The sequence below is a fragment of the Ictidomys tridecemlineatus genome, chromosome 4 (genome assembly GCF_052094955.1).
Source record: "Ictidomys tridecemlineatus isolate mIctTri1 chromosome 4, mIctTri1.hap1, whole genome shotgun sequence".
In the NCBI taxonomy this organism is placed as follows: Eukaryota; Metazoa; Chordata; class Mammalia; order Rodentia; family Sciuridae; genus Ictidomys; species Ictidomys tridecemlineatus.
In genome coordinates this window covers 57,684,446-57,748,183 of record NC_135480.1, presented here as the reverse complement: position 1 = coordinate 57,748,183, position 63,738 = coordinate 57,684,446, and the positions used below count along the sequence as shown (strand labels likewise).

The 63,738-nt window shown below is 35.7% G+C and overlaps 3 protein-coding genes and 2 pseudogenes across 3 annotated transcripts; 3 read left to right on the top strand and 2 right to left on the bottom strand.

Moving 5' to 3' along the window:
• The first annotated feature begins 1,738 nt into the window (after positions 1 to 1,738).
• On the top strand, positions 1,739 to 2,710 carry Or52n1 (olfactory receptor family 52 subfamily N member 1). The gene has a single exon (XM_005342758.2). The coding sequence runs from the start codon at positions 1,739 to 1,741 to the stop codon at positions 2,708 to 2,710; it is 972 nt and encodes a 323-aa protein (XP_005342815.2).
• An 8,474-nt stretch (positions 2,711 to 11,184) lies between these two features.
• On the top strand, positions 11,185 to 12,153 carry LOC101955277 (olfactory receptor 52N5). The gene has a single exon (XM_005342340.2). The coding sequence runs from the start codon at positions 11,185 to 11,187 to the stop codon at positions 12,151 to 12,153; it is 969 nt and encodes a 322-aa protein (XP_005342397.1).
• An 11,747-nt stretch (positions 12,154 to 23,900) lies between these two features.
• LOC101976319 (olfactory receptor 52E8) lies at positions 23,901 to 24,842 on the bottom strand. Its single transcript, XM_005342334.2, has one exon. It carries the CDS (start codon positions 24,840 to 24,842, stop codon positions 23,901 to 23,903), a length of 942 nt encoding a protein of 313 aa, XP_005342391.1.
• A 17,639-nt stretch (positions 24,843 to 42,481) lies between these two features.
• LOC144376671 (olfactory receptor 52E8-like) lies at positions 42,482 to 43,385 on the bottom strand (annotated as a pseudogene).
• Positions 43,386 to 55,284: 11,899 nt separating this feature from the next.
• LOC101954713 (olfactory receptor 52E8-like) lies at positions 55,285 to 56,222 on the top strand (annotated as a pseudogene).
• The last annotated feature ends 7,516 nt before the right edge of the window (positions 56,223 to 63,738 follow it).

Below are 63,738 nucleotides of genomic sequence, written 5' to 3'. Positions count from 1 at the left end.
TGTATTCATGAAATTTCAATTATTTCTCAATTCAACAAATTTGAGTACCTCTCAAATTTGTGCACTTACTCCACATCATTTGTTTCCATATTTTCTTGGAGCCCTCTAGTTGTACATAATGGTGAAATTCATTGTTACATATTTGCACATGCACACAACATACTACTGTATTTAGGCCAACATAATTCCCCATATTTCTCCTCTCTTTTCCCTCTTCCTATCTCCTAACCCCTTTCCTCTACTCTACTGATCTGATTTCCATTTTCATGAGATCCACCCCACACCTTCCTTTTCCTTTTTCTCTCTGGCTTCCATATAGCAGAGAAAACACTGGACCCTTGACTTTCTCAGTTTGGCTTATTTAACTTAATAGAGGTCTCAAGTTCCATCCATTTTCCTGCAATTTATGTCAATTGCAGGAAATTCAGAAATATCAGGAATTGCAGGAATTTTAATTTCACACTTTTTAAAGTTCTCCTGGGGATGCCTATTGGAATACCAGGTGAATCTCCAAGATATCCAGGAGGTTTTATAAATTTCAACATTGAAATTAATCAATTAATCAAAAGGTCTATCTTTGCTTCCATAACCTCTTCTGTAGGAGTAGCCCTAGAACCACAATACTTGTTTATTTTGTTGTTATTATTGTTGTTTTTAATAGGCACACCTTGAGCAATATAGCCAACTACATAATTGTGCATCTTATGTGTTCCTCCTATGTTCACAACTTTGATCATGTTTACTCACAGCATACTATCAAATCAAATGTTCTCCCCTTAATACTCACTTTATGTAAACACTTATTCTCCTAAAGCCTCTTTTTCTGTGGAATTAAAAAAAATGTATTGAAAATCTACTTTACACCGGAAAAGCATTGCTATGGAGATTGCATAGCTTGAGAAATATTTGTTCTATGAGTCTTGGAAGATGTGATGTGGGTAGAAATTAAAGCACTGTATAATAAAGGAATATTGACTGATTTAGTTTAAGCTGAAGCATCTTTTTCTCATTGAACTAGATCTAGAGTCCAGAAGACTAGATGCTAATATTGGAAAAACATTGGCTGCTTTTTACTATTACAATGATTCTTCATTACCTATTTACTTTGTCACTAATCAAATAGGTCATGGAGTGATGATGTTAGGAAGGGCATTTGTTTCTATGTTTTATTTTCAAGATCAGTCCATCATTTTGATTAAAGGTAGATATTAGTAGATGGTAAAATATATATTTCTGTAGTGAAGTTTTTTGAAGACAGAGGAGAGGAATTTTGTAGTACAAGTAAATTGGAATCAACTTCAGCAAGTCTATTAGGTAAAACATTAACTTTGAAAGGTTAGCATGACAGAACAACCGATGACTATAAATATTTCAGGTTAGTACAGGCATCTCTGACTATGGTGAACACCTGGACCCCAGAAAATATGTAATCAATCCTTGACCATCCATTTGTTCAGTTAGTAGCCAAATTCAACCTGGAGAATGGACGACATGATAACAAAAGAAACTGCACAAGCCAGTTGATGTTGTCAACATCTAATGCTTAAGGCATGGACTCTAAGAGAGTATATACCACATGTAAAACCTATGAGAGCAATAAGGTCATCTATCCCCAAGAAAGATGAATTAGCCATTTTACGGGACAAAGCCCTGCTAGTCAGTGACATGCTGAAATTTTTTCTTCTGTTTACACAGGGAATTCTGTGAATGCTCTACTCTAAACTTCCCCAAAGTCATTATGTCACTCCTAAATGTCACCAGCTTGACTCCAGCTTCATTCATTTTAAATGGCATCCCTGGTCTGGAAGAGGTGCATTTGTGGATCTCCTTCCCCCTGTGTGCCATGTACAGCATTGCCCTTACAGGGAACTTTGGCCTTATGTACCTCATCTACTCTGAAGAGGCCTTGCACAGACCTATGTACATCTTCTTAGCCCTTCTTTCCTTCACAGATGTGCTCATGTGCACCAGCACCCTTCCCAACACTCTCTGCATACTGTGGTTCAACCTCAAGGAGATTGATTTTAAGGCCTGCCTGGCCCAGATGTTCTTTGTGCACACCTTCACAGGAATGGAGTCTGGGGTCCTCATGCTCATGGCACTGGACCGCTACGTGGCCATCTGCTATCCCCTGCGCTATGCTACCATCCTCACCAATGTGGTGATTGCTAAAGCTGGGCTGCTCACTTTTCTTAGGGGCGTGATGCTTGTTATTCCTTTCTCTTTCCTCACCAAGCGCCTGCCATACTGCAGGGGCAATATCATCCCCCATACCTACTGTGACCACATGTCTGTCGCAAAGATCTCCTGTGGGAATGTCCAGGTCAATGCCATCTATGGTTTGATGGTTGCCCTTCTGATTGGGGGCTTTGACATCTTGTGCATCACAGTCTCCTACACCATGATCCTTCGGGCGGTTGTGAGTCTGTCCTCAGCAGATGCTCGGCAGAAAGCCTTCAGCACCTGCACTGCCCACATCTGTGCCATCGTCATCACTTATGTCCCAGCCTTCTTCACCTTCTTCACACACCGCTTTGGGGGACACACCATTCCTCCCCACATACACATCATTATGGCTAATCTCTATCTACTCATGCCTCCCACCATGAACCCAATTGTGTATGGTGTGAAAACCAAGCAGATTCGAGACAGTGTCATTAGGTTCTGGTTTAAGCGAAAGGATACTTTGTCTCAGAACAACGTCAAATAGACACTTTTGAATGTAAGAGTTCCCTTACCCAGGTTGAGATCACCAACCCAACAGGAAACTCTCCAAAGGAAACCTAGTATGTGTCCACAGGGAACACCTATCTGCAACTCAAAGTCTTCTTCGTCTTTTGAATGGCTAAGTCTCTGTTCATGTAGGTAAAGTTCCTCTGTGTGAAATTCAAAGCCTCTTTAATGTAGAAGATTTCCATTTTCACAGCATTTAGTTTTACTAGACAGGAATCTCTCCCCTGAATGGCAATGTTCATACACTGAGACAGAGTGGTTGGATCACTAGGGGTGGATTTGAATGTCTTGAAGATTTTAAATCCCTCACAATAAACAACTTATGTTCATTAGTATCTGTATCTGATTTACCTTTCTCAGCATTTTCCTGCCCAAATCACTTGGAGTTAATTCTTATTTCCTGGGTCATTATTTTCTGATATCTTGTTCTGGATGGTAGGTACAGGGTTTATCAACTTGGTGGCATTTCATGAAACTGTTACCTACGATGTGTGCTCTTTTTTGCATGCATGCTATATTTCAGAAAAACATTTATTTGAAATAACATCTTTTGAGAATCATACTTGGACCCTATAAACTGTAAAATATTTTTTTCTTGTCTCCTGTGCTTCTGTATATGACTTAGAATGAATATACACTTTATTTATTCATGAATATGTTAAATTTGGTATGTTATGTGTGCATGTTTATACAAATTATGATCAAATAACATGGACAATACCATAGTAAAAAAAATGATCAAAACCTTCATTTATTTCTTTTATAGAAATAACCTTTTAAAACTGTTGTGGTATTCACATATATATTTTTGTTGTTCTTTCTGGTGATTATTTCTTTACTCTAAGTTATGTTTGAACTTTAATTATATTACAAACTATTCTGTCATACACAATGAGAATTCTTTTTTGTACCAGTGCTTGACACCAAGGGTGCTTAACCACTGAGCCACCTACCCAGCCCCCCCCCCTTTTTTTTAAATTTGAGACAGGGTCCCACCAAGTTGCTTAGGGCCTCAGTAAATTGCTGAGGCTAGTGTTGAACTTGTGATCCTCCAGCCTCAGCCTCCCAAGCCAGTAGAATTAAAAGTATGAACCACTATGCCCAGACACAATGAGAACTAACTCAATTACTATATCAGTCACTCTTTCTCTCAAAATATTATATATTTTATATAAATATACATATATATTGTATAATACCACACACATGAAAAATATGCATGGGTCCTGTCCTCCTTTTCCCACTAATTTAAACCTCTATGTGAATCAATTTTATCTTTAGTTTCTTCTTTAAATTATTACCATTTTATTCAATTCTGGATTTGTTTGTAATTTGATTGTAATGATTAAACTTAATAAATAGTATTTTGTGTACTATAGCTACATGCATATTAATATGAGTATTGAGTGTGAATGTTGATCACTTTGTAGCCAAATCAAGATTATAGTTCCTTCTCTTTTGTTCTAATAGCATCATCCTTATTACTCATGAAGAACCTGCATCTATAGTTTTCAGTAGTATCTGAAAATATATTACACAGATTTAACAAGGACAAGGTATATGGAAAAGAAACACTAGAAGGCAAATGTCTGACTTTTAGAACTGTAATTAAAATAGAAAGTTGTTAAATCAAAGGAACAAATTTATCCAAGCCACTCTAAATTACTTTTGTATTTTTAGTTGAAAAAAATTTATTTCTTTCCTTCAGTTATTTGGAAATATATGATACATTATGTTAACTATAGCCCCCACTCCTGTACAAAAGAAGATCAGGTATTATTCCTCCTACCTGTGACCTTGCATTCACTGACCTACCTCATCTCCTTCCCACAACCCAGTGTCTGGTAACCACTATTTTGTTCTCAACTTTGGTAAGATAATGTTCTGTATAAATCTACCTCATGTGGTACCTGCATAAATCTACCTCATGTGGTACCTGTGTCTCTCTGCCTGATTTATTTCACTTCACATAATATACTCCAGATTCATTCATATTGCCCAAAATGATAGGGTGCCTTCTCCTTTTTTGGCTAAATAGTATTGCATGTGTGTGTATATACTGTGTTTTCTTTATGCATTCATTTGTTGATGAACAATTAGGTTGATCCCACACCTTGGCTTTTGTGAAATGTAGTGTGCAGATGCTTCTTCAACAGGCAAATCTCATTTCATTTGAATATATACATGGTAATGGGATTGCTCAATCATATGACAAATCTGTTTTTAATTTTTTGAGAACTAATGCACTGTTTTTCATAATGACCATAACACACCATAAAGTATTTCCTATAACTGAATTCAGAATTGGTGGTTTAAGAAATACCAATAAATGATAAAATACCTAAAAAAGTGTTTATATAAGATAAACTTGGACACATCTTTGTGAGAATATATGATGTACTCTCAGCAAATTTCAACATAAAATGTATTATTGCTAAACACAGTCATTGTGCTATATATTAGTCTTCCTCAGCTTGTCCGATAGCTGCACACTTGCATTTGTGGACCAGCATCTCCCTATATTTCTCTTGTACACCTGACTGTTCTATTTTCTGTTTCTATAAGTTAAGTTTATTTCATATAGCACAATTTCTTCAAGGTCGCTCCATTTAGTCATAAATGTAAGGTTTCCTTATTTTTAACTTTTTAAAAGTTGGCACATAAAATTATACAGTTACAGGTTTATAGATAATGTTTCAATATACACATCATATAATGTTGGAATCATGGTGAACCCATCTCCACAAACATCATTTCTTTCTGGTGAAAACATTCAAAATTCTTTCTTCTAGTTTTTAAAGAAGTACAGACCCTGATTATCTATAACCATCCTATTGTGCATTTGAATACCAGAACTTACTCTACTAATGAGAACTCTAGCTTAGCACCTACCTCTCTTTTGTAAGTTTTGTTCTGTTTAGTTTTTTAAAAAGATCTAATGAACTCTCAATTCCAACTGTGGACACGAGGTTCCCACCTACATCAGTGGATCGCCTGCTCACCAGACTTCCCATTACCTAATATTTATGCTTAGAGAAAACCAGCTACTAGTGTAGAACCTCACAAAAGGAAGTGACAGAACAACTTGACATTGCTTCAAAGGGTACAGAGTTTGAGTGCAAATTTTCTAGAGGAAATTTGATATGTAAGTGATTTAAAAGTGTATATATTTGAATTAATACCTATTCATTTCCACAAATTTCTTAATAGCATCAACCATGATATGTGGATGATCACCATAAACATATTGAAAATGAATTCAACGTTTTTAATTAGAGAAATATTTAAAGGCAGATGGATAGCCATAAAATACACTATTGTGTTAACTTTGAGACACATTGTAAAGTTATTGATGAATGTTTATGATATATTTTTAAATGAGAAGCAAAGAGTGGTAAATAACCTGTGAATTATGATCATGATTTTCAGAAAAAAATAGTGCATTTGTGGATACAAATACCCAAAAATCTATGAGTAGGTATTTCTGAGAGAAATATGTTACTTTAAAATGTCTTCATTGTTACTATTTTCTTTTTTCTTAATTAATAAGCATTTACTATTTTGGAATTTTCAATAGCAAATAAAAATTCATGAAATCTCACATAAATGTCAATCTTTTAATTTATTTTTAATTGTGTTAGACAAGAATTTTCAACTTGTAGTCCTCATTGTGGGATACCTGTGTCAGGGAGTGACCTTCTGGGCTGTTTTCCTCTGGGGTCCACCTATGTCTAAGGAATTAGTCCCCCAGTAACATGTGAAACTTTGTTTCATGCTTTCCCTTAGGGACTCTGTGCTCTATGGGGCTCTTAAGCCTGTTTTACATTAAGTCTCAGGACTTCTGATGACAGAAGAGATTGTGTTGGTTTCCTGTGGGATCTCCACTGGCCTAAACACTTACGCTCCAGGGTATAAGATGAAGCCATATTGTGGACACCATGTACTATCCCTGACCTGAACACCTCTCATGCTTCTTATCTGCAGCCATATTGTGGGTAAGGGATGATTTCTGCCTTCCAGGAGTTCATAGGTTCATAATATAGCAAAGCCTAGCATTGTTTCATTCTGTCTGTGTCATCAGAGGCACAAAGCTACTGCTCTACAAAGGATGTTGTTGCTGATTTATTTTGCTGAAAAAAAGTTAAGATATGTTTATTCCACACTCAGAACAGTACTTGTATAGGATGTATGTTGTTGGTGGGCAAAGGTTCGGGTCAGATGCCCTTAAAATCTCCAATGGAGTTAGAGAACACTTCTACACACACACACACACACACACACACACACACACACACACACATATTAATATTAAGCAGACTTTTATTGTTTATACCAGCACAATCACAATAACTAAACTGGGGAACCAACCTAGGTGGCTTTCAATAGATGTATGTGAAAGATATTGGAGATATATATATATATATATACACACACACATACACAATGGAAGTTATTTATTTTTAAAAATATATGCTGTCATGTGAAGGATTAGAAACAATCCTAAGATCCTTGAAACCAGGAAAAGATAAATAGGTACAATTTTTTCCCCACTAAATCTGTAGCCCACTCTTCCCCACCTTTCCCTTTCCTGAATTCAGTCACAAAACTTGCACTCAGTCAATACAACCCCAATTTATTGAGAATTCTTTTTAATCCAGTACTGTCCTCATTCAAAGTAGGTAACAAATTTGGACAATACACTAAAACAACTTACAGGTCAACACAGGGAAAGGACAAAGCTAAATTGTTTCAGTATAGGTCTACAGGTTATCATCAAAATGAAAAAAAAAATGGAGAGAATGTAGGGGTGGCAAAGAAGAAGTAAGGGGAATTTCAAACAATAAACCTGTTTTGGTTTGGTTTGGAAGAGACTTGGAAGTTCTTGCTACACCACTATTCAGTATAGAGGCACAAAATTCTGAATCTCTAAGCAGGCTATTCAATATACTTCCTTTGTCAGATAAAGAGCATTAGCAATATTGAATTGATAGACTCATTATAAGAATGTAATTAAATTCACAGATTAACCTCAATAGTAATCACATAAATATGTTAAATATATAAATATAGATAATCAAATAGAACAGTTGCTGTTTTATCCATTGGCATAAGGATAATTATTTGAGTTGTAATGCAAATTTCGTATTTATGCATTCAGTGAACATAAAAACTCCTGAGTAGAGATGAAGAAAGTCCTCTGCCAAGTGCCCAAGTATATATTCCCTGCAACATACAATGGATGTTCAATGGATTTTTTAAAAAAATTAACAAGTAGAATTCATTGAATTTAATTTAGAGTTCATACACTACAGACATCCAGGTTCAGTGATATCACGTTGTGTCACTAAAAGCTTGGATTGGACATTTCAGTATAAATGTATCAGAACAATGACCTCAGTGAACAAAAAAGAGTATTGAAGAATCTAGAGATCTTTTTTTTCTGAATCCAGTTTATTTCTCACTTTCCTACCCAGGGGACTGGGGAAGTAAATTTTGAAATGCTGATAAGATTTCATTCTGTGTCCTAGTGACTACACCTCAGATACAGAACGCAGATCTGGACCATCACTAGAGAAACTAGCATGAAAGTGAAAAGGAGTTTTCTGGAAACTAGAATCAGGTGATAATCCAAAGGAGCCTGCTCTCTTTTTTAGCAGCCAGAGGAGACCATAGGTGCTATATCCATTTTCTGTCAAATGGCTGCTCAGTGCAAGATGTGAAAACAGCAGATGCAGCAGGATGGCATCCACTGCCTGCTTTCCACCTGGATGAGGTAATGGATCTTGCCTTCAAGAAAAGACTGATCATGCTAATTCTACAGCATTTAATCTCTATTCATTTTTGGTTGATCTTTTCCCTGTGGTGGGAGAAAATGGTCTAATTTCCTTCTGCATGTTGATATACAGTTTTTCCAACACTCTTTATTAAAAAGACATGTATTTCCCCACAATATGTTATTGGCCCCTTTTTACAAAGGTACCAATACTTTTCCAAATATTATTTAGCTTTAAATATGTAGATTTATTTCTGCCCTCTGTGGGCCTCCCACCATTCCATAGGTTTAGGTGTCTTTCTCTGTCGGTACCTGCTGTTTGTGTTGCTATATTTAGTATATTTAGAAGTCATGCAGTGTGATGCCTCAAGCTTTATTCCTTTTGCTCAGGATTTCTTTGGCTATTTAGAATCTTTTATGGTTTTCTATGATTTGGGGGACTCTTTTCTATTTCTATGAAGGATGCTATTCCTATTTTTGTAGGGATTGCGCTGAATTTGTAGACTGCTTAACAATATTAATTCTTTTAATACGCCAAAAAATTATGTTTTCATTAATTTGTAGACACAGACTCTCTGATTTCTTTTATCAACGTTTCATATTTTTTCTTGCACAGATCTTTCACCTCCTTGGTCAAGTTTATACACACACACACACACACAAACACACACACCCTGCTTGGTTGCTTGTAAATAAGATTATTTTCTACATTTCTTTTTCAGATAGTTCACTGCCCATATATACATATGCAAATATGCTGATGATTAATGTACGTTGGTTTTATGTTCTGCAACTTTACTGCATCCGTTGATTGTAGGTTTTGGTGGTGTGTTTAGTGTTTTCTAATATATAGAATTATGTCATCTCCAGACAGGACCGATTTCACTTCTCCTTTCCAATTTGATTCCTTTTACTTTTTCATTATGCCTATTTGCTCTGTCTATGACCTCCAGTACTATGTTAAGTAGAAGAGGGAATGTCAAATTTTATCAAATGCTTTTTCTACATCTATTGAAATTATTATAGAATTTCACCCTTAATTGTGTTAATATGATATATTGCATTTATTGACTAGCTTAAGACATTGAATATACCTTTTTATTCCTAGGATGAATACCACTTGATCATGGTGAGTGACCATTTTAATGTGCTGTTGAATATAATTTGCTAGTAATTCATAATATTTTCTTAAAATCCTTTGTATTTATGTAGTGCCAATCATAGTGTCCTATATGTTGAGGTAACCTGAATAGAGTACCAATTGGGACACTGGATTATAAGGAAATAACACTAAGATGAGGTTATGAATATCAGAGATCATAAAGTTTATAGAGTTCAGTTTTGATAATGTGGTGAATAATGACACAATTATCCAAAAAGCCTCAGGGATAAAGTCGGTTTTTGACATGGGTACATTTTGCATTGATGAGTTTAATTTTTGACATGGTAAATTTAACGTTTTCATGGAAATTTAAAGTGGTAATATCCAGCATGCAATCAGAAAGTCACAACAATTATGACTTGGCTTACTCATAAATTTAGATATTTGAAAATTATCTTCACCATAGGCAGAAAACAGGAAGAGTCCAGAGTATATGTTTCTTAAAAATTGCATTTAGAAAAGAGATTGAAAAGAAATAGATTATCTCATGGGGAGATCCCAAAGTATTTGACAAAAGGAGATTTCTTTTCTTTCTTTTTTTTTTTTTTGATACTGGGGTTTCAACTCAAGAGTGCTTAACCACTGAGCCACATACCCAGCCCTTTTTATTATTTACTTTGAAACAGAGTCCAACTGAGTTGCTTTGGGTCTTGCTAAGTTGCTGAGGTTTCTGCCTTGGACTCCAGGTTCTCTAGGATTACAGGCATATGCCACCACACCCAGCACAAAAAGATTTTTTATCTTTCCTTTTTTGGGAAAATAAATTAGATTGATATCCATAGCATTATCCTTGTACTTCATATTCATATAACAACTACAATTGCATTTCAAAGGATTCCTATGATCAATCCATGAGAATGCTAACCTGAGATAAACGAAACTTCTGCTTACTCTTCAGAACTCTCTAAGGTAAGCACCATTACTCTTAAATTATAGATGAACAACAGAAGTTGTAAGAATGAAGTAAATGTCATCAAGATACACCTGGGTTTAGAAAGAACTAAAATGCAAATAAAGTGTATTTGATTGAAATAACCATAATCTTTCCATGAAAATTTTCCACATAAAATTATTTTAATAAAAAATTTCACTATTATTCTTTACCTGTGTACCCTTGCTATCATAGGACACATGTTCTGTCAAGTGTTGGAATCACATATAAATACTATTTCTGCTCCTGAATCTAAATGTGTGACAGTCAACATTATCCTATATTTGTTACCCAGTTTCTACTTCTATTTTGTAAAAGCAATTGCAATTCTCTATGTATGGTTTGACATTACTATCAGACTGTTTATAAATCTTGTTGAATAATACCAGGATTTTAATACTATTCAATAAATTAAGTAATTTCAAAGTTATCATTATTCAAAATGTTTGGCAATATTTATTAATATAACTTTCTTACAGCTTTGAGTTTGCATTTTAAAAGATATAAATCAAATTTCTATTTCTTAATTCCTTTTCCTCAGGACAGAGACTTCTGCAAAAATCAAGTTCCTCTCCTGAATTAGTTATGTTCAATTCCAATAATTCATATGTGGCCCCTCAATCTTTTATTCTTAATGGTATTCCTGGTCTGGAAAGATTCCATGTATGGATCTCTCTTCCACTATTCACAATGTACATTATGTCCCTTGTGGGTAACCTTGGTCTTGTGTACCTCATTTATCATGAGGAGGCCTTACACCGCCCCATGTATTGCTTTCTGGCCATGCTTTCCCTCATTGACCTCCTCACCTGCACCACCACTGTACCCAATGCACTCTGCATCTTCTGGTTTGATCTCAAGAAAATTAACTTCAAAGCTTGCTTAGTCCAGATGTTCTTTGTCCACGGGTTCACAGGTGTGGAATCTGGAGTGCTCATGCTCATGGCTCTGGACCGCTATGTGGCCATTTGCTACCCATTGCGTTATGCCACCATACTCACTAACCCTATCATTGCAAAAGCTGGGCTTGCCACCTTCCTGAGAGGTATGCTGTTGATGATTCCATTTCCATTCTTGGTCAAGCGTTTGCCTTTCTGCCAGGACAATATCATTTCCCACACATACTGTGACCACATGTCTGTGGTAAAGCTATCCTGTGCCAGCATCAAGGTCAATGTCATCTATGGTCTGATGGTTGCACTTCTGATTGGAGTGTTTGACATTTGTTGCATATCTGTGTCTTACACTATGATCCTCCAGGCAGTGGTCAGCCTCTCATCATCGGATGCTCGGCAAAAAGCCTTCAGCACATGCACTGCACATATATCTGCCATCATCATCACCTATGTGCCAGCATTCTTCACGTTCTTTACCCACCGTTTTGGGGGCCACACCATTCCTCCTTCTCTCCATATCATTGTGGCTAATCTTTATCTCCTTCTTCCTCCGACACTGAACCCCATTGTTTATGGGGTAAAGACAAAACAGATCCGAGACAGTGTCATAAAGTTCTTCCAGGGACAAAAAAATTGCAAGTTGATTCAAGAAAACTGAAATTAAATAGAATAATAATGAATAAAAGTGTAACAAAGAGAAAACTCAGGTGTCTGTCTGACATTCTCCATTAATTCTCCAAGAATGGGTTTCTTGAAATTCTATTGAGGAAATTCATAGCTAATTCTGGATTCATTTCTCAATGTCTTTCCTGTCTTTACCTTTCATCAGCAGTTTTTTGGATTAATACATTTTTAATTGATTCAGTTGTGATATGTGTATATATATATACACATATCACAGAAATATAGTTTCTCTCACAGAAATTGATATATACACATATCACAGAAATATAGTTTCTCTCACAGAAATTGAGAGTAAAATGTTGGTTTCTATCACCAATGTTAATCAAGTCATTGGTATGAGATTGTAAAAACTTACCTCTAATTCATCCATTTAAGATATTAACCATTAGTAGTCCCTAAATATCTTATTTGTTTTGGCAACTCTTCCTAATAGATATGAAATAAGGATCTGAGGCTGTAGCTCAGTGGCAGAGCAATAGTTTAGCACATGTGAGGTGCTGGGTTCAATCAACACTACATAATAACACATACATAAAATATAGATATCTGTTCATATACAACTAAGAAAACTTTAAAAGGGAAATTAAATGGCTTTTCAGGAAATAGTTTAGCCAAAATTCAGTGTGTAAAATAATGTTAGCGAACATATTTTTCTCTGAGTATCCAATTCTAAAGATATCCAATATCACCACAGTCCATACAATGGACATGCAAGTCTTATTTACCTGAAAGCTTAGATACTCCAAGAGTCATAGTGGAGTAGCTATTTGGTATATGGTGTAGAATTTCCAATTGAATGTCATCTTATTGGTGAAATGATTGAAGGATTCATTTATTCATTCATGCTCCCTTTGTTCAACACTTTTTTTTTCATTTTCCATATGTGAATATTGTTATTAGCTCAAATAACACATCAAAAGGAACTCATCATTCCTCTTCCTGGTTGCAACATTATCATAAAACTCTTATAGTAAGTTTGCTTTCCATATTTGTTTACTGACTTCTAGAATATATTGTTTTAAAAGACAGTGAATATCTATATTAATATTATCATATTAATATATATATATTATTATATTAATAACATATTTGTATTTCAAGCTATATGAAATACGTATATACGTTGAAAATAATATAATATGAATAAAACAAATATTTATTAAATGGCCAAGTGAATGAGTCTACATTTCTTAGGCCCTGTGTTAGGTTCTAACAATTAGAATATTATAGATATTCCTCCTGTCAGATATAAGCTCACAGAATAGTTGAGAGTAAAATATCAATAAAAATCTGCTAAATTACCTGCTATGATAATAGTCTTTACAGGAGGAAGGAAAGAGACAAGTCCTCATTTCAAACAAGAAAGATAAGGGGTCAAAGGTGTTTACTGGAACATCTTAGCAGGAGATGAATCAAGAATGAATGAAAGTTTCTTCACTCTAGAGAAAGAGGACACATACAATTAGAATACATGTTAGAGAAGCAATACAACAGAGTTTTCCCCAAGTGTTAAAACATCACATAAAATTACCCTGTAATCCTAAGAGAATTAGAAAGTCACAAACAGACGGGATTTAATACAGGATGTAATTTATGATTAAACTCTATTTAAAGGGAAACAGAGTTTTGTTTCTTTATTCAGGCAAGGCTAGGTGGCCTAATCCCTATCTATGGGCAAGCTGTCTTTACAACTGGCATTTATAATATCTTTATAATTGAGGAATTTGTAGCTATTTTGTAAAGTTTTTATAACTCAGCATATAACTACAGGCATTATGAACAAATACACACTTACTGGTGATTAGAGAATATCCCTGATCATATACAAGTAAAAATAGCAGTTATATCAATTTAAAAGAATACCAATCAGTAAACATAATATTTTTAAAAAGTTTTACTGTCCAATTTACTCAGGAAATAAAGAATAAATTCTATATGTTTCCTTGAAAGATTGTGCAGAACTCAAAATGCTTATGCTGTTTCAATTTTTAAATTATTTTTCAACAGTTATTTGCTGATCTCAGAACTTTTTTCTATTGAGTAAAATAGCCACAACTCCCAGATATGCAAAAAAGCCTTTGATGTACAATTAAATATAATGTCCCAGTTAAATCATGTCTTTTCTAGCTTAATGATCATCAGTGAACTCCAGTTTCTTCCATTTGACTTCCACAGTAGCTAATGCAACATTGACTCAGCTGTAGCTAAGGCATCAACTCAAGAACAACATTCTAGGGTTGAGGGTATATCTCAGTGGTAGAGCACTTGCCTAGCATTCACAGGCCCTGGGTTCAAACACCAGCACAACAACAAAAACACAAAATGACATTGGGGAGTGTAGTTCAGTGGTAGAATGCATAGTCACCAGGCACAAGCCCTGGATTCTATTTCTAGCACCCATTTAACAAAATAGCATTCTATAAAATTTAGGAACTGCCCTAAACGATGAACTATAGTGGTCACTACAGTATGACATTCAGAAGACAAGGGGTAGAAATAGTAGCCTTTATTGTTATCATTCCTAGTGGCATGTGACTCTGTGTGTGTGTGTGTGTGTGTGTGTGTGTGTGTGTGTGCCCAAGCACACGTGTGTGTTTATGTTTCTTTTCTAAATTTAGGACTTTTTAGTAATAAGTCTTGATTTCAATGAGTAAGGGACACCCTTTAGGAGACATGTTACCTAAGATTATGGCTGCTTGGTCTTTTTTTCTTATCATGCTTAAACTCTGAAATAAAGGAGAGACTACTGGCAGAGATACTTGACCCACATAGTAGGGGGCATGATTGCTGGCAGGATAATGTCAGGAATCAATGAGCTTCAGTGAGAAAATTCTTGGTGCCCTCACGCCCGGTGATTAACAGTGGTTAATAAAAGAACATGAAGGCAGGTTCTTTATCCCCTCAGGGATAAAGGTGTGGGGTACTTCATTATGTAAGGAACCTAAACTAGAAGAAACCATGGGAGATAGAGAGAGGAGGCACGTTAAAATAATGGCTTCATATGAAATTATGGCAGTAGGTCTGTGTTTTGTTTCATTGATCCTCCTGTTGAAAGCAATTTTGTTTTGCTTTATTTTATTTTTAAGAAATTGTCATTGTCCATTAAATTTAAAATCCATGACTCCATGTATTTATGATATGTCAAAATATACTCTACGGTCATGTATATCAAAAAGAAAAAATAAAAAAAGAAATAAAAATAAAAGGCATGAAAGGCAAGGATTAATATAACACAAAACACAATTGATCTTATAAGTCATGAAATATACCACATGCTATTCATGCCAATCTCATATCCTCTCAGTGCTCACAGCTCTTACACAGTCTTATTGCTAGCCATGACTCTCTGCTTAGAGGCTGAAGAATAAAGATTTCAGTTTTATCACCTCATGGATGGGAGAATGCTGATACATATCTCATATCATTATACAAAAAAAAAATCAGCAGCCACTTGAGCTCATGCAGCCAGTAACCTATAGATGTACACAATGTATACTGACTTTCTTATTGGTCCCTGTCACACATTTCCTCCCCAACCAGTGTTTCCCAAGGTCATCTAATGCAGAAAATATTCAAGTAAAATTTTTATTCAATGTCTGCTTCTGGGAGAACCCGTTATTGAACAGGGTCTCTTCTGTGGTTCAAATTACAAATTGGAAATCAGTTAACGGAAGGGAGAAGTTCTTAATATTTATTTTATTCATTTGTAATGTGTACTAATTCTTACAGGTTAGTTAAAAGGGAATATTATTATCTCCATTTCAGTGTGAAGTTCAAAGATGTTGAATAATTGTTCTAAAGTTGTACTGCTAAAAAGAAGTCAGTTACTATTTGAAATCTCATCTGTCTGTTCTCTGAACCAAAGTTTTTATTCAGTGACATATATTTTTTATCTCAATAACATGCTAGATGCAAAAAACAGTGATATGAACAAATAGTCATGAGAAATACTATTTAATAACTAAATTTTATTTTCCCTTAAGCAGTATGTAGTGTTCTTTTTGATTGACTTTAGCTTGAAGTCTACTTTATTTGATATAAGGATGGAAATCTCTGCTAGCTTCTGCACTCCATGTGATTGGTATGATTTTTCCCAACCCTTCACTTTCAATATGTGGATGTCTCTTTCTATGAGATGAGTCTCCTGGAGACAACATATTGTTGATTTTTGTTTGTTCATTCCTTTGTTTTGTTGGTTTTATCTAATCTGCTAGTCTATGTCTTTTCATTGGTGAGTTTAGGCCATTAACATTCAGGATTATTATTGAAACATGACTTGTATTACCAGTCATTTTTGTTTATTTTTGGTATTTAATGTGACTCCATTCTCCTCTGATTAGATTTTCATTTAGTGTAATCCCTCCGTCTGCTGATTTTCATCATTGTTTTTTATTTCCTCTTCATGGAATATTTTGCTGAGTATGTTCTGTAGTACAACCTTTCTAGATATAAATTCTTTTTTTTTTTTTTTGTGGTGCTGGTGATTGAACCCAGGGCCTGTGCATGCAAGGCAAGCACTCTACCAACTGAGCTAAATCCCCAGCCCGATTTTTGGTTGGTGTTCATTTTCTTTCAGTGCTTGGTATATTTTGTTCTAGGATCTCCTGGCTTTGAGGATCTGGATTGAAAAATCTGCGGAGATACGAATTGGTCTCCCTCTATATGTGATATGATTCCTTTTTCTTGCAGCTTTTAAGAGTCTATCCTTATTATGTATACTAGGCATTTTCATTGTAATACACCTTGGTGTAGATCTGTTGTAATTTTGTACATTTGATGTCCTGTAGGCCTCCTGTATTTGGCTTTCCAACTCATTCTTCATGCTTGGGAAATTTTCTGATATTATCTCGCTGAAGAGATTGTGCATTCCTTTGGTTTGAAACTCTTGTCTTGCTCTATCCCGATAACTCTTATTATATTTGGTCTTTTGATGATGTCTCATAATTCTTGGATGTTCTGTTCATGGTTTCTTACTATCTTCACTGTATGATCAACTTTATTTTTCAGATTGTATACTTTGTTTTCATTATCTGACATTCATTATTCCAAGTGATCTAGTCTGTTGGTTATGCTTTCTATTGAGTTTTTTATTTGGTTTATTGTATCCTTCATTTCAAGGATTTCTGACTGTTAGTTTTTTTTGTTTTGTTTTGTTTTGGTTTGGTTTGGATTTTAGCTTTTCTCTCTCTCCCTCTCTCTCTCTCTCTTTCTTTCCCTCTCTCTCTAGTCTTTTGCTACCTGTATTTGCTCTCTTATCTCTTTGTTGGAGTGATCAATGTTTGCCTGTATTTGCTCATTTAGGTCATTCCTTAATTCATAGAACATTTTAATTATGAACCTTCTGAACTCCTTCTCTGACATTTCATCAACTTTACTGTCTGTGGGTTCTGTTATTATACTATTCTCATTTGTTTGGAGCAGGTTCCTCCCTTGTTTTTTAATGTTATCTATCTGTCTTTCTTTTTTGCAATGTGGATCTGAGCTATTAGTTTCTTCTCTATATTCTTGTAGTACCTGTGTAGATTGTCTGTACCTCAACTTGATATTGGGCTTCCAGACCCTGCTGGTGTCCCTCAATGTATGCTACTGCATTCTAAAGGTGGTAGCACCAATAACTGAGGTAACTCAAGATAATAGTTAAGGTGCCCCAAGATGAAAGCACTGTCTTCTAGAGATGAAGCAGAAAGGGTGTGCCTCAAACTCTCTTTAGGATGCCTGCTCTGAGATGCAGCTGCTTCTAGGCCTTGTCTACTGTCAAAAAGTTAGGGGTTACTGCCTGTGGAAGGCTCTGGTTATGACTGCATTGTCCCAAAATAAAAGTGGGTTAGGCTTAGGCTCTCAGGTGGGTGGGGCAAACTTGGACCTACCCTTTATCTGGGTCCTGTGAAAGTCAGTGTGAAGGGATCTGGGCCAGGCCTGGGCTCCGCAATATCCTTTGGTAGGAAGAGGTGGTCCTGTTTTGGAGGCTGGCCTCTGGCAGTTGTCTGCCCTGTGGGTGGAGGGGTGAACCTGGGCCTACTGTGATGCCTAGGTCCTGCATAGCCAATTTGGGTGGATATGGACTGCTGGGCTTGATCTCATGTGATAGTCTGCTGGTAGGAAGGGGCAGTCCTATGCCAAAGGTTAGGTTCTAGTGGGTATCTGCCCTATGGGTTGAGGTGTGAACCTGGGCCTACTGTGAGCCTGGGTCCCTGTGCAGGCTGGTATGGATGGTCTGGGCTGGGCCTCAGCTCCCACGGTAGAGTGCTGGTTGGAAGAGACAGTCCTGTGCCTTGTGTTCTTTCTTTTAGTTCATTTCTTGATTGACTTCAGGACATACATTTAGTATAATATATAAAGTTTTGTATATCAATTTTTCTATTATGTAATTGTGTTAAAAATTTACTATCTAGGATTTTCTCTAAAAGTGTATTTTTCTTTATAGTATTTTAATTTTTAAAATTTAAAAACAAATATTAATAGGTAACTTAGTATTGTGGGGTTTTTGTTATTGTTGTTGTTGTTTATTTTCTTTCTTTCTTTTTTTTTGCATGCTTGAGAAATGCAGAATATATGATAAGGAGCTGCAGTGAACAATCATGATCCCACATGTAATATAAAAGCCAAACATCACTGTTGTTTACACAAAGTTTATTGGGTCTTTGGAAGGTTTAATTTCTACTATTGTTTGTTGGTTGGTGTTCTCACATAAGCACTGAGCAACATCCCCAGTCTTTTTTATATTTTATTTAGAGACAGGGTTTTGCTAAATTGCTTAGGGCCTAAGTAGCTAAAGCTGACTTTGAACCCACCATCATACTGCCTCAACCTTCAGAGCCTTTGGGATTATAGGTGTGCACCACTACACCTGGTCCTGCTATTTTTGTTGATGCTGTTAATTTGAAAATACTTAAAAATGTTCTACTGATATTGAAACAGACAAACCCTAGATTATTCCTGATACTCCCTGTAAATCTAGTTCTTTTCCCTTGATTTGAAGTGAACCCAGTGATTTGCTTCTAACCAATAGAATATGGCAAAGGTAATAAGATGTTACTGCCATGTTCACTTACAAAAGTTTACTTAGATAGGAAGAAAAAAATTCAAGAGTTTTATTGTACAATATATTGGCTATAGTGGATAACAATCTATCAATTGTTAAAAGCATAGACTTTCAATGTTCTTACAAAAAATTTTAAGAGTAGAATATAGATATATTTTCAGTGAAAACAATCAGCCTTTGGTTCTTTGGGATTGGCTTATTTCACTTAGCATGATATTCTCCAACTCTATCGGTTTATCTTCAAATGCCATAATTTCCTTCTTTTTAAGGCTGAGTAATATTCCATTGTGGATGTATAACATATTTTTTCATTAATCGATTGAAGGACATTTAGTTTGGTTTACAGGTTACCTATTGTGACTTGAGCTGCTATAAACACTGATGTGGTTGCATCACTGTAGTATGTGGATTTTAAGTCCTACAGGTACAAACTGAGGAGTGCATAGCTAGGTCAAATGGTGGTTCCATTTCAAGTTTTCTAAGGAATCTCCATCTGTGTTCCATAATGGCTGCACCAATTTTCAGTTCCATCAGCAAATAATGAGTGTATCTTTTGGTCCACATCCTTACCAACATTTATTGTTGCTTATATTCTTGATAATTGACATTTAACTGGAGAGAGATGGAATCGGAGAGTAGCTTTGATTTGCATTTCTCAATTGCTAGAGATATTGGATTTTTTTTTCATATATTTGTTCATCAGTTGTATTTTTTTTCTGAAGTGAAGTGTCTGTTCAGTTCCTTAGCCCATTTGTTGATTTGATTATTTGGGTTTTTTCATGTGAGGGGGGCTAGGGAAGAATAGAGCTACTTTGAATTAGGCAGAGGGGAGTAAAGGGAGGGGAGAAGGCATGGGGGTAGGAAAGATAATAGAATGAATCAGACATTACTACCCTATGTGCATATATGACTACATGACCAGTGTGGTTCTATATCATATACAACCAAAAGAATGAGAAATCATAAGGTCCTTACTTAGCATCTGGATGGCCATCTTAAGTGACAGCTGCTATTTTAAGGAAAAAGTTTCGCTTTCACACCCAAAGGTGTTTCTGACAAAGGCTCACCACTCCCTCCTACCAACCCAATCCTTAACCACTGCATTAAGACCCACCTGGCTTTGATTCCTGAGCCTCCCCCACAAAAGTCCCAGAACTCAAGCCTGTTTTGCCTCTCTCTCCTATAGAGAGATGGCCTTTATCTGTCATCTCTGACATATAAACTCTCGTGTGTATCTCTGCCTGGTCTCTGTCTTTCATTTCTCACTTACCAGTATCTCATTCCTCGCTTTCCCTTCAATATTCCATTTATGTATGATGTGTCAAAGTGCATTCTACTCTCATGTGTAACTAATTAGAACAATTTTTTTTGAAAAGTAAAAAAAGAGAGGCTATTACAAAAATTTCACCTTAATTAAAACAAAAAAACAAAAGAATAAAAAATACTGCATGGTGACTGATATAGTGAGCTAGTCATAATCATTTTTTTAATTTTTAATTTTCACTCCAAGTTAATTACAGGTCACTGGTAATTTATATCAAAAAATATTTTTGTCCAAAAGCACAGCATTGCCACAGCAGTAAGAAATTAAATTTTTAAATAAAATATGTATATATTTTCATCTTACATATGATAAGATGAACTTGAAGAAAGTAAAAAAGAATGCCTTCTTGATAAAAGACTAAACAAATATCCATTGGAAAAATAGTAAGACTGCCTATCTCACTCCTTAAGTGAAATTAAACAAACATATGAATAAAAACGTAAAAATGTATTGACAAAAGTAAAAAAACTAAAGGCTCTAGAGGAAAGGATAAAGGTAAAAGAATATCTTCGTGCTATTGCTTTAGGCAAGGTTGTTAAAGAGTATTTAAAAATCTAATCCAGAAGGGAAAAGAAATGAATTAGATTTAATTAAAAGTAAGCTCTGTGTTTCAGAAGACAGCAAAAAGATTAGAAAAATACAAGCCAGAAAATAAGAGATCATATTTGCAAAACATATTTTAAAAGACTGATATCAAGATGTAAATAGGACTAACCAACTAAAATTAAAAAACTCAAGACTAACAATTTGAGTTTTACCCCCTGAAGTAGGTATTCCATGAAGGAAATAAACAGTGAGTAACATATGAAAAGTTATTGAACTTTACTGATCATTACAAAAATGTTCATTAAAAATTCTACATAGTTTATGTAGTCATTTACCAGGATGGCTAAAATGAAAGAGGCAGATGCACAGTGCTGAATATGTTGTGGACCAATGGACACTCTTATCCATTGCCATAGAAACATAATTTTATAACCAATTCTAAAGGTTATTTGGCTGTACCTTCGGAGGCTAAATTAATTCATATTTTACAGTCATCAATTCCATTTCTACCTATATTCTGAACAGAAATGCATCTAACCACTCATCAACAGACATAGGCTTGATCATCATGTTATCGCTATTCACTATAATCTCAAATTGGAAGCATAAATTAATTCATAGTTGAATGAATAGATAATTTCAAGCTTTCATAAATCGCAATGTCCAAATAGTGGTGAAGACAGGACTATGAAGATAATTGAAAGCATATGACTCTTAGAAATATAATGTTAAATAAAAGAAGTCTGACATAGTATACATACTGTTATCCTTCCATTTATTCAACTTAAAAAAGAAAAACAGGCAGAGTTAATCTATGATATTGAATCCAGATGGCAGAATACACATTGGTGAAGCAGTAACCAAAAGAGAGAAGACAAGCGATTGCTCTAGTACCTTTGATCTTCCTTATTCAGTTTTGGGGTGATAAATTACAACAACTTTGTTTACTTTATGTAGAAACTTAAACTGTATATATGGAATTTTTGAATATTTTATAGAAAAAAACTTTGATAAAATTTTTATAAAAATATACCCTTTGCCAAATCTTTATGATGACATCTCTGTCCTCATGCTATGCTTCTTCTTGGGCTGGTATTTTGTTTCAGGAAAGAATTATCTCCACTTTCAATGTCTTGTAGTAATAACAGTATGTGGATAAGGTTTCACTACACAATACTCATTTGGGCTCTGGTGGAATCCCTTTCAACAACCTCAGGTGGAAAACAGATAAATATCTCGCTTTCTGTCATACTTAGAATATCTAATCAGAGTGACTCCTTGGGTCAGTTATTAATGTCTTTAACTAAGAGGTTTTACTAGAACGTTAGTAATATGTATTTATAATACAATGAACTATAGATATTTAAATTGTAGAATTTGATGACAAGGTTTAGACATATGTATACACTCACAAGATCAGAAGCACAATCAATATAATGAATATTTGATCATTGACAAATTTCCTCAGTGATTCTTTGTAGTGCTCCCTCTTTGTACTTTGTCCATGGGCAACCCCTGACCTTTCTGACCTCAGAGGTTAGTTTGCCTTCTTTACAATTTTATGTAAAGGAAATACATTTATTCTGGCCTCTTTTATACATTATAATACTTATCAAATTTATTTTTGTTGTGTACATTAATAGTTTATTTTGTTTCTGAATACCATGTCATTGTGTGAATAGAACCCAATTTGATAAAGCATTCTCCTGTTAATAAGTCTTTCACCTGATAATAAATATTCAGTTTGGGCTATTACAAACGAAGCTTCTATTATATCCCCATATGAATCTTAGTACAAGCAAGTTTCTATTTTTTTATTACATATGTAAATACCAAGTTGAATAAAAAAATTTAACTGTCTTCCAAAGTTCTTCAATCATGCATTGCCCTTGACAGTTGCTCTGTATCTTTTCTAATATTTGGTAGAACTAATTTTTCAGTTTAGCCATTTTAATTCATGCATACTTATATCTCATTATGATTTCAATTTGCATTTTTGTAGTGAACAACTTTTCAGGGACTAATGGACAATTTGTATATATTTTTATTCAAATTTTTATTTTAGTCTTTCAAATTGGATTGTTAGTCTTTTATTATTGACTTGTAAAATTTCTTCGTATGAGAATGACACATATCCATTTTCTGATATGTGTTACAAGCGTATTCTTTCAGTTTGGGTCTTACATTTCTTGTGTTATTAATAGCATACTTTGAAACACAATATTTTTAAAATGTTTTTTTTAAAAAACCCATAGTCAGAATATGGGCTTATTGAAGGTCATGTGATCAGTAGAGTTCTAAGCCCTTTCACAATGTGTCTAGTGAATCTCAGAAACCAATCTGTGGTTATTCTGCCAGTTCCAAAATGTTTAGCTGGACTAGACATACTTGGAAACTGGCAGAATTCCTCTATTTGAGAGAGGACTCCAAGTTTTGTTCTGTTTAGTCATTCACCTGATTGAATGAGTCCCAGCATACATTTTAAGACTCCAGTAAACTTGTGTCTTGGTTTGGCTGACTTGAACCACAGTAAGATTTTATCCCTGAAACATAATTTTAATACTCATTATAGAAATAGATGATACTTACTTTTGTAATAATAAGATTTGCATTTATCTAGGAACAAATATTTACTAGGTAAATTTATTTCCAATTTGATACTGCACATAAGCAAGAAAACATTTTGTGTTTAGTGTCAAATTCTGTAAAACATTTACTCTATTGAAGCTTGATGACACATATATTTCCCCTCTCAGAAGAGTGTAAAGGGAGAAAATTTGAAGACTATCTCCAAATTAAGTATGAACAGTCAAACCTCCTTACAAAACAATATCATCATCACCCGATCTCGGATCTGCTTGGTTCTTATCCCATAAATAAGGGGGTTTAGAGCAGGGGGGATAATCACATATAAGTTAGCAAGGAGGATGTGGATATAACGTGGAATATTGTGGCCAAATCGATGAGTCAGAAAGGAGAAAAAGGCTGGGGTGAAGAATGCTAAGATGACACACACGTGAGAACCGCAGGTATTGAGAGCTTTACGTCTGGCCTCCCAGGATGGGAGTTTAAAGACAGCATGGAGAATCTTCACATAGGAGACAGCAATCAAAATAACATCCAAAAGGATCATAGAGATAAGAATTAATCCAAATAATATGTTGACCTTTATGCTGACACAGGCCAGACGGGCAATGCCCATGTGCTCACAGTAGGTATGGGGTATGACATGGTGTCCACAGAATGACAACCTTAGAAGGAGAAATATAAGTGGAAAAACCAAAACAAAATTTTTCAACATTCCTATCCCAACAATAAAGCAAATTGTTCTGTTGGTGAGAATTGTGTTGTATCGGAGAGGGTGGCAAATAGCAACATAGCGATCAAAGGCCATGGATACAAGCATGAACGTTTCTATGCCTGTGAACAGGTGTATGAAGAACATTTGAGCTAAGCAGTCCCTGAAAGCAATTTCACTGAAACCAAACCAGAATATGCCCAGCACTTTGGGGATAGTTGCAGTGGACAGGCCCAAATCAGTCAGAGCCAAAATGGCCAATAAATAGAACATGGGCTGATGAAGGCTGTGCTCAATCTGGATCACCAAAAGAATGGTGGCATTCCCCAGGAGGGCAATCAGATACACTGTGCTGAATGGGAAGCCAAGCCACAGCTGCATATTTTCCAGTCCTGGGATTCCCAACAACAGAAAAGAGGAGGGGTGAATACATGAGCTATTTGCTGGTGACATGCTGGCAAGGGCCTCTGATGGGCTCACTCATTTGAAGGGTGCTCTGCAGGTCTTCTCAATGCTTCACTGATATTGCTAATTCTGAATAAGAAAAAAAATATGTAGTTAATTCATTTTATCTTGGAATGCAAGAAAGATTCATCACTATATATGGCAAAAGAAGGAAAATGTTCCTTAATAAATCACTTATTATTTAAACATTCATTAGATACTCTGAGTTTAGTTAGATAATAAACCAAGCCTGGTGATAATATGAAACCAAATAGCTGGTAGATGTTTCTATATTGAACTCCATTTTTTAAAAAAATATTTACTTATAAATTGAGAGAAGATTTACACTTTGCTATCTGACTGATAAATGATTACAACCTAGAAACATATGTAACAGTATAGGTTTTCAAAGCATCCAAAACCATTTACTTAACTAGAAATATGAGACTGATATACACCTCTGTGCATTTCCACATATACTCAATCACCTTCATTTCTGATCCTTAACATAGCCTCTCTCTCTCTCTGACTCAATCAGCTTATATAGAACTTTCATCAAAATCTAACTTTTTTGCTACTTTTTCATTTGTGCTGCTATTTTATGTTTTCATCAATTGATGAAGACATTGTCTTCATTCTTTGAAATAAGAACCTTGCCTTATGAGGCTATCAATTTCAGAAAACCAATATGACAATTAACCTTAGATATGAAGCCAACAATTGTTAGACAGATTCAGGCATAAAGCATTAACACTTCAGGCTCCCTGTTTATTTCCTATATTCCTTACAGCAACATCTGAGCTCATTCCATTTCTAACTACTCTCTGTCATAGCAAGATTTATTCCTAAATGAGAATCATGGCCATTATCATTCTTGTTATCAGTATCATTGTTATTAGAAGAAAGAGAAGAATTATTAAACTATGATGCTATATAAACAATTGTTATTTACTTTACAAGAAAGCTTTAGACATATTTAATCACTTATTAGTCACATCAGCCACAGGAGGAAAACAGGGAAGATTTTAATTCTGTATCAATGTATTTTTTTAATGTCTGGATCACAGAAGTATACTTCAATCCTTAAAATGAAAATGCTTTGTCACAGTCACCCAGCTTTCTGACCTCTTTAGCATTTCCAGGGCTCTTCTCAACTGCATTTATTCCTTGGATTTTGTTTAGGCTCAAGCATTTAGTCCTTTATTCAATTTTTTGCACTATATTTATCACCATGATCAGCACCCTAGGGTCTTTTTCCAGTGTACTCTTTCTTCCTTATTGCTTATTTTACTTATGCAATTGGTCCAAATTCATATTTCTAAAAAAGAAGGAGATAAGAATGAGTGGGTTCTTCATAATATCCATAAGAAATAGGCCTTTGAAGGATCTGAAATACTGTTAATGATGGGAAACATGACATTTTCCTGGGTAACAAGTCAGAATGTTACAGGAAACATGTGAGCTTGAGATTTTAGGAAACTGAATAGATGACTTTAAGAATAAGAGAGACAAGGGCTTGTGAGAGAAAAGAGGGGGATAGAACTCTAACTATGGAACTGTGCCTGTGGGAGGGAGGCCAAGACATGTGTGAGGAACAGACAAAGGGAGTCAGCATCCTGCCCCTGTCAGTCCTCCAGCTGTACCTTAGCTACTCATTCCCAGAAAAGCCTTCACCAAACTCAGTGCATTGGCTTGTAATGTTCTCTCTCCACCACCTTATTCTAGTATGTAGCTCTTCACATGACTACCTGTTGAAGGTTTCAGTTCCCTTCTAATTGTAAACTTCATGTAAAATCGAGAGGGAGAGGAAGGAGTGATTTTGTTCACCATTATTTCTCTCATCACTGCATCTAGAATACAGTTGTTCCTCCCCCCCAAAAAAGAGTTGTTAGTGAATATGAAATATGCAGATAATTATTAATTTTAGCACTTGATCAAGTCCTCATATAAGATGGACAGAATCACACACAAAAAAAATATCTGGCAGCTAAGGATGGAGAAAGGAGAAGGAACACTGTAATCCATCCTCATACGTGGGTCTCTATGGGTATATGAGGTAAGTGAATCTAGCCGAGGCTTTTATGACAATAGGGCCATTAGTAGAGGGAGACTACCAGGCAGATATTCTAGGAAGATGTTAATGATCTTGAAACAGGTGATCATGACAATCAATCACAGAGGGAATGTAAAATATGATGGATGGACTCATTCATGCACACTGATTATCTTTATGTAAATTCTTGTGTGCTGTACTCTATGGCATCGAGGAAATGTCAATTTTAAAAGTTTACAAGCAGTGCCTTTTTGAAAATCTGAGATATTCACCTTTTACAATGTCAACTTGTTTTCAGCATGTATCATTATCTCTCCACATTAAAGTGTTAAAGCAAATGTTTGTACAAGGGACAAAAGGATAAACCAGGGACTTTTGAAATCTATAATCAGAGAATTAGACTTGGGGGGGGGAATTCAGGAGACTTTTCCACAGCACAGAAATAAACTGGGAGAGGAAGGAGGAAGGAAATGCTGTAAAGCAGCCTCATCTATTGAGAACTTCACTTTAGGTGGCAGATCCTTATCCCTACACAAAATGAACAACAAAAGCTCAGGAGCTGTGTTAAAGCCAGAAGCATGTTACATCAAGTATCCTGCAGTGTACCATTTTTTCATCAAATACTGTGCAGAATGTTACAGGCTTTCCTCTCTCTGAGACTAGACAGTTTTGAGTGCCTGTTCTATTTTGAAGCAACTGTTTACTTCTCAAGAATCTACTGTGTTTGGGGAAAATTTAGAGACAACATCCAAGGTATACACTGCTCAAAAATGCTTTTGTTGTAAGAACTACATGCCAAATCTAAATCAATACAGATAAGAGCCCCTCCTCCAACCCAGATTAAATAGATAGGAGGATAGCTAAATAAATACAGTTGAAAGGGTTGGGAATTTAGAGTGAAACACTTACCTACCATGTGCAAAGCTTTGAATTTGATCCCCAGAACTATAATAACAACAACAACAACCGCACATTTTAATGATCTGGGACAGAGAAAGAGGATCCCAGATCAGGAGTAAGTGAATAAGTTTTGCCAGTTACCATCTTTATGGAAAAAGAAAGTTGAAGTTATAAACACTCTTTCCCCCCTACAGGTTATATATTTAATGTTAAAATGGCTTCATCATATGGGAGACAAAGAAGAAAGTTTGAATATTCATGTAAACAGGAAGCCATATACACACAGAGCAGAATGGAAGAAATTCAGCATATGCTTTGCAGATACTAAAACAACTCTTTGGAATTTGAAGGTGTTAAGTTATTGCTTTTCTTTGCCATAGTGACAATGAATTAAAGATAGAAAATGTATTTATTTGGGAAATTTTTGAGAGCATCAATTTTTGGATATGAAACAAATAAATTCTGAAATTACCAGTACCATGATAAAGTTCAAAAAAATTAGGCTAAAAGGAAGCACTAGCAAAAAAGGAGGGGGGGGCAATAAAAGGAAAGGGAAAGAGAGAGAGAGAAAAAGAACAAAACACAGAAGAGAGAAGATAGAAAATTATAGGCTCTAAGCCTCCTCAGTCTATGTGATCAAACATGAATGGCAGTCAAGCCTGTACCAACTCACCAACCTCAGATACAGGCAAGAAAAAGCCTCCAGCCAACTTAATAACTGCTCCAATGTGCTTCAGCTCCAAACTTAGGTTCAAGGAGAAAAATTCATAATGGGATTGAAAATCCTTTCCCTGACCAGGAATAGATGCTCCTTTGGGGTTCCGTGGGACTACAGCAGGAATAGATGCTCCTCTGGGGTTCCATGGGACAGCAACATGAAAGACAAATAATTCATAAATTCTCACCACCGGTTTCTTGAGCATGAAAGGCACATGTGTATAGGAATCCCTTGAGACTTTCATGTTTTTCTTCTTAGGTCCCCAACTTGTAAAAATTTCTTCTTTTCTAACTTCTGTTTTCTAATTATTCCATACCATTAGTCCCACATAGAGAATATACACTGTGTCTAACCCATATAAGTGTAGAACCATGGTAGATAGGCTAAGCAGTTTAAACAACTGTCATCTGATATCAAGCCTGGCACTGTTACCTTGACAGTGATGACATCCACTTAAAAATTTCAAAAAAATCAATATCAGTTACTTCGTGTCTATGATAGTGGAGTGAAATAAAAACCATATACTCTTCCATAACCATGCCTGAATATACACAAACACAATAATGCTGTAAAAAAGGTATACTCCTAACACATACAAGTAATTATAGTCATCAAATAAAGCTTTGACCCTACTCCTTTCCCCCACTTCCTGTATAAAAATTATTAAGATACCTAATAATAGATTTAGCTTCTTTTCTTGAAACCATCTATTTCTGAAAGCCACCCCCAAAACAAGCTAAAATTCAATAACAAGCTCTTCCTCACACACTCTTACTGAGGCCACTACCCTTTCATCACATTGTGTGAAGTCTCCCTTGTCCCAGCAAGTAATATTACCCCTCCTTTTTAATTTTATTTTTCATTATCAGTTCCTGGTGGTTGTTGACAGGACTGGTATTGCTCTGTGTGGGAATATCAGTTGCTCCAAGTTATCGCTGACACTTGGCACTCTGTCTCATTGTGTTTTTAGTTTGCATTTCCCTGAACTTTAGAGGTGGCTAAACATGGTTTCAAATGTTTATTTGCCATATGGATCATTTACATATTATTTGTTCTAGCTAAATGCCTATTGAAATATTTTGCTTGTTTTCATTGGATTATTTGTTTTCATATTGAGTTATGAGAATTCTCTTTTTTATTTTATTTTACTATTAATTGACAAAGAGTAATTGAAAGTATGTTCTGGAAAAATGTCTTCAGTCACTTATGTACTTTGCAACTATTTTCTCCCAGGATGTGACTTGTCTTCTCCTTCCCTAAACACTGTCTTTTAAATAGCATTAGTTCTTATTTTTTTTAATGAAATTCAATTTTTCTTTCTTTTCTAGAAGAGTGCCTTTAGTGTCATGTCTAAGAAAACTTTTTGTTAGCCAAAGTCACAAAGACTTTTCTCTTATGCAGTCTTCTAAAAATTTTGAACTTTAAGATGTTACATTTAAATTTTATGTTCATTATTTCTTTCTAAAATTTTTACTAGTATATGTAATTATACAGAATGGTGAAATGCATTGTGGCATATTCATACATGTATATGAAAAATTTGGTCAATTTCATACCACAGAACCTCCTTTCACCCATCCTTCTTCCCTTTCCTCCATCTCCTTCCTCTACCCCTAATAGTCTCCCTTCTACTTTCATGAGATCCCACCATTTTTTCCTTTTTTTCTCTCTGGTTTCTACAGATGAAGGAAAAGATAATGCATTTATCTTTTTGAGTTTGTTTTATTTTGCATAACATAATTCTTTCAATCTCTATACATTTTCAAACAAATGAATAATTTCATTCTTCTTTATTGATTAATAAATCTCCCTCATGTATATATAAAACATTTTCTTTTTTCTTCTGCTGACAGATACTTAGGCTGGTTCCATATGATCTAGCTAGACTACCCTTTACTATATTAAAAAAATAAAAATCAAAGACAGCATACTTAATAGATACATACATTCCTCTGCTAAAATCAGCACGATTCAAATTAGCCTAGTTATGGAACCAGCCTATGGAAATGCATGAAATGTTAAGTGTAGGGGCATAGTTTTATCTCAGTGGTAGAGCACTTGTCTACCACATGTGAGGCACTGGGATCCAATGTCAGCACCAAGTAAAAATAAACAAATACAATAAAGTATTATATCTGTCTATAACTATTTTTTTAAATATTAAGTGTAGAGTTGATAAATTTTCACAAAGCATCAGTATCAAACAGATCAAGAAATGAAATTTATTTGCAATTCAGAAGCCATCTCATTCTAGCCCCTAGTTACTACTGCTCCCCCTCAATAGCCACAAGCCTGACTTTTAACACCACATTATGTTTGCTTTCAAGGAAACAAAGAACCACAGCAGTCAGGAAACCATTTTTTTTCTGCTTGGGAGACCCAGAAATAGCAACTATCCCAGTTAATCATCTTGTAGACTAGTAACCAATCATCCTAATGAGCTCACTAACTCTAATTACCAGTAGAAAGCTAATATAAATATTATAATCATAGTATTCATGGTTCAGACAAGTTACTTATCATGAAAACTTAGATTTGATGGATTTATGAGAGCTTAGCTTGATGGAGAATTGCTATTATAAGTAATGGGATATAATATGGAGATAGTACATAAAAAAACAGCTGACCTTGTGCAATCAATTTCTACACATTCATGCCTGAAAACATGCCTCATGTTAAATAAAAACCATAAGCCTTGGGTTAGTTATCTATGTGCAAAAGAATAAAGCTAGATTTTATCTTATACCATAAAATTATATTAAAGATAGTTCAGAAACCTAAATGTAAATTTTGAAACTAAAAACTTCTAGAAGAATACTTAGGGTGAAACTTCATGGGAATGATATTTTTGAATATAACAATGAAAGCACAAACCACCAAAATAAAAACCACACAAGTGGGATTACAGCAAACTAAAAAGCTTTTGCTTTTAACAATCTATGAAACAAAAGGTGACCTCTGAGCTAGAAGAATATATTTATAAAATATATATCTGATAAAGAATTAGTCTGCAAAATATATAAGACTCCCACATCTCTACAGCAAAAAAACTACCTGATTTAAAAATGGGTTAAAGACTTAAATAAATATTTCTTCATGAAAAAAGTGTGGACAGATTTAGGAAAAGGTACTTAATATCACTAATCATCAGGGAAAAGTATATCAAAGTACAGTGAGATATCACCTTAAACTTATCAAGAAATCTATTATTTAAAACAAACAAACAAAAAAAGATGTGCAGGTGAGAATGTGGGAATGTAAAATGGTACAGCCTCTAAAAAATAGTATGGAAGATGGACTTCTAAGAATTAAAAATAGAACTAGCATATGGTCTACTTATTCCACTTCTGAGTGTTTATCCTAAAGACTTAAAATTAGATCTCAAGGAAATATTCACACTCCCATGTTCATCACAACACCATTCACAACAGCCAAGATATGTAAACAACTTAAATGGACACCAAAAGAAATATGAATAAGGAAAATTTGGGTTACACACACAATAGAACACTATTCATTCCTCAAAGGGAGGGAAATTAACTGGGTGTTCTGGCAAGGTCTATAATCCCAACTACTTAGGAGGCTGAGGCAGGATCACAAGTTCAAAACTGGGCAACTTAGTGAGAGTACATCTCAAAATAAAATAAAAAGGACTAAGGATGTAGCTAAGTGATGAAGTCCTCCTGAGTTCAATCCTCAGTAACAAAAAAAAAAAAAGAGGGAAATTATGCAATGTATTACATGAAGAATGAACCTTGAGGATATTGTGCCAAATGAAATAAGCCAGTCACAGATACTATGCAATTGGATTTATGGGCAGTATCTTGCCGCAGTCCAGCTGCAGCAGAATAAGGGTGGGGGGGTGGGGGGGGTGGGGGGGTGTGACGAATAACTTGTGTACCTTGATACAGCAGGAATGGGAGCCATTTATTGTAGGACAACAGAGCTATTTATACATTCCACACAGCTTATCTTAATTAGCATAAACTAGATACATCAGTCAACCAATAAGGACTCTCCACACTTAATGGCTCACTTTTGTTACTTCTCAAACCACTCCCTCTGGCATTTTGCCAGGCACCATCCAGACTTGTTTACGAACTCTAACATTCCCCTGGCAAAATACCAGGTGTTATTTTGACTTGTTTACAGACCTTAACAGTATCTAGAATAGTCAATTTAGTAGAATCAAAGGGGGAAATAAGGCTTACCTGGGGCTGGGGTTAGAGAGACACGGGGAATTACTCTTCCAGGTGAAGTTTCACTTTTGGAAGAAATGTAAGCTCTAGAAGTCAGTTGTACAACACTGTGCCTATAATTGACAACGTCTTGTACACTAAAATCTTGGTACAATAACATCTCATATGAAAGATTTTCACCACAATCGTATAAATTTTTAAAAAAGAAAAATATATGGAACATATATATCAAATTTTTTATTACAATACATCTGGGGAAGGAGGTAGAATTGGATAGAGGTCACAGGAAAAGAGGAATTTTCATTTATTCTCAACTTCTGTGTTGTTTGAAGGTTTTTACAATAATAATATTTTATTATTAAAAAGAAAACATTATGATTTTCCTGATTTGTTAAACCACTGAAAACTTTTGTACTAGCTTGTATGAACCTGATTTGACAATTAAGCCCTTTTGTTATCACTCCTCTTCTTGAACTTTAAGTAAATGTGGTAGTATATATTATGTAATAACATTTATATAATATACATAACAAAACTTATTCTATCTAAGGCATTCCATTCAATGTGTTTATTGTTGTTTATTGTTGTTATAGTTTGCTCATTCTCATCCAGGCCAGTGGACAGTGTAGCTGCTCAGTGGTTTTATATGCATTTCCCTTATGACTAAAGAAGTAGAGCTTCTCTTCATATTCACTAGAAATTTGGATCTCCTCCTTGGAGAAATCCCCATGCATATTCTTCACTCATTTTTTCTATGTGGTTGTGGACCCTTTATTTGATGATTTTTAGGAGTACTCTTCATATTCCATATGCAAGCCTTTGCCTTGCCTTTTTTCTTTGAAAATGTTTGTTTGCTGAGAGTTTTTACTTTTAGTATTCACTGGCTAATTGTTAGCATGTATGTAGCATGTATATGCTCATGTACTTGTGTTCTATTTTAGAATCTATCCTTATTCCAAGGTCACGGGGATACTTTTTTTCCCAGAAGCTGTATTGTTTTTGCTTTCAACTGTATACCCACAATTCTATAATTGGAAACATATTTTGTATAGCATAAGGTAACCATCTAGATTCATTTTTTTCATATGGGTCTCCATTTGCCTCAGTATCTTTCATTGAAAATAACATCTTTTCTCATTGTGCTGCAATATTATCAAAGCCTTAATTCAGGTAAAATCATATTTTTGGATCTGTTTCTGGACTCTATTTAGTTTGATTTGACTGGTGCTCTATATTTACACCAAAAATATAGTGTCCCAATTACTAAAGCTTTATAATATCCCCTTTCTATAACTCAAGAATAGATCTTGTCTACAAATCAAGATAGGCTATATTGTGCTGAGATCACATTATCCTCTTCCCAAATTTCAGTGTGTTAAATAATACTCCATGAGCTAATTTATATGTGGAACTTAAAAAAGTTGAACTGATAGAAACAAAATGTAGAACAGTGGTACCAGTAGCTGAGAGGAGGGGCAATGGGAAGACATTGGTCAAAGGGCTAAAACTTCAAGTCATAATGTGAACAAGTTCTGAATCAGTGCAGAAAGGGGGCATTGATAGCTATGTTAATTTTGTTATGGTAATCAGTACACAATGCATATGTATCTCAAATCATGACATTGCCCACATTGAATATATATAATTTTATTTTTCAATTAAATATCTTAAAACATAAAATAAATAAATAATAATTGATTAAATAAGAGGCAAGAGACTGACCCCCGGGCTGAGTACGGGAGTTTAGACGGGGAAGGAACGGTACAGTCCCATCCTACACAGCGGACACCCCACCAAGGGAATCAGCAGTCAGCATCTTGAACAGCTGATATATCCACCGCCATTCTCCGACAGATCTCAACAACAAAACAGGTGTGTGGCACTCAGCCCATCCCCCATACATCGGGAACTCGCATAAATTCCCTCCTAGGCTTGCCGGGGGAGGGAGAATCAGAGTGAGCCTGCATAAAGACTAGGGGGGAACTAGAGGCACCTGACCTGCAACCACCCCTACCCATCTGCAGCCAAAAGGAAACCTGTCTAGCTAGAGCTGGGAGAGGGGCAAGCAGGAAAAATCCAAAGGACAGAGTGCCTGGGATCCCAACCGCCAACTGTGGGACCCCGGAGATCCAGGCCCACTGATTCGTGCGGCCTGCCCTGCGGCTACAGAAGGCGTGGCGCCCCAGGGAAGCCATTAATTAGCAAGCAGGGAGAGGCTCGGCTGCGATCAGGTGGAATCCCACCAGCCAAGCCCACACTGACCCCCGGGCTGAGTACGGGAGTTTAGACGGGGAAGGAAGCGGTACAGTCCCATCCTACACAGCGGACACCCCACCAAGGGAATCAGCAGTCAGCATCTTGAACAGCTGATATATCCACCGCCATTCTCCGACAGATCTCAACAACAAAACAGGTGTGTGGCACTCAGCCCATCCCCCATACATCGGGAACTCGCATAAATTCTCTCCTAGGCTTGCCGGGGGAGGGAGAATCAGAGTGAGCCTGCATAAAGACTAGGGGGGAACTAGAGGCACCTGACCTGCAACCCCCCCTACCCATCTGCAGCCAAAAGGAAACCTGTCTAGCTAGAGCTGGGGGAGGGGCAAGCAGGAAAATCCAAAGGACAGAGTGCCTGGGATCCCAATTGCCAACTGTGGGACCCCGGAGATCCAGGCCCACTGATTCGTGAGGCCTGCCCTGCGGCTACAGAAGGCTAGCAGGAGAAACCAGGAGGCTAGAGGCAAGGCCCTCGAGACTGGGCAGCTGGAAATTGCAGGCCCGTCGGCGACAGTTCACCCACTGCCCGCATAGCTGGGCGTTAGGAGAACACCCAGCCGCAGGTGACCGATGACCCGCCCTCGGCCTGTGATACTGGGCGGCTAGAGACCGCCTGCCTGCCGCGACTGGGAGCTGAAATCAAACAGAGACAGTCCAGTCACACCACCTCATCAGGATACCCAGGCAAGGAACTGGGGCCGGTCATAGCAAAGTAGTGTCGTCACTGGAGCTCGGATGTCGGATCTTCCTTCACAGTGGAATCCACGTCAGCAGGCATAGTTTAACAACACTAAGGAGAGGCATCAGAGTAATACAGAACCAAAACAAATCTATAGAAGAGAGTAGAAACACGACAATCAAATAGAGCTGGAAAGCAACGGGGACAACATGAGAAAACAAGGGAAAAAAGGAGTACAAACAATGCAAGACAACTTAATTCTACAAGAGGACATAGAAACATCAGAAGCAGGGATAGGGAAAGAACTCAAGGCATACCTAACTCAAATGGAAAGGAATATTAGAGAAGACATGAGACAGCAAGTCCAAGCAATAAAAATATATTTTGAAAATGAATTAAACAAACAAATTCAAATGGCAAAGAACGAGCTCTACCAGGAGATAGAGATCTTAAAAAAGAATCAAAATATAATCCTAGAATTACAGGAGACTATAAACCAAATTAAAAACTCAAACGAGAATTTTACAAATAGACTTGATCAAGTAGAAGTCAGAACATCAGATAATGAAGACAAGGTTTATCAACTTGAAAAGAGTATAGTCAACACAGAAAAGATGCTTAAATCCCATGAACAATCTATTCAAGAGATATGGGATGTCATTAAAAAACCAAATTTGAGAGTCATCAGGATAGAAGAAGGCACAGAGATTCAAACCAAAGGAATGGACAGCATATTAAAGGAAATAATTGTAGAAAACTTCCCAGAGATGAAAGATGGAATGGATTGCCAAATCCTGGAAGCCTACAGGACCCCAAACATTCAAAACTATAATAGACCAACTCCAAGACACATAATTATGAAGATAGCCAACATACAGGACAAGGAGAGAATATTAAAAGCTACCAGAGAAAAGAGACAGATTACATTCAGGGGTAAACCAATTAGGTTAACGACTGATTTCTCAGCACAGACTTTGAAAGCGAGAAGATCCTGGAACAATGTATTTCAAACGCTGAAAAATAATGGATTTCAACCAAGAATACTGTATCCAGCAAAATTGAGCTTCAGATTTGACAACGAAATTAAAATCTTTCACGATAAACAAAAGCTAAAAGAATTTGCAGCAAGAAAACCAGCACTGCAAAGCATTCTGAGCAATATACTACAAGAAGAGGAATTGAAAAATAGTGCCCAAAACTAACAACAAGAGGTATCTCAGTAAAGGAGGAGGAAAATAACCAAAAAAGTAAAACTAGCCAAACTAAAATAAATAAATAAAGAAGCATGACTGGAAGTACAAATCATATATCAATTGTAACTTTAAATGTTAATGGCCTAAACTCACCAATCAAGAGACATAGGCTAGCAACCTGGATCAAAAAAACAAATCCAACAATATGCTGCCTTCAGGAGACTCATATGATAGGAAAAGACATACACAGGCTGAAGGTAAAAGGTTGGGAAAAATCATACCACTCACATGGCCCTCGGAAGCAAGCAGGAGTGGCCATACTCATATCAAATAAAATCAACTTCAAACCTAAGTTAATTAAAAAGGATAAAGAAGGACACTATATACTGTTAAAAGGGACCATCCACCAACAAGACATAACAATTATCAATTTGTATGCACCAAACAATGGAGCTGCAATCTACATAAAACAAACGCTCCTCAAGTTCAAGAGTCAAATAGACCATAACACAATAATTACGGGTGACTTCAACACACCGCTCTCGCCATTAGACAGATCCTCTAGACAAAAGCTGAATAAAGAAACTATAGAACTCAACAGCACAATCAATAACCTAGACCTAACTGACATATATAGAATATACCAACCATCATCAAGTGGATACACGTTCTTCTCAGCAGCACATGGATCCTACTCAAAAATAGACCATATATTATGCCATAAGGCAAATCTTAGTAAATATAAAAGTGTGGAGATAATACCATGCACCATATCTGACCATAATGGAATGAAATTGGAAATCAATGATAAAAAAAGGAAGGAAAAATCCTACACCACATGGAAAATGAACAATATGTTATTGAATGATCAATGGGTTACAGAAGACATAAAGGAAGAGATAAAAAAATTCTTAGAGTCAAATGATAATACAGACACAACATACCGGAATCTATGGGACACAATGAAAGCAGTTTTAAGAGGGAAATTCATATCCTGGAGTTCTTTCATCAAAAAAAGAAAAAACCAACAAATAAATGAACTCACACTACACCTCAAAAACCTAGAAAAGGAAGAACAAAACAACAGCAATTGTAGTAGAAGACAAGAAATAATTAAAATTAGAGCAGAAATAAACGAAATTGAAACAAAAAAAACCATTGAAAAAATTGATAAAACTAAAAGTTGGTTCTTTGAAAAAATAAATAAGATAGACAAGCCCTTAGCTATGCTAACAAAAAGAAGAAGAGAGAGAACTCAAATTACTAATATACGGGATGAAAAAGGCAATATTACAACAGACACTACAGAAATACAGAAGATAATTAGAAAGTATTTTGAAACCCTATATTCTAATAAAATAGAAGATAGCGAGGATATCGATAAATTTCTTAAGGCATATGATTTGCCCAGATTGAGACAGGAAGACACACACAATTTAAACAGACCAATAACAAAGGAAGAAATAGAAGAAGCCATCCAAAGTCTACCAACCAAGAAAAGCCCTGGACCTGATGGGTATACAGCGGAGTTCTACAAAACCTTCAAAAAAGAACTAATACCAATACTTTTCAAACTATTTCAAGAAATAGAAAAAGAAGGAGCTCTTCCAAATTCATTCTATGAGGCCAACATCACCCTGATCCCAAAACCAGACAAAGACACTTCAAAGAAAGAAAACTACAGACCAATATCTCTAATGAACTTGGATGCAAAAATTCTCAATAAAATTCTGGCGAATCGAATACAAAAACATATCAGAAAACTTGTGCACCATGATCAAGTAGGATTCATCCCTGGGATGCAAGGCTGGTTCAATATACGGAAATCAATACATGCTATTCACCACATCAATAGGCTTAAAGACAAGAACCATATGATCATCTCGATAGATGCAGAAAAAGCATTTGACAAAATACAACATCCCTTTATGTTCAAAACATTAGAAAAACTAGGGATATCAGGAACTTACCTCAACATTGTAAAAGCTATATATGCTAAACCTCAGGCTAGCATCATCCTAAACGGAGAAAAACTGAAGGCATTCCCTCTAAAATCTGGAACAAGACAGGGATGTCCTCTATCACCACTTCTATTCAATTTAGTTCTCGAAGTACTAGCCAGAGCAATTAGACAGACAAAAGAAATTAAAGGCATAAAAATAGGAAAAGAAGAAATTAAATTATCGCTATTTGCAGATGACATGATAATTTACTTAACAGACCCAAAAGGATCTACAAAGAAGCTGCTAGAGTTAATAAATGAATTCAGCAAAGTGGCAGGATATAAAATCAACACGCACAAATCAAAGGCATTCCTGTATATCAGCAACAAAACCTCTGAAATGGAAATAAGGAAAACCACTCCATTCACAATATCCTCAAAGAAAATAAGATACTTGGGAATCAACCTAACAAAAGAGGTGAAAGATTTATACAATGAAAACTACAGAACCTTAAAGAGAGAGATAGAAGAAGATCTCAGAAGATGGAAAAATGTACCCTGTTCATGGATAGGCAGAACTAACATCATCAAAATGGCGATATTACCCAAAGTACTCTACAGGTTTAATGCGATGCCAATCAGAATCCCAAAGACATTTCTTGTAGAAATAGATAAAGCAATCATGAAATTCATATGGAAAAACAAAAGACCCAGAATAGCAAAAGCAATTCTAAGCAGGAAGTGTGAATCTGGAGGTATAGCGATACCAGAGCTCAAACTGTACTACAAAGCAATAGTAACAAAAACAGCATGGTACTGGTACCAAAACAGGCAGGTGGACCAATGGTACAGAATAGAGGACACAGAGACTAATCCACAAAGTTACAACTATCTTATATTTGATAAAGGGGCTAAAAACATGCAATGGAGGAAGGATAGCATCTTCAACAAATGGTGCTGGGAAAATTGGAAATCCATATGCAACAAAATGAAATTGAATCCCTTTCTCTCGCCAGCCACAAAAGTTAACTCAAAATGGATCAAGGAGCTAGATATAAAAACAGAGACACTGCGTCTGATAGAAGGAAAAGTTGGCTACGATCTACATATTGTGGGGTCGGGCTCCAAATTCCTTAATAGAACGCCCGTAGCCCAAGAGTTAATGACAAGAATAAACAAATGGGACCTACTTAAACTAAAAAGTTTTTTCTCAGCAAGAGAAACAGTAAAAGAGGTAAATAGAGAGCCTACATCCTGGGAACAAATTTTTACCCCTCACACCTCAGACAGAGCCCTAATATCCAGAATGTACAAAGAACTCAAAAAATTAAACAATAAGATAACAAATAATCCAATCAACAAATGGGCCAAGGACCTGAACAGACACTTCTCAGAGGAGGACATACAATCAATCCACAAGCACATGAGAAAATGCTCAACATCTCTAGCAATCAGAGAAATGCAAATCAAAACCACCCTAAGATACCATTTCACTCCTGTAAGATTGGCAGCCATTACGAAGTCAAACAACAATAAGTGTTGGCGAGGATGTGGGGAAAAGGGCACACTTGTTCACTGCTGGTGGGACTGCAAAATGGTGAGGCCAATTTGGAAAGCAGTATGGAGATTCCTGGGAAAGCTGGGAATGGATCCACCATTTGACCCAGCTATTGCCCTTCTTGGACTATTCCCTGAGGACCTTAAAAGAGCACACTATACGGATACGGCCACATCAATGATTATAGCAGCACAATTCACAATAGCTAGACTGTGGAACCAACCTAGATGCCCTTCAATAGATGAGTGGATAAAAAAATTGTGGCAGCTATACACAATGGAGTATTATGCAGCACTAAGAAACGACAAAATCATAGAATTTGCAGGAAAATGGATGGCATTAGAGCAGATTATGCTAAGTGAAGCTAGCCAAGCCCTAAAAAACAAATGTCAAATGTCTTCTTTGATATAAAGAGAGCCACTAAGAATAGAACAGGAAGGAAGAGCATGAGGAAAAGACTAACAGTAAACTAAGACGAATGGGGGGAGAGAAAGGAAGAGAGAAGGGAAAACATATGGAAATGGTAGGAGACCTTCAGTGATACACAAAATAATAAGAGGTTATGAGGGGCAAGGGGGTGGGGGGAAAAAAGGGGAGAGAATTGAACAACAGCAGAGGAGGTAGAGAGGGATGTTGGGAGGGGAGGGGAGGGGAGGGGGGATAGTAGGGGATAGGAAAGGTAGCAGAATACAACAGTCACTAATATGCCATTATGTAAAAATGTGAGTATGTAACAGAAGTGAGTCTGTATTATGTATTAGGGGAGTTCAAAACCCAATTGAGTCGAATGTATGAAAGATGATATGTCTTGAGCTCTGTAATGTTTTGAACAACCAATAAAAAAAAAAAAAAGAATAAAAAAAAAAATAATAAATAAGAGGCAAGAAAACTAATTTCAATGTGATATTTTTAGGTATCTGTCTCATAATTTCCTTAACAAGATGTCTATGTGGTTTGCTGTTGAATTTTGTCTTCAGTGGGTGCATGGCAGACAAGCCAGAAAAAAGGGCACACATTCAAAGCTTCTTCCTAAATTCTTCTTTCTCTCAAACCTTTCTGAGTCCTTTATGAATGAATTTACTGGTAATCACATACCCTCCAAATCCTCAGAAATATTTGCTTATCTCCACTATTGTAGAACTAGCTTATTATTTCTTCTTTCCCAAAGTGCTTAGACAAAAGTATGTGACTATATATATTTCTATTGATCAAAAACTGACAATGTAGAACATGTTAAAAGTTTGTGTGTATATATATATATATGCATATATAGTGATACTGTCATATACATATATATATAGCATATGTGAATATTATTTAAGTAAGTAAACTATTTATAAATGAATATTTCATGAAATACTGAGACTCCATTTTTCCCTTTAATTTCTAATTTCTTTTCTAATTTTATTACTATACCTGCTTCTTTCTATGCTTGGGTAAATTAAACATGATATTGGTAATGAGTATATGTGTGTATAGTAGCCATATCAATCTCTTTGAGATGTATGTATATGTGTGTGTGTGTGTGTGTGTACACACACACACACACACACATATTACACTGTAGACTTACAGTAGATTGATATGTGATGTTAGGGTAAGCTATTATTATTTTAAGAATTCTGGAAGCCACTTAAGCTTTTCATGATTTCTCTGAAATTAGTACTTTCATTCTGTATTGTCTTAAATTCTGAGACTCCCTGGAATGAATAAAACAAATTATTACAATTTGGAGAAACTTACTTGAGTTAAATTACTACTTCCTACTAAACACAAAATTTGAATAAATTACTTGGCTTTCTAAGACACTAATATATTCATTGAAAATGTGTAGAAAATAGTATATGATTTATAGGAGTGTCTTGAGGATGCAACAATATTAATGAAAGTACTTGTAAAAGTAGATTTTTATATAAATTCCAATATTCTCACTATTACTCTCAAAGGAAAAAGCTTCAATTCACAGTGAAATAACATGGTCAATTATAACATTCTCCTCCCTCTTCTTCCTTTCATTTGATTTATATATAAAATAACTGTACTTTGAATAATAGAGGAAACAAATTCTAAAACAAACCCTCCAACTTCTAATTGGCTAAGTGATCTGTCTTGAGAAAAATCCTCATCACTCATTCCCGAATCTTCTTGGTCCTGACCCCACAGATTACAGGATTGAGGGATGATGTAACAACCACATAGAGGTTGGCCAAGAAAATGTGAATATACTGGGGGATATTATGGCCAAAACGATGTGTCAAGAAAGAGAAAAATGCTGGTGTAAAAAAAGGATAAAATAACACTAATGTGGGAGCTACAGGTACTGAGAGCATTGAACTGGGCCTCCCAGGAAAGCAGGCAGAAGACAACACAGAGGATCCTGGCATAGGAGAGAATAATAAGAAACACATCCAATAATAAGAGACAGATGTTGCTAAGACCAAACATGATGTTGACTTTGATGCTGGCACAAGCCAGATAAGCAATACCCATGTGCTCACAGTAGGTATGAGGGATGATATGGTGCCCACAGAAGGGCAGACTCAGGAGGAGAAATAACAGTGGAACCACCAAGTACAGGCTTCTCAAGATAGCAATGCCTGCAATGATGCTGATGATTTTGGTGGTGAGGATCATGGTGTATCGAAGGGGTTTGCAAATGGCAATGTAGCAGTCAAAGACCATAGCCACCAACACGATGCTCTCCATGACAGTGAAAAAGTGGATGAAGAACATCTGAGAAAGGCAGCCTTCAAAAGATATTTCCCCAAGATTGAACTAGAAGATGCCCAGCATTTTAGGGATAGTGGCTGTAGACAAGCCCAAGTCAACAGAATCCAACATGGCCAAGAAGTAGTACATGGGCTCATGAAGACTGTGCTCGGTCTGGATCACAAATAAGACAGCAGCATTCCCCAAGAGTGCAACAAGATACACAAAGAAAAAGGGTAGTCCAATCCAGATGTGCACATCTTCTAGTCCTGGGATGCCCACCAGTAGGAATGAAGAAGGATGGAATTTGGTGTCATTAGGCATAGACTTTTTTTTCTGTCTTAAATAGACTTTTGTGTATGCCAGAGATAATTGCTGATTTTCCATTAGTGATTCTTGCTCCACTTCTTGCTTTCTCTAGATACCTAGTCAAATGTAAAATGACATTTTAATCTTACTTTATTCATATTTATAAATAAAATAATTCTCAGTCTCTGCTTATATCTCATGAAAATTATATGGTACAAGTAATAGAATTTTCCTTACTCCACTGCTGCTCTATCTGATGACAAAGACCGATTAAAGAGGAGAGGGCAGAGGGATGCCTGCTGAACACTCTGGAGTGTACTCTGAATTAACGGGGAATATTAAGTGTCAGGTTTGTGCACCTCACAGTATTATATAGGTATATTTTTGTTTAATATGCTTGCTGATTCTCTTGTTACTTCTTATCTCACATGGAAGTTCTCACTTAAAATTTTCAGAAACATACAAATTGATTAAAAAGAGACCGAACTTCAGGTAATTTCAATGTTATGTTTCAGAAAATAAATAATTTCTTTCTCATCATAACTTGCTTTTGAAAAAATATTACTCACCAGATTTAGAAAACAGACAAAGACAAGGAGAGAGAAATGCGTGGCAAAGAGTATTTTGCAATTAGGATGAAATATGAATTAAGAGGTTATTTTAATAAAGAAAAATCTACCTTTTGGTCAGTGTATGAAATACATCATAAAGAGACAGACCAAATAAAGGCCAGCTGTTGGAAGGGAGACTAAATACTTGAGCTATACCATTTCCAAATATATCTTAGCCTTCTACTCATGAGGAAGAAACAGCTCTGTAGAAACCTACATGTTGTTTTCTGCATAGATTCTATCACAGCTCTTATGTCATTATAGATATCTATATTGTAATAAATTCTGCACATACAGTAAATTTAAAAATTGAAGCAAGAAAGGAATATGTTCTTTCCTCTGAACTTATCTGAGGAAAGCTAGTTGTCCTAATAATGTGCAAGTGATTGAATGTGATGTGTACAATTGCACAGAAAGATTTGATTTAATTTAAGAATACACACATGTTAGGGGAAGTCAAAACACCTATCAAAATATGAATTTCAGTACATCCAACTTTAAATCTATTACAGAACAAATCCTTGCTAAAAGTGCCCATTTGAAGTTTAGGTAGAGTAGCCAAAATGATACATAACCTGGAATTTTTGGAATATCTGTTAGGAATAGTGGTGTGTGTGTGTGTGTGTGTGTGTGTGTGTGTGTGTGTGTGTTTGTGTGTGTGTATGTAAAAGACAGAAAGAAAGAGAGATAGATAGAGAGAGAGAGAGAAAGAGAGAGAGAGCGCGCACATAAGTAGGGTGGTGTGGAGGGACTTGGGCTACTTGTGCTGGGAGGGGGAAGATAAGTCCTCAATTTTATAATGTGAAGCTACAAGATATAAGATTATAATTATTGTGTTTTTATTAGTTGAGAATACACAAGGTACATGGAGAAGTATCTTTAATAATTTATTCCATCAAATATATCATAAGCTCTCTGAGTATCAGCATTGATCCAGCAATTTGAATAAAACTAGTCACATATCCTCAAGGAGCACCACTGTGTAGTAGTATAAATTTTTAAAAATATGCTGAAGATCTACAGTAGAAAAATGCACAGAGGTTGTTAAGTTTAGAGGTGGGACAAAGTGGACAAAAAAGAAGCACAGTGTCCCATCAGGACATAAAATGGAATCTGTCAGCCTCCCAAGGATCTTATCCAGAGATTTCTTAGACTGATGCCCAGAATCAAGTCTCTGGTGTCTTGGTCACTCTCAGGGGCTCCCTAGAGCTGAAACTGAGAAAATAAAATGGACAACTTTAATTCTTTAAGAGAAATACCCAGGAGTGGAATAACTGATTTATTATTTCAACATATATTCATGTATTCTCCCATCTGTCCTGAGTTCAAATATAAACGGCGCATGCCTGTTATTTGACCCACTCATACTAGAGTGCCATGTGGAATTCTATCCAGTTGTCTATTACCATTTTGTGAATGCATCACCTCATGAGGCCACTGTATTACCCTGGCTTCCAGAAATCCACATAGCCACATGTTCTGAGAACTGATAGCATAAAGAGAAGAGCTAATGCCACCTTATTTCTCACCTTCATTCACCTTGCAGATTCATGGCCACCTTGCAATCAAATTCTCCCTCTTTCTTAGATGCTTATTGTCTAACCCTGGGTCCTATTTCACAACAGTCTATTTCTCAGAGCTAAATATTTGTTTTCATTGCCTTAAAAACGTGACTCGGATCATCTTTGTTATACCTGCTACAGTTCTTGGAATAGTCCTTGACTATTTTGTTGGTGCATTGTAATTTCACATAATAGTGGGATTCATTTTGCCATATTGACACATGCAGATAATTTTACCAATCTCATTCCCCAGTACCTTTCCTTTCCCTCCTGTCTTTCCTTCCCAAATCTGCTTGTTCTGCTTCACTGGTCTCCCTTCAGTTGTTATTTTACTTAGTGCATTAAAATAATAGATATTAAGCATGTGATTCATTGCAGTATATTCACACAGCTTAGATGACTGTCAGCAGATGAATAGAAAAAGAAAATGTGATATATACACACAATGGAGTTTATTCAACCATAAAGAAGGATAAAATTATGACTTTAGCTGGGAAGTGGATGGAACTGGACATTATGCTAAGTTAAATAAGCCAGACTTAGAAAGTCAAGGGTCAAATATTTGTTTTTTTCATATGCAGAAAGTAAGAAAAGAGAGAAAAAATGGGGGAGAGGAATCTTATTAAAAAAAAAGAAGGGAAACTAAGAGTAGAGGAAGGGGATAGAGAGGGAAGAAGGAGAGAGGGCATGTGGAGGTACCAGGAAAAGAAATCTGGAAAAGAAATCTAGTCCTAGGCTCTTGTTTATTCTCTGTGTGCATATGTTTACAGAGTCAGAAGCAATAGTTAAATTGATGCAAGATATATTGGCCAAAGTCCTCCTTCATCAGGTTTCTCCCTTTAGTTTTACATGTAGACTTTACATCCTCATACATATAAGTATGGTTAGGTGCCTAGGTATAAGTGTGAGTGTGGATTTTCATTCCCTCTTCATCTTGTTTTTATACTTTCACCTTTCCTCTTCTCTCCCTAGTAGCTTAGCTGAAGCTTTCTCCATCTCTTTTGCTATTTTTCACAGTCTAACCATGATATAACTTACCTTGATCTCCAAATTGCTAAGAAACAACCCTTGGTATATTCTTGGGGAATACCACTTAATATGCTGAATAGGAGGCATTTATGTTTTTCTTCTAGCCCTGTTTCCCCTGAGATGGGAGGCATAGTACTTTGGGAACCTTGATAGAGTTCAGTTAATAAACTCTGGAGAATTCTGCTCAATCTCTTTCTACTCATACTGAAACAAAAAGGCAAGAGTTTATTACTGTTCTTTTGTTTTCAATTCCTCTATCAACATGGATAGGATATGTTTGATTTCTCATTTCCAAATCAAATTGCTAAGCTCCTGGGAAACAGTTGGATATTTGTCCTCATCTTCCTATCCAATCCTTGGTTTTCTCTCTCTCTCACTTTCTCTCTCCCATACCCTAACCCCCATCTATATGTGCCCCCCTTGGCCCAGGTCCTACTAGAATATTTAATTTTCCATTTAAAAACTTCTTTCATATGGTTTTTTTGTGGATTTGGTCTCTGGTCATCTATTCATTCCCTTCCCTTCATTCCCCCCCCCTTATATTTTCTGAATTATTCAATCAAAACCCCTTAAGATGGCCCACTTGTTCTTTGATGTTGTTTACATAGACATCACCTAGGACCCATTCTGTCCTCTCCACTGTAGGCACATGAAACTTCACGCTGCTCCTCAGATACTCTAAGTGCATTCTTTGTTCAGGGATTCGGTGTGACCCTGGAGCCCTCTTCTCTAAGGTGCTCAGGGGCCTTGCTTCATGCAGTCTCTATTCAGGGGTCTCCTCCCAGTATTTCCTGAGCACTCAACAAAACTCACCTTCCTCCCAACTGTGTATGTCTGTTTACCTTGCTTGCTTTAGTTTATTCAAAACATTTTCACTATCTAAAATTATGTATTCTTAATTTTTTTCAATATTCCAACTAAAACATTAGCTTTATGAAAAAGATACAATATTTATGTTTTCAATGAGTTTATTCTCAGTTACTATGAGTGTCTGAAATAAAGTGGTCATTTAATTAATTCTTTATAAAGTTATAAATTAATCCAGAGAAATTAAAAAAAGAGGTATCTACATTCACTGGAGTATATATTTTAGTCTTTGAATTTCCTAAGTGACATCTACTAGGCCACCTTCTCTCACTCAGTGTACACTGTCCATTCAGAGAACTGTTTTTACTCTCTTGTGATTTCTCTTGCATAGATAACCACTTACCTCTTCCTGACATGATGATCAGATTTCTATAATAATAAAGCCTGGTATTTCTCCTTCTATTTCACTGATAGCAGACATTTACCTATTAGATATTTAAAAAGTATCTGTTCCATAAAAACCAGTGTGATATACATGGAGTGATGTGCACAATGCACAAAGAGTAAAGAGTGTCCTTTAAATGCATACAGGTGGCAAGAAGAAATGCTTTTAATTTTTGAGGACCCCAACACCGCTTTTCATAACAGCTGTATAAATTTGTATTCCTACCAACAGTGTAGAAGAGTTTGTTTTTCCCCACATGCTACCCAACACTCATATTTTTTTTCTTTTTGATAATAGCCACTCCACCAAGTATGAGGTACTATATCTATTTTGTTTTAATCTACATTACCCTGATGATTAATGATGTTAATTTTCTTTTTCACTTACTCATTGTTAACCTACATTTTCCTTTGAGAAATGTCTATTCAGGTCTTTGTCTATTTTTAAGCAAGTTGTCTGATTTTTGGGTACAGAGTTGTTTGAATTACTTATATATTTTTTACCTTAACCCCTTATAAGATGTTTGGTTTACAGATAATTTCTCCCATGGCAAAGGTTGTCTCTTCATTCTGTTGATTATTTCCTTTGCTGCACAGAAGTTTTCTTTTCTTTAATGCAATCCCTTGTTTCTGTTTTTGCTTTTGTTGCTAGAATTTTGAGATCTATCAAAAAAAATGCAAAATTAATGTCAAGAAACATCTTCTCTGTTTTCTTTTGGGATTTTTACAGTTTCAAGTCTTTTGTTAAAGTCTTTGAGTTAATTTTTTTTAAAAGACATTAGGCACAGCTCCAATTTTGATCTTCTGCATGTGAATATTCAGTTTTCCCAACACTATAAATTAGATTGTCCTCTCTCCACTACGTATTCTTGGAAACTTCCCTGAAGATAAATTGACTGTACATACATACATTTCTCTGCAGGCTCTCCATTCTATTTCTGTGATCTATATGTCTCTGTTTATATTGGTAACATGCTGTTTTATTTTTTTCAATTTGTAACATATTTTGAAATCAGGTAGCAAGTTGCCCATAGCTTTGTTTGTTTGTTTTGTTTTGTTTACAAGTGTTGTCTTGTTTTGTTTTGTTTCATTTGGTTTGGTTTGATTTTTCTCAAGATTATTTTGGTTATTCGGGATCTTTCTTCAATCCATGCAACTTTTTGAATATTTTTTCTATTTCTGTGACAAATAACATTGAAATTTTGAAAGGGTATGCATTGATTCTGTAGATAACTTGGGGAAATGTGGACATTTTAAAAATATTAAGGCTTCCAATTCATGTACATAGTATCACATAGTATATCTTTTCATTTAGTTGTCTTCTTCAAATTCATTCTCTCTCTTTCTGACACATACACACACACGCACACACATGAACACACAGAGATATAGATACAAACTTAGTGGATTTTAATATTACATCTCAGAATGTCCATACTCTTTTTTTTAAAGAGAGAGTGAGAGAAGAGAGAGAGAGAGAGAGAGAGAGAGAGAGAGAGAGAGAGAGAGAGAGAGAGAATTTTTTAATATTAATTTTTTTTAGTTCTCGGTGGACACAATATCTTTGTTGGTATGTGGTGCTGAGGATCGAACCTGGGCCGCACGCACACCAGGAGAACACGCTACCGCTTGAGCCACACCCCCAGCCCTCCATATTCTTTTAATAACAAAAATGAACAATACTTCTTATGAATATTGATGCAAACTCCTCAAGAAAAAACTAGCTACTAGCAAAACAAACCAACTGCATATTTTAGGATTATACACAATAATCAAGAAGAAATACAAGAGGCATTCAATATAGAAAAATCAATCAACACTATACACCATGTTGATAGAACAAAGGAAAAATTATTATCTCGGTGGATGAAGAAAAAGCATTTGACAAAATTCAACAACTTTTCATGATAAAAATACTCAACAAAATCAGAATCTAAGAAAAGTTCCTCATATAAAGGTTATGAAAAACTCAAAGCTCACATTATAGTAAATGAATAATACTCAAGGGGAAAAGTAAACTTTTCCCTAAGTTCAGGAAGAATACAAATATATTTGCTTTCTCCACTGCTATTTAACATTGTACTAGAATTTTTTTCTTTCTTTTAACCAGGGATTGCACCTAGGGGTATTTAACCACTGAGCCATATCTCCAGCCCTTTTAATATTTTATTTTGAGACAAGATCTTGCTAAGTTGCTGATTGCCTCATTAAATTGCTGAGTCTCACTTTGAACTGGCAATCCTCCTGCCTCAGCCTCCCAAGCACTAGGATTACAGGAATGGACCAACTGCACCCAGCTGTACTGAAATTTCTAGCCAGACAAATTAGACAAGAAAAAGAAATGAGTCATTCAAATTGTAAAGAAAGGAGTAAAATGTCTCTATTTGCAGGTGGCATAATCTTAGAAAATTAGAGCCAGGCTCTGTGGCACACACCTGTAATCCCAGCAGCTCAAGAGACTGAGACAGGAGAATTCCGAGTTCAAAGCAAGCCTCAGCAAAAGCAAGGTGCTAAGCAACTTAGTGAAATCTTGTCTCTAATAAAATACAAAATTGGGCTGAGTATGTGGTTTGGTGGTTGAGAGACCCTTAGTTCCATCCCCGGTACACCCCTCCCCCCTAAAAAAGAAAATTATAAAAATATATTCAAGTTAATTAATTTAAAAATTCAAGAAAGTTACACAATACAATATTAACATGCAGAAAACAGTTGTATTTCTATTCACTAGTAATGAAAATTTCAAAATTGAAATTAAGAAAACATTTCCAAGTACAATGACATCAAACATTGTAAAAAAATTAAAAACAAGTTTAACCAAGAAAGTGTAAAACTTGTTCACTGAAAACTACAAAACATCACTGGAAAGACATTTTGTATTCATACATCAGGAGATAATACTGTTAATATGGCAATTCTTCCTAAAGGGATTCTATATAAAATGTACAATCATTCCCCAAATATCAAAGTTGTTTTATTTTTATTTTTGCAGAAATGGGAAAGCTGATCCTAAAATTTACATTAAACAGCAAAGAGCTTTAACAGCTAAAATAATCTGAAAACCAAAACAATTTTATAGCAATCACAGTTTTGAAACATCCTCCAAAGCTGCAGCACTCAAAAAAGTGTGGTGTTGGCAATACATAATAGCCAAGCTATGGGAACAACCAAGGTGCCCTTCAACAGAGGAGTGGATAAAGAGAATGAAATTATGACATTTACTGGTAAATATATGGAACTGGAGATTTTGATGCTACGTGAAATAAGCCTGTCCCAAAAAATCAAAAGTAGAATATTTTCTATGGCATGCAGAGGCTAGTCTAAAATAAGAAAAGAGAAGAGATAGAGAGAGGAAAAGAGAGAGAAAGGGAAAAAAGGGGCATCTAATCAAAATAGAAAAGAGATCAGTGGAGTAGAAAAAGGAAATTGAGGGGGAGGTAGGAGGAATGTGATAAGGGAAGAACAGTGGAATGAATCTGACCTAAATTTCTATGTACATACACAAGTATACTACAATGAATCTCACCATCAAGTGTATCCACAAGGCACCAATTTAAAAATATATATATATAAGTAAATATCAGAAAGATCAGTAGAGGGAAGAGAACAGGGGAAAGAGAAAGGGAGGAAAAAGAAAAAGTACTGGGGACTGAATTAGCACAAATTTTATCCCAGGCTTTTATAATTATGTCAAAATGAATCCTAATATTTTGTATAACAAAAAAAATAAGAAAACTGAAATTAAGTTAAAAATTGTGGTGTCAGTATAGAAACAGATACATAAATCAATGGAATAAAATTTTGAACGTTGAAATGAACTCATATATTTATGACAATCCTTCCATAATCATTCCCTGGAAGAAATAATAATCTCTTCAACAAATGATACAAACACAACTGGATATCCCACACTATATACAAAAATTAAGTTAAACTAGATCAAAACCTAAACATAGTATAATAATAAAACTCTAAGGACAAATTATAGGAATAAATCTTCTTGACTTCAGATTTGGCTTCTTAAGCAGGACTACAGAAATGAAGCAATTAAATAAATAAGTTGCATTTCATCAGGATCAAACAGATAATGCTATCAAAAGAGTGAAAATAAAATCTATAGAATAAGCTAAATTATTGAAAAGTCATATATATTATAAAATCTAACAGCTAGAATATATAAAGACTTCTTACAATTCAGGAATGTAAAATAAAAAATCTTTATCAATGCTAAAATAAACAATAAAATATGAGCAAATGTCTTCCATACACATTTCTTTAAAGAAGATATAAAAATGTCCAAGTGCCTTTTAAAAGATGCCCAATATCATTAGTCATTAGGGAAATGCACATCTGAAACACGGTGAGATAGCACTAGGAAACCCTTAGGATTGCTGCGATTTTAAAAGTTGAAAAATAACAAATCTTAGGGAGGATATGAAAAGTGGAAACCCTCACACATTGTGAGAATGTAAATTTTGCAGTCATTATGGAAAACAATTTGGTGTTTCCTCAGAAAGCCAAGTAGAATTATAAGTCCCCAAATTTCATTTTTATGTATATACACAAAAGATTTAGAAACAGATATTCAAATAAAAACTTGTGCAAAACATGTTTACAGAAACATTATTTATTATAGCCAAAATTTGGAAACAACACAAATATACATCCACTGATAAATGAATAAATAGAATATGATATATCCACACAATGAATACTACCTAGTCATTAAAAGGGAAAATATATTGCTTCATGCTGTAATATGTATGCAATCTGAAACTATTAGGTGAAGTGAAAGAAGACACACACAAAAGGCTACATATTGCATGACTCCATTTATAAACCATCACAACAAGCTAAACCAGAAAATTTATAGAAGCAGAATTCAGAAGTAGTAGTTCTCAGAAGATGAAAGGAAGGAAGAAAGGTAGTGATTGCTTAGTGAATATAGCATTTACTCTTAGAGTAATGAAAGCTTTCTCAAATTCAATAGCAGTGATAAACGTAAAACACACAAAAATTCACTAAATTGCAAATTTTTAAACAGTATATTGTATTTTATATGCCTTTTGTGAAAATGAACAGAAAACAGTTACTGATTATATAAAGGTCCAATAGTTCCCAAAGGATTATTCGAAGTAGTTCATAGACTAACAGAGGTTCAGAACGGAGAGCAAAAGATAAAATGGGTCTTGTCATAAATATTATGTGCAATAACAAGAACTGACAACTGACTGAGTCAGAGTCAGAATCTTCAGAGATTCCTCTAAAGGTTCTCTTTAGCTGATGTAAATGACAAGGGGGAATTACTATTCACTTAACAGGAGATTCTCTGGCACCTAGAGACTTCATTACTATCCCCCTACCCCAACTTTACTAATGCTTTGAAGGTAACTGATGATTTTTTTTTCAAACCATATATATACGAACTAAAGGCACAGTTGTTACATGACTCCCTGAGACAGAGGAGGAAATTTTGGCAAGTGTTTGCAGTGTATGTTTAGACTTGTAATTTGGACTCACAAAAATTGAGTCGAGCATACTGGGTTAGGGAGTGAAATGTCACATATCATATTTGTGATCTAGGAAGAGAGAGGGAAGAATAAGTTGGGAAGAAGTAAGGGGAAAACATCCTTTCTGGGTACCTGTAATATTTAAGACATGTATGACCTCATTTACCTCACCCAATAATATGGTGGATAGTCCTTATATATGAATCCAAAATTCAGAAGATGATATAACTTACCTAAAGTCAGAAAACTAAGAAGGGAGTCAAGACTCTATCCCATGCCTTGGTGTCACACATAAATAGCCTGTGTTTTGCTCATTCTTTCTGCACATATTGCCTTTATGGACATAGAGTGAATAATACACAAATTGATTTTTGAAAACATAGTAAGCAAAGGCTAAAGTGATGAACTTGAAGTCTTTGCAGTTAGATGGCTACCATACACCCTGCTAAAGAAAAGGGTGCAACCTGGTGATCAGCGGCTAGAGTCTCTTCACACTTCATGCTTCAAAGAGATTAGACTGAACCCAAAATTGATTATTGGGAGATGTAAATTTATGACTGGGTCCAGGACCCCACATAAGACATGAGGTAAAATTATTAGATACAGCAGTGAAAAATGATAGTTTTGTAACTAAATGAGCAAATGTATAGTAAAGAATTTGGCTTTGCCCCCAAGAGAGTTCTGACGTTTGCTCTTGGCTCCTGGGCTGTAATCTACACCACACCTGGTAGGAGTGTCGTTTTTTAAGTGGGGATTGGAAATATCAAGTCTTAGGATAGGGACTGGCCATGCCAGAAAGACCAAGAGTAGGATTTGGGGTGGAGGCTTTTGATCATGTGATATCAGGTAACCTTGATATATGCAACAACATGCATAATATAATGCCCTCCTCCACTCACCTTCCTCCCCTACCATGTCTCTTTATTTCTCAACAGTACTGGGGATTGAACCCAGGATTGCTCTAACACTGAGATACATCCAGCCTTTCTTATTTTTGATTCTGAAACAGGGCTTCACTAAGTTGTTCAGGTTGGCCTTGAACTTGTGATCCTCCTGCCTCAGCCTCTTAAATTTTGTGGATTACCAGCATGAGCCACTACACTCAGCAATATTTAGTTAATACTTGAGTGCTAATGTGTGTTTTGTTTTGTTCCACTTTCTTTTCTACTTTCTTTTTTGGAAGTAGGTACATTGACACAGCTTCATAGAAAGTCTCAAAACCCAGTAGTGTAAATCTTATAGACTTACTCTCCTGTGAGGAAGTTTTGTCTATTTGAGATCCTTTTATTCTCCTCAGGCCTTATCTTTCTATCACTACTTCCATTATCAAGTATTGCACAGACAGATGCAAATCAATGTCATATAGCCTAGTTTCAAATTGTTTCAAAATCTTGGACTCTTCTGCTTATTAACTTCCAAACAAATGGGAATTTAATAAATTTATTGAAAGCTTTCTCTTCCATAAAATCAGATACTAGTAGTATTTTGTGTCAGGAACTCGTGGGGGAGAACTAAACAAGATGATACACATAAATAACATCAGACACAATGAAAAATAGCATATATCAAATTAATCATAGCTGATATATTGTGGTAGTGATCATTATCATCAATTTTCTTATCCTTTATAATGTTCTTTTCTTGAATAAGAGAAGAGTACATTTTCTACTCTGAACCCATAATTTTAGAACAGGTATGGTGTTAACTTCTAATCAGCTGCTCATCCTCTCCCACTTCCAGTACAAATAAAAAGTGTCACTAGGATTATTTATGGAGAGTCAAAGAAAAGAAAAATAATCAAAGGCCTTTAGAGAAACATATTCCAATTATTAATCCTCTGTTCAAGGCCTTTTATTGTTTTGAATTTTGTAGAGTTGAATGAAATCTGCAGGCACTGCCCAATGGGAACTGGCAGCAATCTTTAAAGCCATGACTGCCCTCAGCCTGCAGGAGAATGTCTTCTGCCAATGCCTCTGAGTTCCACCCTTCCTCATTCCTGCTCTTGGGAATTCCAGGATTGGAGGCTGCACAGACTGGCTTGGTTTTCCTTTTTGTGTCCTGTATCTGACTGCTCTTGTGGGAAACTTTGTCATTCTGTTTGTGATCTGGACTGATCCTAGACTCCACCAACCCATGTTCTACTTTCTGGCCATGCTGTCTGTGATCCACCTGAGTCTCTCTACCACTAGCATCTGCAAGATGCTGGGCATCTTCTGGTTCAACCTTCAGGAGCTGTGTTTTGGGTGCTGTGTTGCTCAAGTGTTTTTTGTGCACTTTTTCCCAGTCATGGAGAGCATTGTACTTCTGGCTATGGGTTTCAATCGTTATGTCGCTATTTGTAATCCTCTCAGGTACACCACAATCCTCACCAACAGAATCATTGGGGTGATTGCTGTGGCTGTGGTTCTGCAAGCTTGTGCATGATTGCACCTATCGTTTTTCTCCTCCTGAGGCTGCCTTACTGTGGACATAGAATCATTCCTCATACCTACTGTGAGCACATGAGAGTGGCACGTCTGGCTTGTGCCAGCATCCATGCCAATATCTATTATGGTCTAGGGAATATATCTATCTTGTTCCTGGATGTGCTTCTAATCATCATCTCCTATGCTAAAATTTTATGCACTGTTTTCCGCCTCCCTTCCCAAGATGCACGCCTGAAGGCTCTCAACACCTGCAGTTCCCATATCTGTGTCATCTCAGCCTTCTTTGGCCCAGCTCTTTTCTCCTTCCTCACTCATCATTTTGGTCAAAACATTCCCCAGTATATCCATATCCTCCTGGCTAATCTCTATGTAGTCATCCCCCCGTGCCCTCAACCCAGTCATTTATGGGATCAGAACCAAGCAGATCCAGGAGCGGGTGAAGAGTCTCTTTGCTATAAAAGATTGAATGAGAGTAACATATTTAGGTTATGGAAGCCAAAGACCTAAAAGACTGAAATTTATGATAAAAAATTAATAAAGAAGTTTCTTTTGTCAAATCAACCTTCAATTGTATAAACATATTTTATATATATATATATATATATATATATATATATATATATAAAATACATATATATGAAATATTGACCACAGTTATTGGAGATGTGTTTGTGTGTGAGTGCATATTCTATATTGAATTCTTACTCAGAATATGCCATGTAAGTGTAAGTTTCAAGGAGGAGAACTTGAATTCATTGAGGGAAGAACTTAGTATTAGAACTGTCTGGCTATCGATCTCTTTTTGGTAGTAACAAAATTTCCTTCATAGAGATATTAAATTGGAGGTTAAGTTAAGAGTTAAATTAATAAGGATGCAATTTGTGAATATTTAGTAAAACTTTGATACCATGCTGACTTACAATGTAATTCTAGGAATATAATGTAAATTGTACTCACTGACAGGAGAACTGGAATTTGGGTAGTGAAAATTCACATATGGATGAGGTACCAGGTGTGAGATATGGGGGAGTTTAATCACATATTGCAGAGAGAGCAAGAATGAATATTTATTTATTTGTGTACTGGTTTTTAACTGGATGACTTTGAACATAAAAATGTGTAAGAAAAAGGAAAACTATTCATGAACTTCAAGAAATGCAGGAAAGTGGAGAGTAACATAAAACAAATTGTAAAGAATCTTAAATATTTTGCAGTATGGAAAATTTAATATAATAAGATGTATAAAATGGAAAAAGTAAATAAATAATAAGTTCATGGCTTTCAAAATTGGCAACAGAAAAGATAATGTTAATTTACAATAAAGAGCATTTTAAAGGAGTGAATAATGTAAGTAGAATATTGCTCAAGAAACGAAAAGATCAAATTGGACTTTGGAAGTCACTATTAACAGCATTTCACTCACCTCTATGACAATCATAGTGATTTTTATTAACTTAACATAAAACAAATATTTTTGAAATATTATTAATGAGAATCATCCAATTTCAGTGAGAAGAGTTAATATTGAGGTAATTGTTAAAAAAAACTGTGTCCAAAAGATTTTATAATCATCAAGGACAATAATTACCAACCAAAAATCAAATAAAAAGACAACATTAAAATTTTCAAAAAGAAAATCAGTGGGATTATAAAAGAAGTAATGTCATTATACACAATAAATTGGATGGTAAGATGAAAAATTTCAGCCATTAACTGGAAAGTAATAATAACAAGTTAGGAATTTTATTTTTTGAAATTGAATTAATTTAAAATACATATTCAATAGATGAGCTAATAGCATATCATACCTAGTTGAAGAGATAATGAACTGAGAGTTATCAAAATAACATCTATAATCATTCCTAGAAAAATAAGTTGGTAGAAAATATGAAAAACAATATAGGTTTAGAAAATAATCAAGTTATATATACATATACTTGAGTCATAAAAGAGTTAAAATATAGGTTAGAAGCAATATTTTTAAATGAAGATTATAAAATTTATTAAATAAATCAAGTCAAAAATTTAAAACATGATTTATTTAACAAAAAACTCACCTAAGAGGGTCAAAGTAAAACCATTGGGAAATAGAAATAAAGAGAAAAATTTCAAAACAGTCAAAGGGGGTAGGGGGAATATCTTCAGTGAGCAATAAGAAAACTAACAACAAATATATTTTTAAAAAACTATGAAATCAAGAAAATGGTAAAATAATATTTCCAAAACTATAGTGGAAAAATGAACTGCCAACCTAAATTTCTATGCCCAAGAAAATATCTTCTTCAAGGTATGGAAATACACATTGGCAGTTTATTTTTCTAATATATTTTTCAATAGCACTATGAAACATCATAAATCCAACAAATGATGTTTTGGACATTTTGACTCAAAGTATAAATTTAAGATAAACCAGGTAAATAATGTGGGACAATCAATATTTTTTAAATCCTCTTGAATTATGTATTTAATATAATAAATATTTCTGAGAGTCTATTTGCCCACTTGTTTTCATTTACAAATTATAACATAGATTCGAAAGATAAGAATCAGACCATCTTAAAGAACATTTTACGGTTTATACTATTACAGTCCAAAATCCATCCAATAGCTTCACTAACCAGAGTTGTGGGATATGTGTACAAGAACAGGCAAACTGGTGGAACAGTTTAGTACAGAACAAACACAGCCACATACAGACATGATTTAGGACAGACAGCACCGCAGAACACCCAAGAATGCATAGTGTTTTTATAGATGGGGCAGAGCCAAATGAGAAGCCAATTTAGATCCATGGGATAGTGACTTGCCCCTGCCTCACTGCCCTTTCAACATGATGTTTACCATTTTCCCATCAAGAGATGAGCTTATTTCCTTACTCCTGAGTTTGGGCAGGAATATAACTTCTTTTGAAATCAGTAAATGTGATGCAAACAAACAAAGACTTTAAAAGAGCTTGTGAATTGGAGTTTTTTGCTGTTGCACTTGAAACCCCAAGATTGTCATGAGTGAGTCCTAGTTCACTTGCTGACCTGTAAAGGGCAATGAGGAAGAGCCCAGCATTCAGCTCTCTAATCTCTGGGGAAATTACAATGAAAGTATTTTCCACCATCCAGCCAGACTATGATTTGACTTATAGCAAATGCTGAAAGAGATAGAGTGAGAGCGCCTAGACTGAAATAATTTCTCATCCAACCCTAAGAATCTTGAACCAAGATTTTTTCTCATACGTAGAAGACTGAAGAAAAGAAAGGAGGTCTCATGAAAGTGGAAGGAGATGAAGGGTATCAGGAGAAAAAAGATAAAGGGAAAGGAATGTTCTCGAAAATAAAATTGATTAAATTATATTATGTGTATTATGAATATGTCACAATGGATCCCACAATTATGTATAATTATGATACACCAATAAAAAATAAAAATAGTTTTTAAAAAAAACAAAAGAAGAAAATATGTCTGGAAAAATAGAATTACTCTTTTTAAGCAACTAACTTTACAGAAGTTTTTTGTTTGGTTTGGTTTTCTTGTTTTTGTTTTTTATGTTACTAAAGTTAAATGATGTAACAGTATGCAAAATGCAAACACCATGAGGCAAAAGTTTGGTTCATTGATCACATTACATAATCCTCCCTGATGGTACCCAACCAGGAGATATGAAGGTTTCCTATACAGGACACAAATAAGATGGAGATGGTGATGAAAACGGTTATCATCCTTGTATAAACCATAGTAAGCCTTCATAGCTGCCTAAAAGATGGGGTACAGCAAGAGTTAAATTAACCAGGATGTAATTTGTCAATACTTAGTAAAAATGTGGTATCATGCTGACTTATAATGTAATTCTAGGAATATAATATAAATTTTACTCATGTATATAAGAAGTCCTAACAAACACAAAATTTTCATCATAGTTTAAAGTGAAACTAACAAGAGTTATATTGGTAAACTATTCAACAAAGCAGCAGTGCATTGTACTTCAAAATCTTCAAGGAAGTAGGAGTGTTGACTGTATTATGTCATGAGTATCAAAGTAGATTTGATTTTTAGAGATGAGAAGTGGATATGATTCCAGTGGTATCCATGAGAATAAATGAAGAGAAGCTTTCCTCCAGGCTTTTCGGTGTGAGGAGTTATAGTGTAAAAACATCCAATCGCTAAAAAATTTTCAGAGAAGCAATGTTCTCAGGGAATACCCGGCTTTATGTCTCACAAGTAAAATCAATAGAACATCAAAATGGTTTAAGGCAAAAATAATACTGCTGTTCATGAAAATTTGATCCCATAAGATATAGTGGAATAATTTTTGGCATAGGACCAGATTACAATATACACAATTATATGGTGTTATGACCCTCAGATCTGGAATTTTCATATTCCAAGAATAATGTAATTCAATAATGCCTGAGACTTCTAACATTTAAGGTACTATGCTAGATAAGTCGAGTTAAACAGCACTGTAATAAAAGTCCATTAAAAGAATGGGAAAGATAGAAAACTCAATAGGGGAAAACAAATGGGGATACATTAGGGAAGATAGACTCAATGAGGGGAGGTCAGGAAAATAGAACATAATCTCATTAATTAAAATAAAGGAAATGAACAAGAGAATATAGGTTAAACCAGAATCTCTTCTGGACCACAGATATTGCATTCTCTGTGGTAACAACTGAAAAAGGCTAAACTTACAAGAAAAAAACCCAGCTGAATAATTCCATGGTCCATCAGTCCCTTTCACCTATAGTTAGAGAAATCAGAATCTGTGGCCTGCCCTGGTGACACCATCAGGTCTACTTCACCATGTCTAGGAAGGGAGACCCTCAGGACACACTTCTGTGCTCTGGCTTGAAAAGACAATATCATGGTTTTCTTAGGAAAATGCAGATTTTTTTCCCACCATCAACCCAAAGAGCTAAACATACATTTTCCCAGAGACTTCATGTTCACCATAGTTATAATCTGGGAAGGAGACTCGCTGGCTTGAAAGAAGCTGAAGCCATTATCTGAAGGCATGCCCTCTGCTAATAAACAGAGATATCCCCACTGGGTCTCTGTGCTGCCACAGAGTCTACGGGGTCTGTTTCAGAGTTCTACTCCTTCTTCATCCTTTGAATCCTCAATTGTGACAGTAGCCAAACTAAATCTGAATATATAAATTTTCATTAAACAAAACAGAAGAGTTGCCAAGGGCAGTTTCCTAAGATGTCACACTTTGAAGACATTATAGTATGAATTTAATATTTTCAGGGCTCCTGAGAGAGGCTGACTCAACATCATACCCCAAACAGACTCCCCCATTCAGAATATTTCCATTCCTGACATTCCATGCACATCTCCTGCCCTGCACTTAGGGGTTATATGTGGTACAGTGTTTCTCCACAGATGCAGTAATGTGGGGACAAAGAGTTAGAGAGACTTAATGACACTTGTCCATGTTTATACCCAGAGGAGTCTGAAGACTAAGCTCAGGGATTCTGGGACATGCTTAGATTCACTATAAAGTTTTTCTCTCTGTGATCAGGTAGGCTGGGGGCCCAGAGGCGTGAAGAGGCTCCCAAGCACCATCTTTAAGAACCTGGGTCATGTTGCAAATATGCTCCAAGTGAGAGCTGAGAAAAGGAATGTGAGAGGTAAGAATGCTTGAACAGGGCAGGAGAGATGCTACAGAGAGGAGAAGGAAAGGACAAAATAAAGAAAAGGACAGGAGCCTCCCTTTTGGCAAAAAGTTATCCCAATTGCCATTATCATCACAGACAAATGCATTAGAGCATGTAGGATTGTACAGTGTCCACAGCTGAGGACTGTGGCATGCCAATGAGTAATATGCATATGCAGAATTTCTTTTATTCTTTTTTGGCTCTTTGCCCTTTATCCCCATTTCTATCTCTTTCCCTGTCTTTCTTTCTATTATACATCACCCACTGGCCAACACACACACAAATACTCAGGTACCCAGCACACTTGCTGGAGACCAAATGCCACAAAGATAATCATATTGACACCAACTGTCTAAAATAATGAAAATTGCTCAGACTAGCAAATTTACATATTACAGGTGGAAAGGCCAGCAAATAAACTCACTCTTGTTTATATAAGACAGAAAGGCACCCCTATAAGACACGGTCATATATTTGAGTTGGGGGTGGAATGGTAATTAATGTCAATTTTCAAATGGAATGACAAATATTTGGTCTACACTGTGTTCTTCATGTTTTATCAACTTTATGAAACCAATTCCAAGCCTTTATCTGTATAAATCAATACCACTGCTACAGCAGTCAAACTGAGCCTGCCTCCCTAACCTCTTTCATGACTCAGTCTTGAAAGTGCAGAAATAAACCATGCACTATACACCTGTAATCCCAATAGCTCAGGAGGCTGAGGCAGGAGGATCATGAGTTAAAAGCCATCCACAGCAACTTAGTGAAGCTCTAAGAAACTTATCAAGACCTTGTCTCAAAATAAAATATAAAATGATCTGGGGATGTGGCTCAATGTTTAAGCACCCCTGGATTCAATCCCCAGTACCAAAAAATGAAAAAGTGCTTAAATAGAGATTATTACCCACTCTCCTCAACTGCCTTGGTCCCACAGAGTTTGGGAGATTAAAGAAAGAACACAGTTCCCCTCAAGGTGAGCAAAGTTGGCTTATATTAGTATTAATAGAGATTTAAAAATAAGTATAAATGCCTGGCCCAACCATACTCTCTCTTTGGTCTCATCTGTGACAATCATCATTCACACCTCCTTCATACATACCATCTGAGAGTCAAAGATGACTTAATTATGAATTATGGCCTTTTAAAAAGAAGCCTGTTATTTTTGCTACCACGCGATTTACTGTGTTAACATTGGGGCTGAAGAAAATACAATATTGGCAGGCATTGATAATATGAATCCTATTTTGGAATACTCTGTGAGCTAGTTCCTTGATTTACATTGATCTTATCAGCCAATAAAAAAATGAACAATGTTACTTAGATTTATTGTTTCCAATGTTATGGAAGCAGAAATGACTCTAGAATGTGAAAGGAAATTGCCTAAAACTTTCCAGAAAGCAAATGGTACAGCAAGATTTAAGCCATTTTAAGTTTGAATGGGTTCAAAGTATCAATACTCTTAATAGCATACTAGAGTCAGAGAAATAGACTAGTCAGCAGAGAAAAAGACACCACGGACTCAGTGATCTTAGCATTGGTGGACAGTAGAAGGGTAAGTTCTTCAACTATTATAAATCTGGATTTTGAAATGGGGGACTGTAGGGCTGGGATCTTTGTACCCACCTAAAGCAGGATGTGATAGACCCAACCTGATCTTTTATTAAAATTGGGCATCTCGCCACAAAACCATGAAAAGATAATTTTGGCTTTACTATAAATTACTGCAAATTCTGAACCTGCTTGGAATGCCTGCCTGTGCCTTGAACTCACCCATGGCTGGCTCTCTGACCAGATAGTATCCCTCTCTGAAACTTTAGTGACACCTCACAAATCTTGGCCTTCCCTGGCCAGACAACAACCCTCTCTGAGGCTCTAATGGTCCTCATAAATTCTGATGTTGGGGCCAGCAAAAAAATGTAAACTACCATTAGTGTGATGCTTGTCAGAGTTCTGTTATCTGTAACCCCCCTTTGTGGAACTTTCTGGGCTATCAAGCTGGGCTGTAGGAAAGGTGGGGGTGCTGTCTTGTTCCCACGGTTTTGGGAGGGAGAGGCAGCCCGGCCGGTCAAAATAATAAGCTTGCTTTAATTTGCTTTTAATTGGAGTCAGTGGTCTTTTCTTGCATCCTGGTCTAACAGATGAATGTGTCACTTTGCCTTCCAGAAATAATCTTCTGGATCACACTGTCTGCCATTGTTTGTGGCTCACAGCTTCATCAGGAAGGAGGCAAGCACCCTGGTCTAAACTGCCACAGGGTAAGTGTCCAGATATGTGGTGAAATATTGGTCTCCTATGCCACTCCCCTGGAAACTTCTTCCTCTGCTAGTG

Coding starts and splice junctions, on each gene's coding strand:
- Or52n1 (XM_005342758.2), top strand. CDS start 1,739: ATGTCACTCCTAAATGTCACCAGCTTGACTCCAGCTTCATTCATTTTA.
- LOC101955277 (XM_005342340.2), top strand. CDS start 11,185: ATGTTCAATTCCAATAATTCATATGTGGCCCCTCAATCTTTTATTCTT.
- LOC101976319 (XM_005342334.2), bottom strand. CDS start 24,842: ATGTCACCAGCAAATAGCTCATGTATTCACCCCTCCTCTTTTCTGTTG.